The following is a 72,089-nucleotide window of genomic DNA, read 5'->3' on the forward strand; positions in this document are numbered from 1 at the left end:
GCCTGGGCTTTCAGGGGGGTCAAAGTGGCTTCTAATCTAAGCAGGTGGGGTCTTTCAGGAGATATCTGAGATCTCACCTTTGTGAAGCTTAACCCCGGCTTCACAAACAAAACAGACCCCGCAAGCAATGACTGCCTCTGCCTTCAGGGGAAAATCTGCAATGGTACAGAAATCTAGCTACACTGTTGGTGGCTTGCCAGGGCTATACATTTATTTTGTTACAAACCGACTAAATAACCTCTGCCATATCGAGAGGAAGTAAAATGTCTGTTCTTATAATATTATTTAATACAGCACTAATCAAATACTTGCTGGAATTCTTCATTCACAACATTCCATTACAAAACTGGATATTACACTCCTCCAGCTCCATCAGTATACTTATCTGAGTCTAGAGACCCAAGCAGATATGTTATTGTAAACAACATCTGAAATATTATTTTTCAATGACATAAAAATGAGTATACTCTTGTATTTATGAAGCTAGAATGACATTCCATCCAAATTAAACTTTGGTCACCCAGTTCAATGTTGTGAAGCACTGCAGTCTGTTACCACACTGTAAACTGAAGTCAGGGTGGTGCATTTGACAAAGCAGCTGACCAAAACAGCATTACCTTGACCTGACAAGTGAGACTGGGTGATCGCTACACTAAAGGAGACCATTAATAGCACGACAGACGCTCCGTCGAGCCCAGAAAGCTTCTTGAACAGCGCTTGGCGCCAGTAGACAAACATAGCACTCCCTTTGCATGGTCTCGGTGGCCCGCTGAGCCTGCACAGCTTTTTTATACCTGCCTGTCAAAGCACTACAAAAACCAACCGTTTGCAATTGAACTGCAGCGTCTTTAACCTGATGCCAAAAGTAGGCCTGCTTTCCTTTGAAGACTTTCTTCAGCTTGATATGGCACTCGGAAACAGTCTAAGAAAGACTGCGTAACTGTTGCGGCTGATGTCAGAGAATGAACACTGTTGTCACGTTGGGGTATCATCAGCCATCCGTAGTGCAGCTGTACAAATAAGCATATGTTTTGTACAATGTTTAGGATTTTTCTTACAACTGCCAGTAATCCTTTGTCCAATGCAGGGTCTCAGTGGTCCGATGCATTTCCAGGAAGCAGTGTAGGGCACATCTTGGACCAGTCCACTGCAGTGCATTTAAGAATAATTAGTATATAGTATGTATAATGTATAATAATTTGTAGATAATTTTCAATTTTACCATCTCAGGACATGTAAGACAGTCCCCTGCATGGCTGATACACTGCACTGAGCTTTTACCTTTCGGACTAGGGGCTGCATGCCAACAAGGATGCATGAAGTCATGGGACTGACCTTGCCCTTCAGGCGCTACATCTGCCTAATCCATTTGGGAACTAGCATAATAGGAATTTACAGTGATAAGGAGGAAACCAGTGCCCTGCCTTCATCTGAACAGAATGGGATCTGAATCAATCACACCCTTTCTGCAATGTAGTGTCTGAAAAGGGATAACTGGTGAGGCATGACAGCTGGGGCATCGACCCAGCAATGACGCAACTTGAATGCTCTGAGCATTGCTTGATAGTCTGTTGCGAGGTATAAATGACTAACCTCAGAGTCAGTACATGCATAAGACTTGAGAAGACCTGAAAAGAAGAGATGCTTTTTCCTGAACAAGCAAAACTTCAACTGTGGCTTGGCTACTTTGGCTGAGGGCAGGGCCTGTTTAAGCTACACAGGCTACTGACCACAGGCCTCAGGGGTCTGTGAGGATTTTCTCGCAGTGCAAGTCCTTGCTTGCCCAATGTCACTCCCGATCAGCTTAGAACAGGGAAAAACTGAACTGAATTGGCAGCCTCCACATGCCTCTTTGCCAGGATTGTACCTCAGCAATACATACCGTGCCCCGGGTCTTGGGTTTGAAGGTAGATTGCATGCATAAGGTTGAGTCCCAGAATTCCCGGGTGGTTGAAAGGGGCCACTTACTTTCCCCTCTATTTATTGTGAACGACTGTAGTAATAGCTGACAGGGGTTTCTTTTTACCAAATGAGAATGAGGCGTGAACATATGCAACAGGACCACTGATAACTGCCTACCTAAGTAACAGCCCTCCCCTCACCTTGGGTCACGGGTGTGGGTGAAGTGTAGAGTGTAGGCCTCACGAACCATCCAGTGGTATGTGGTGCATGACTGAAAACCTACAATGGTAAAAGCATGAGTTCCCAGAGCTATCCTGAAATGTCACTCCACAAATAAGCAGGTATTAAGTGAAATGGAATGTCCAAGGCGAGCAATGTACAGACTGTAGTTTAAGAAGGTACTGAAAGTACCCAACATAGAACACTACCCAACATTCGCTCAGACTATTCGGCTAATGAACAAAATAATGGCCATCAAAAAACTTACTGCAAAGGTGAAAACCAACAGCAAATATCCAAAACATTCTGAGGTATGCATAGTTACACAAATTTTACTTAACTGATACCTAAAAAAACATTGTACTTGGTGTGCAAAATATTATATTAATATATTATGTAAATATAATGTTGTTACTGGGTTGGACCGCAGTCCTGCTGCCCGGTGGGTCTGGGGTTCGAGTCCTGCTTGGGGTACCTTGCGACGGACTGGCGTCCCGTCCTGGGTGTGTCCCCTTCCCCCTCAGGCCTTACGCCCTGTGTTGCCGGGTAGGCTCCGGTTCCCCGTGACCCCGTACGGGACAAGCGGTTCTGAAAATGTGTGTGTGTGTGTAATGTTGTACTGTTTTGTAGGATACGTACTGCACTACATTACTTTAAAAAGCCACTTTACATTTTCTGACGTGTTGATAAACAAAATCTATGTCCTTAACAACGCTGATGAAAATTATTTAATGTATTTCCTATGCACCAGAAGTGTAATATTGTCCACAGTGCACATTGTACTGTATATTGATCACAGGTAGCAATGAAGGAACTACCATGTTCATGTAAAGTTGCTCTTTGGAGGAGATCACATGAGCAATTAGTTTCCCATGGAGATGGTGGAAATGTAGAGTGTGGCTCACCAGGTCCCCAGATCAATGCTGACACGGGCAGTTTAATCTGTTTTTGGGGTTATTGGGTTTATCAGGTTCAATACGACATCAATTCTAAATTACCTTGTTACGTTAACGTGTTGGTTCAATTTTTTGTTGCTCAACCTGTACTAGTCAGCATCCTTTGGATATCCAAATTCACAGCAAACTTTAAAACTTTTCAAATTAATATTGAAATAAACACCCATGCATGTATGTTACAGTGTTTTAAACAAGCTAAGATTTGAATAGAAATGTAATGTGTGTTGTGCACAAGTGCAGACAGACAACATTGCATGCTTTGGTGACAACTCTTTGTCAGTTTTAGCATTTGCTGTATGTATGTGTGTCACAATGACAGGCTGCAGAACTGTGATAAGAAAGTTAAAATAGAATGCAGGGGCACAAATCTCTAACCTTGCTTGTGGTTTAATGGCAAATGAAAGATAGAACCCAGCACGAAAAAGAAAAAAAACAGATAACCTCAACGTGTGAATCGTCACATTCCACGGTGCCTTGCTTCAAAAGGACTAATTGTGAGATCATTTAAAAAATTAACAATCTGCCATTGAACAAATAAATAAAAGTGCCAAAACTTTGTGTTAATATTGAATATTTTTTTCATTTGTTAACTTTGTCAGAAATGCATATCAGTATCTACCAGTACAGTTAATTGCATTTGCCAATTTTCCATGGCAGATGGTAAAGCAATTTTAGATAGAGCTGAGTGGTTGATAGAAACACATACCTGAATCCTTGTCCCCTTCAGTTCCAAGTGAACGAAGAAATGTTAAATGTTTTCTCATCTGCAGCAGCTCTTTCTGAAACTGTCACATTATGGTTCAATGTCAGCCTCTGGTGTCAACTCTTCTTCACCAATAGAAGGACTGCAGAGGCTGCATAGCTCAGAGCATGGGTCTATTCTTGGTGACTGGTTCATGTTCCACTGGTCAAATCAGCAGTAAAACCAGCTGTTATCCAAATCTCTACAACAAGTGATATTGCCTTGCATTTACTGTAGTGAGAACAATGACCCTGCAGTTCACAGCATTTTCTCTTCCTGACAATGGTAGAGGCTATCATCTCTATTTATAAACTGTCTTACTGTCAGTAAGTGCCATGTTCATCCAGAGATGATCAGAAGCATTCAATTAGGCACTACCGGAAATGATGGAAACATATATGCATAAAAATACTCATATGGGTAGTGGGGGCACGGTGGCGCAGTGGGTTGGACCAGGTCCCATTCTCCAGTGGGGCTGGGGTTTGAGTCCCGCTTGGGGTGCCTTGCGACGGACTGGCGTCCCGTCCTGGGTGTGTCCCCTCCCCCTCCGGCCTTACGCCCTGTGTTGCCGGGTAGGCTCCGGTTCCCCGTGACCCCGTATGGGACAAGCGGTTCGGAAGATGTGTACTCATATGTGTTTCAAGGTACATTTTGGTATTTTCATGCATATGCAGTACATAAATGTGTATTTATACATCCACAAACTTATGCACACATGTAAACGTTATTTTCAAATTTCACAAATAAGAAACTGACAGTAAAAAACATTTTCAACACCAAAGCATTTCTGCCTTTTTCATTTATAGAATGTACTCTTGTTTGTAACTAACTTCCCTTCTGAACTGTATTAGAATAGAACTCTGCTCAAGGTAAAATAAAGGATGGACGGCTAAGAATAAAGCAATAGGGGAAAAACTTATTATCAAATTATGATGCGGAATTTACGTCTCATTTAGGGGGCACTGAGAAATCATCTTTGTGTTAAGGATAACACACTGCACTGCAAGGCAGGGGTGGGCAATTCTGGGCCTCAAGGGACACAGGGTTTGGTGGCTTTTGTTTAACAGCTGCATACAATGGTGTGAGTAAATCTGGACAACAAGTCTTTTTTGGTGTTTCACGTGTAAATCAGTCACTAATTGAAATGTAAGTCTAAATGCCCCAGGTTGTAGCCCTGAGGGCTGAAACTGTACAGCCCTGGTCTAAAGTCAATGTTTTGTCGGAACAAAAAAACACTGATTTATATGTTACATGAACTAGCAATTAGAACCAACAGACTGTTTAAGAAATTTGCATTTCTTTGCCATCAGAAAATCTTAAAATTTGATTTGTTGCTACAAGTATTTCACATTTGATTTTTATTTCTCTAGCTGATGACTTTGACCAACAGCCTAAAAAGTTTTACTGTACAATTTTTTATATTGTTCAATTATTCACCCATTTATACAATGGTATAATTTTTCCTGGAGACATTCAAAGTACCTTGCTCAAGGGTACTGCAGCATCAGTGGGGATTCAAACTAATATCATATAATCGCAATGCGTTGATTCTTACTACTACACTAGTTATCTTTACAGTGATAAATAGGGTATTTACTGGTTTATAATTGAACAGTTGGACATTTGATTAATAAAACAATTTATTTAATATAGAACATTAAATAAAGAACTAAACTGCTGCATACATTCCAAATGGAAATATGCACATTTCATAATATAAAGCAACTTAGATTAAACAAATTTAGATTTCAGAACGCACATCACATTTTCAGAACCGCTTGTCCCACACAGGGTCATGGGGAACCAGAGCCTACCCAGTAACACAGGGCGTAAGGCCAGAGGGGGAGGGGACACACCCAGGACGGGACACCAGTCCGTCGCAAGGCACCCCAAGCGTGACTCGAACCCCAGACACACTGGAGAGCAGGACTGTGGTCCAACCCACTGCGCCACCGCACCCCCTTTTCAGAATGAAAAGCAGCTAATTCTAGGCAAGCTAGGGAAAAGACTCAGAGAACTTGATACAAATGAAAGAATATGTATGAATATGCTGTCCAGTGAGTTGTTGCATGTTATCTATCTATATAGAAAACTGGCCGATCTGAAGGGCTGCAAGTGTAATAACCTGAAGTGGCTGCTCTGCAGTGTAGACTATCTTCAGGCAACTGGTTTTAAAAGCCTCCCTAAGTGACGCCCATGGCTACATCTGCAGGCCTGTGTAGTACTTTTTAGCATGTGTGAATGTCCTTTGACACAACACTGGACTCCCTTGGTCTCTCCATCTGAATAGTTACAGACGGGAGCTCAGGGTTAGGGCGTCACCAGTGAAGGCCAGCGAAGACCATCTGCTTGACTGGTGTCAAGTGGCTCTTTGCTGTGATTATGAGGGCCTCAGGTGGTCCCGGCGCAAAGGCCATATGGTCTGTGGTTCGCTCCAGCCACGAGGCACAGATGAGATGTTGAAAATGAGATGTCATTGAGTGGGACAAGGCAGCAGAAATTGACCCTTTGCGAATATGAAACACCACACAACATGCTGAGAAGTCATCCTGAGTCCCCCATAAGCTTTCTGGTTGTCTGTCATTCCTATTTGACCACCGTCTCCCATTCAAAAGAAAGTACAGCCGAAAGTTAAAATTTAAACATTTTTCAGTTTCAGAAAACCAACTACAACAGCAAGGCAGTGGGAAAAGCTGCTAGTAGCTGCCAAAGAAGAAGCTATGTAACCTTTAATATCACAGGCTTAGTCAGAAAATAATCAGATCTAAAGTAAAAGTAAGCTTCTCCAGCTCGCAAAATGTCTTCCACCATAATAACCAGAATTTTTGTTCTCCTCAGTTACCATGGAATGGGTGTTTTATAAGTGGATCACACATATGAATTATTTCTTTGGGTTTATGGTTTATTATTTTGAAAAAGGACAAGGAAAATTTGAGCTTTTTCAATAAATGGAATTTATTAAACCCTCAGATAAAAATGGGCTACTCACAAATAGTTTCACTATTCATTCATTTTAAATCAGATGTTTGCTAATTTGCCAATTTGCTAATTTTTTAATAATTTGCTAATTTGCTAATTTTCTAACTAGGGGAAGCAGGGATAATCAGCTATCACCAGGGTCTCATAGCAAGTTTCAAACTATTTCAGGCACACAGGACAGAGGATGACATAATTTTACTTTCAAGAGCATCACTGAGAACCTCCTTATTTCAGCAAAAGTTTACCTGTTTAGTTTATATGTACATGTCCTTGCAGTAATATACAATACATGTACATAGTATGTAGTCTTTGCAAGAATGATTTTATTAAAATCTTTTTGATCCTGTTTCATGTATCAGCTTATTCTTAATTTTCACAGCTCATATACATTTTAAATTACAAAATAGATCTTGGCATATTGAGAGACTTGCATATAACACATGCAAATAGTAATAAAAATCATTTAAAACACATCTGAAGGACAACTTTGTACTACACAGCATACATAGAAGAATTCTAAAGTATGTATCTTTTAAAAACACATTTTAAATATTTTGTTTAGCATTCTTCATAATGCTCAAATCCAGTTACCCTTACATAAGGAATGCACAATTACTTCAAATGAAGTCAGCACAGCTATTAATCATTTTGCACCACATTAGACCATTCCTCCTAGAGCAGTGCATGAGGTCAACTTGTAGATTACTTGTTTATCAGTCAGGCCTTTACTTGCATCCATTAATTCGACATGAAAAAAAAACACTGTTTTCCCCACAGCTTCCAGTCTGTGTTAATTAAAGTGGCGTGGGGAGGGAGGGCGTGTAGGTGTGGGGGAACGATTGTTTTTGGGTAATAATTCCGGACAGTGTTGCTGTGATTGATGGCTGAACAAACGGGTCTACAATTTAAATTGGCTCTGAGGAGGTGGGGTGGGGGGCGAAGGAGCGGACACGGGCAGCCATCGCTGGCGCATCATGCCGTGACTCGGCACCACACCTGTGGCGCGAGCATATTGGTGTGTGCAAAGCAAACCATGCAGATAAGATTAGGAAACAGTGGGATTAAGTGCTATTCATTAAAGCTGCTGATACCCCACAAGTTCTCCTCACACAACACACTCCTTCCATGGTCAGTCAGTGATTACTGCTGTGTCTTGAGGGGCTTGTTGATGTTACATGTAGGCTGATCGTGGCTGCAGATGAAAGACAACAGTAGATAATATTGCCACCTACTCCTAATTTATCTCTGATTTTATGGACGAACAAGAAATCTACACATGTGACAGATATTTTATGAGTAAAGGTGAAATGAGCTCAAGTGATACATGACCTTGAATAATGCATCACTGGGTTGTTGACAAACATGTTAAATGGGTGAAACACACCTACTATCTATGTTGTTACCTAACAACATTAGGTAGGACTAAACACATCTGCTAATTTATTTGCTGAAAAAAATGTAGCAATGTTTTGACATGGTCCCGCTTGGGGTACCTTGCGACGGACTGGCGTCCCGTCCTGGGTGTGTCCCCTTCCCCCTCCGGCCTTACGCCCTGTGTTGCCGGGTAGGCTCCGGTTCCCCGTGACCCTGTAAGGGACAAGCGGTTCTGATAATGTGTGTGTGTGTGTGTGTGTTTTGACATGGCACACTTTTGAACAAAGCATTTTTGATGCAGCTACTGAAGCTATCAACTACCGATTATTATAAATTTCCTGCCTATTTGAGCTGTATATTGATAAATATTTAACAAAGTTCTGCTCTTTCAATCATGCTAATAAAGGTATGTCTTTAAACAATTAGTTGAACCATGGCTTTCGACGTCAGGCTTGAACCAACAGTGCAGTGCTCCATATGCAGCTACTAAACCCGATTGCCGAGTGGAGGTACTGTGCTTGGGCCATTAGCCCTGAGAGATCTGGGTAATGTGATGGAGAGCAGCAGACAAAGCGACTCAAGAACAGCTCTTGCCACTCTCCACGGGGGGACCCCACTGTGCTCTGAAGACTGTGCCTCACTGGGTGTGAAAGAGAACCACACTCCTCACCATGAATTGTGAATCATAACATCCAACAGAGGCAAACAGCTTCCTCTTCATAACAACACTGTTGCTTTTAATTGGATCGGGGTGAGGTGAGAGAAGACTTTATTGCCTGCCCAACTGGGGTGCCAAAGAAACATTGGCCCCAGCCAGTCAAGTTTTCTCTGTCGAGAATTCATCTGCAGAGAAAGGCAGTCCACAGTAATAAATTATATGGCATGAGTATATAACAATATAGCAACCCAACTGCCTCTCATGACAAAAATGCTAACTATTTACACTATGTAGATTGAATTGCCCCTTGATTATATTTCACTGCAATAGATTTAAAGGTCACACATGAATGTTGAGGGATTTTTGGCCATTACAGGGTTCTAGAAGCTCATAGATTTTTCTGCAATGCCACAAGAGGCTAACTTTAAAAAGCTGATTTTATTTTACATTGACATTTATTTATTTAGCAGATGCTTTTCTCCAAAGCGACTTCCAATGAACTCTAATTATGTGATTTTATAAAACAAGCGATTTATGCTTGAAGGCATTTCAAAACCATGAATAGTTATAAATAAATTTTTTTTGCCAAGAGATTAGTGCAGTTGGAAGCTACCTTTGATTTGTATTTACCGTAGGCAACGCTTCAAGATCGTGCTTCTGAAAACAGCCAAACAACATGCAAAACGGAGGTCTGCTGAGCATAATAGGACGTCAACGAACATTTAATTTAAATGGCATGCTAAGAGCCAAATGGAATTGTAAATAACATAAAAATAAGCTATATGACAGCTGACATGTGCATAGACTTGAGTATACCTGTAAGCCTGTATGAGACTGCTAAAGGGAATGTTTGCAGTAGATAGCGTAATAGCTCTGACACAAAGATAATAAGCAGAGAGCTCTGACCACTGGCCGGGTCAGCTGTTGGCTGAGCACGTATGACTTAGCTGTGCTTGTCACATGAACTAAGTGCTAAAAACAAACGTGGCTGTTTGATTTCTCTCTCATGGTGTTACGACCCCAAAGGTTGTCTAGGAGCGTAGAGGGTGTAACATAAAGTTTCAGTACCAGTATATGAGTTATGAATTCACAAGACAACAAATAGTGCACACAAACAGGAGTGTAGGTTTAATGTCCTTGTGAAAGGGCTGATACTGAAAGTGCACAAAAATAAGGAGGCAACAAGCAAACTGTACAGAAATAGTCACAATAGCCACAGTGAATACACTTCCCTTTAAGAATTCACAAAGTAACATGGTTTAAACAGAACTTAATTATTAGTTAAAGAACACTGATCAAGTCTTGCGACTTATATTTACCTGATGCTTTTCTTCAAAGTAACATACAAATGTTAAGGTTACAATTATTTACCCATTTACACAGTTGGGTTATTCTACTGGAGCAACAATGAGCAAATACCTTGCTCAAGGGTACTACAGCTGAAGGGGGGGGAATCAATCCTGTGACTTCTGCATCCAAAGGTAGTAGCACTAATCACTATACTACCAGCTGTCCCCACCAGCTATAGGAGGGCATTTTACAGTTTTACGATAAGGCTTATGTGCATGCATAATTAAGAGATAAATACAAACAAATACGGAAAAGCTTTTAGAAAGGACTAACTGTCATTTTTGTAATGGCTATAGTATCATAATATGAATGTAGACCATATTTTTATCCAAAAAATAAAAAGCTGGTAGCATAGTGGTGAGCACTGCTGCCTTTAGACCCAAAGGCTGTAGCTTCAATCCCTGCATCAGGCTGTAGTACTCCTGAGCAATGTACTTAGCCTAAAATTTCTCCAGTGACATTACCCAGCTGAATGAATGGGTAAAAAAACTGTAGGTAGACAAACACTGCAAATTGCTTTGGAGAAAAGCATCAGCTAAATTAATAAATCTAAATCAATCCTTCATTCCTGGAGTGTGTTTTACTGAACCTATACATTTTTGATTAAGTTCTTTTTAAAAGTTTGGACTGTTAGGAAAGCAGACATAACCCTATAGACATGAACAGGGACATGTGAAAACTAGGAAGTTTCACTCACACTCTTTGAGAAGAGCAAAGGCTATGGTGGAAAAACTTTTGAATGTTTCAACAAATAAAATCAAAAGCTAACAGAACAACACAAAAGCTAGATAAACTTTTTGTGTTTTGATTGAAACATCCACTAAATCAACAAATTTATGCCTATTGGGAGTACAAAATTAATCAGGTGGAATACTGCTCAGTTTAACATTTTAAGGTGTAGCATCCGTCTGGCTCCAGCATGGAAGATCTTATGAAAGACATGCTAAGACAACATCCATGTACAATGAAATATTTATAATAAGGTTTTTTACATACATACATACATACATACATACATACACACACACACACTTGCTGAAGCCACTCATCCCAAGCAGGGTCGCTGCAAGCCGGAGCCTAACCCAGCAACACAGAGCGGAAGGCTGGAGGGGGAGGGGATACACCCAGGACGGGACGCCAGTCTGTCACAAGGCACCCCAAGTGGGACTCGAACCCCAGACCCACCAGAGAGCAGGACCCGGCCAAGCCTGCTGCCCCACCACGCCCCCCATAACAAGGTTATTTCTATTTAAATTTTAAATCAATGTATTTTGAAATGAAATAATATAAATAAACTGTTAAGTGATCAATTGTTCAGAAACAAGAAGATGGAGAATAAAACACATGTAAATTGCCTGTCTTTAAGTGTCTAATTGTTCCATTCCTTGGGGAATATGAATGAAACAATAATTCCTAAGTTTTACACAAGAAACAAACTAATGATGTGGAACAGTAGTTACAATTGCTGCCTCTGTTCAAATCATTCCCCCCTGCTGTTGTACCCTTGAGGAAGATATATAGCCTAAATTGCTCTCATAAAAACTGATACATTATTATAAGTTGCTTTTGAGAAAAGGATTAGCTAACTGAATGAAAACAATCTTGAATACTACTCACCATACTGGAATGTCATTTCTTTTATGTGTACTTTGAAAATTATTCAGTTAAATGATGTACTGAGGTGCATTTTTGATATTCTATGCTGTCGTTACACATTTGTATATTACTTGGTTGCTGCACAAGAACAGATGATGGCAGTCTTCATGGGCATTGGATTTAATTTAGCAGCAAGAATGACTTAATTACATGTCTAAGCCTAAGGCCTAGGAGACGCATGAAAAATGCAATACGTGACCATGAAGAGATTTATATAAGATCTTCAAAAAACGTTTCTGTTTATTAAGGAAACATAACTGGAACGTAATATGTTGATACAATACCCTACACTCGCTTTGTCGATTGGTGAAAGCGAATGTAACTCTGTAACCACGAGGGGACGCTTTAGTGTCCAGTCGGACCAAGAATTGATGCACCACAAGCTGCTTGTGTCACATATCTCTGCAAACAATTTATTCGTTATTATTTTTGTGTGATGCTTGTGATTTAACATGTTTATTGTTTTTTGCTGATGCAGCGCGTACACTTGATTCTGCATATGGAATTATTACATTTTCTTCTATATATATAAATATATATATATAAATAAAAGTTATGACGGATGTTTCAGGCTCCACGTCGTTCTTCAGAATGATGCATTTTGCCGTTTCTTGCACACTTGCACGCGCTCTCTTTGGTTATGAAGTCACACTGTCCTGCGCTCGAGCTTCACGCGCTGCCACGTGCCGCGCGGGCTCTGTCATTATCTGTAATTACCTCCTGTATAATTGCCCTCGGTTTACAAAGCTAAAGCGTTTGGAGGCGTCGTTGCTTTAAACTTTAAGCGCAAAGGTTTCGCTTATTTGTTTAATAATACCTAAAGTGAAGATGGGAAAAAGAAATTTCCACGAAAGTAACTCTAGTTCAGAAATGAACTATTCAGCATTTGAAATAGAACGGAAAGTGGGTTAAAACCATTCTCCAGCAAAACTAATGTTAAGTAAATTTTAATAAGCGAAGTGAGCAAAATATTGCAGCATTCTGGGGAACTATTGGTGGGGGTAGTTTTACAAAAACATTCATGACTGGTCAGTTATAAGACCGTCGTATTTAAAATGTATTCTCTTAATTCTCTTTAATTAATTAAACTTTATTATGGCCATCTCTACAGATGATTACTATCTTATTTTAGTAAAAATACTTATTTTATTTGATGAAAGTGTCTTCAATGTATTAAACCGCAACTTGTCTTAACAACTTGTATTAATGGTCACAGCAGAAAAAAAAAATGGTAAAACGCTCTCGGACAAAAAGTATTTTAATTCCAACAGTGAAATTTTATGGTAATGAATTTTGCTTTAGGCCTACTAGTATATACACAAGCTATACACATCATGCCGTCTCGTACCTACAAAAAAAGAGCAGCCTATGAACTACACAGAATTCAGCATAATTCACAGATAACGTGGTTTATGTTTTCCTCCTAACACGGGAAAAAAGGAGTGAACTACAACATGTAAAGGATAAAACACACTCCTGAAAGACAGAAAGAAGAAGAAGATGACACTGAGCAGCGGAGTGAAGGACTTCAGGAGTTGTAACGTGATAACAGGAACAGCTGCTCGGTCCTTCCTCAGCCAATCAGCGTGTTGTGAATGTGATGTGTCCGCGCGCGACGTCGGACCAATGGCGATCGAGCGGGGTGAGCGAAGAGCGTTTGAGTGACGAGGACGCGGCTGCCTCCTCAGCATTGGGAATAGGAACGGCCGTGCGCGCGTCCCCTGCACCTCCACCGTGATCGGCGCGCGTTCAGCGCATCACCCGCACCGCCTGTCAAACCAACCGCTCCACTGTCTCCGATAAACATCATTTTCTACCATAAAACGGCGGCATTTCGTTCCTAAAAGTGGACCTAACACCACCTTACTACCTTGACATGGGAGACATGGGGGATCCACCGAAAAGTAAGTGCAAAGTTACAACATTTTTTAGTGGATTTCCCTTCATTCTAGAGAAGTCGTCTGCATTTTTGGAGCTTTTTGGAACATAGTTTTGTTATGAGAGCAATGTTTTGAGCCTTAAACTGAGGTCTGCCATCTATTCTAGCTTGTTGGTATATTGTTATTATTATCACACTTATTACAAGTTATTGCACTAATTATTATTATTATTATTATATGATGTTATTAAACATTTGTTTAGTTAACGCTTTTGTCCAAGGTGACACACAATGACAGTCCGACAGACATTTACAATGATTTACTCATTTATAGAGCACGGTGTACTTACCAATTTATGATAAGTACCTGGTTCAGGAGTACTTCCCAGCAGGAGTGGGATTCGAACTAAGAACCTTCACGTGGCAAAGCAGAGCATGTCTTACATGGGCACCACAATGATATTTTCCTAGACATAGAAAGTAAAGGCAAATTAGCGCTGATTTGCATTTGCTATAAAATTAATCGCTTGTTCCATCGTGATGTACTCCGTAGCTGTCTAAAAATGTATTTAATCTCTGCGCCGTTGTCGTGTTGCTGCAAATTCGTACTAATAGGATTTTTAAATGTTTGTTCGTGCTTTGGTGCCAGTAGTTTGGGTTCGTTTGACAATAAGCCAGTATTCCTTAACATAAGCGCTCCACGTGTTTAAATTAAAGTGACTCTTTCTTTAGAACTCACGTTTTACAAGAAGTTTAACATGTGTCGATATTTTATTCTTTGTGTCAAGAAAAACGGCTCATTTCGCTGTGCGTGGGCTGCGGGAATCAGATCCACGACCAGTACATCTTGCGGGTTTCTCCCGACCTGGAATGGCACGCGGCGTGTTTGAAATGTGCGGAGTGTAACCAGTACCTGGACGAGTCGTGTACCTGCTTCGTGAGAGACGGCAAGACTTACTGCAAGAGAGACTACATCCGGTAGGTTGAGGGTTCAGCACCGGGCATCTCCTGTCTGACAAGTTTAGACGACTATCAAAGTGAACATACCTTTCGGAAACACTGATTTCTGCATTTGTTTTACGCTTTTAAGTCGAAAATTCACTCTTACAGAAAATGACACACGTTTTTTTTTTTTTTTTCTTTTTCTATCGATTAAGTCTCTTCATAAAGCCTAGCGAGTAAGACAGTGTTTACACAGCTATTTCAGAGTTTGTCATATGTAAATATTTACTCTTTGACAACGTTAAAATAAGAAAAGGCTGCACAATTTCACAAGAAGGCAGAACAACAATATTTAGTCCCACAGAATAGCCTCGACTAAAAGAAGCTGAATTGTATCCTGCATTAATGCATGTTTACATCCTTTCAGATTTAGGAATCACATGACCATTTGTGAAAAAAATTTTGTTACGTTCTATTTATTTGAAATGTTTTCTGCACATGTTATTTCTCGGTCACTAAGTATTTTAATGTTTGTTATTCTGTATATATATGCATATATAATAGCCATACTATAATATACATAATAGCTATATATATTTATTATTTATATTTATTATTATTTATATATATTTATTATGTATGGGCGCAATTTATTTTCTCAGTTATTCTTTTATGATATTAACCTATAAGGCGCATATCTGTAAAATTATCTAGATATTCATATTCTGCCCATTGAATAGTCTCCTACAGTATACTTACACTATTTTATTTTACACCTCGCATTTCAGTCTTTCTCTTTTACATTCTCTTCTGAACTGAACCATAATGAATAAAATCAGGGCTTCATATCATATTGAATCAAAGTTAAAAAAAGTAGTACATATTTTATAAATATTTAACATGCTTGTAAAAGAAGCACATCCCATGTCATGACAAGAAGCCTGATAGAAACATTATATTCCTATAATATTTTGCTACATTCTGAAAGAGATTGTTATTAACCAAGACAGCTCTGCTACTGATAAAGGATAATTAATAATTTAATTTTATATCAGACGATTCATCTTACCGGTAACCGTAAAAAAAAGTCGAGGGAATATTCAGAGATATTCGTCACCGTGTTGCCTCGTTTTAGCGCGGTCCTTCAAGCCTTCAGTCACACACTCAGATGTTCCCTTTCCACTATTTCTGCTATATTTTCTGACTCTTTGAAGAATCGTGAATAGAGTTGTAAACGGATACATTTTGTTCTGAGCACATTCCGACGTGTTCCTGTCCTTTTCCGGCCGTTTGTCTCCCAGGTTGTACGGGATAAAATGCGCCAAGTGCAACATTGGCTTCAGCAAGAACGACTTCGTGATGCGGGCGCGCGCCAAGGTGTACCACATCGAGTGCTTCCGGTGCGTCGCGTGCAGCCGCCAGCTCATCCCCGGGGACGAGTTCGCGCTCAGGGAGGACGGCCTCTTCTGCCGGGCCGACCACAGCGTGGTGGAGCGCGCGGCCGTGGGTCCCGGGGACCCGCTTAGCCCCCTGCACCCCGCGAGGCCCTTACAGATGGCGGGTAGGTCGCGAGCTCCTCTGGAACGCCGTCTGCGAGCCCCAGGCGCAGCGAAGCGCAGGACCTAAGCGCACCACTGCAGTGCAGCAGTTGAAATTAATCATGTCCCTTGCTTTTCTATTTATTAATATTTATTTCATCGGCAAGATGCCGTGATAAAATGCAAGCAAGTAGGTAATCTTGTAGAATATTCATTTCAGGAATATGTAAACTTATGAAAGTTTATTAATAATATAATAAGTAGCGGAAATGCGGTGACAGCTACCGCAATGACAGTTTCAGATTTTCATTTTTTTTTTTTGAATTTGAGTCGGCCGCTTTTTTGTTTTTGTTCTTAACGTTCTCTGTTTTTAAGTTAACGAGTTTGCTCTACTGATTAATGTATTGTAATTCCCGTGATGGAACCATGTCCATGTAGCAATAATTCAATGAGCGAAATTGTGTGCGAAAAAATGTTAAATTAATAAATTATTCCATTATTTCATTGTTATTACCAGTAATAACAGAAAGCTAGACAGAACAGAAAATGTGGTGGATATCTTAAATATGCAGTTGCGTTACTGTTGGATAATAAAGCGGACTTTTGACTAAATGCTTAAAAACATGAAATAACACGTTTCTCTGTGCTGCCTGGTAGATAATTGTGCTCATTTTCAGTTACATCCAAGAAATGATAGTTTCTCTAAATGATCACTAGCTTCTGCTGTAAATGCTGAAAAATAAGAGCATATTATTAATATGATGCAATGCGTCCCCATTTTCACAGACCAAATCACTGTGAGTGCTGGGAGAGTGACAAAAATAGAAAAGTGTTGCATTTAACACCGTTTACACTGCAAAAGGTTATCTTTTTGAGGCCATTCACAGCGACTTCCAAAGCTGTGGTGGTGCCTTGTCATTTTTTTTCACTGTTTCTAATTTTGCCTCTTGTCTCTATGATAATGTCTCACGGACCTTTAAAGATATTATATGAAGCATGGCTTTGCATTGACGTCTGATTGAAGAGTCGAGCAACTAACACACTTTTACACACTCTTTACGTGCTTTGTTTGGTGGTCTCATTTGTTCACCCATCTCGCTCCTACCGTTCATTTGCAGCAGAGCCCGTATCGGCCAGGCAACCTGCACTTCGACCACACGTTCACAAGCAGCCTGAGAAGACAACCCGCGTACGGACAGTCCTCAACGAGAAGCAGCTCCACACCTTGAGGACCTGCTACAACGCAAACCCGCGACCGGACGCCCTGATGAAGGAGCAGCTGGTGGAAATGACGGGCTTGAGTCCTCGAGTTATACGCGTCTGGTTTCAGAATAAACGGTGTAAGGACAAGAAGAGGAGCATTCTGATGAAGCAGCTGCAACAGCAGCAACCTAATGACAAAACGGTAAGGAGCCTCACGCCTCAGTGTTCTGATGAAGGGAGCTGGCGGATTATGAGAAAGAAAGAAAAATAAATCTGAGGCTAAGAGCAAAACTGGAAGTAACACTTGTTTTGTATAGTGTGAGTTGGGTAAGGTTGGAAAGTCTCTTACAGAGGCTGTTTCACTGGGTACTAATAATTGAAATGCTCCCTGCAATGGGAATTTGTAATTAAATAAATCACTGTCTTCAACTTGAAGTGAAGAAACACGGGCAGAGTGCATAGTTTTAATACATTGGTTATTTTTATTCACAAGTGAATTTTTAAAAACTCTTGAAACATGAATAAAGTTTTGTCCCATCCCTCTAAATGCCACCTTTCAAGCACTTTAGAATGCAAAGATTTTTTAAATAAGTTTTTGTATGTATTCCAATACGTCCATTCAAGATACACAGGACGAGATGTTATACCCGATGCGTATATTACAACGGCAAGTCAAAATGCATTTTTGTACAGAGGTAGACGATGACCTTGGATATGTCATAAACAAGTGTGGTAATTTGAGTTTTGGGATTATCTTCAGAATATTCAGGGGATGACAGGCACCCCCATGGTGGCCGCAAGTCCGGAGAGACACGACGGCGGCCTGCAGGCTAACCCAGTGGAAGTGCAGAGTTACCAGCCGCCTTGGAAAGTACTGAGTGACTTTGCACTGCAGAGTGACATAGACCAGCCTGCGTTTCAGCAACTAGTGAGTGCCCGTGGCCAGCACAAAGCATGCACTGTTCATATTGTCACACTGCACCAGTGCCAGGCACCTCCCTCCTTATCACCCAAAAAAGCACATGGCTTCTAACAAATGCCAAACACAGTGATAAACAAAGTAGTGAAGCTATGTGAAGTGTGTTTTTGAGCTTTACCCACATCCCACTAAGAGGTGTTAATACTTCTTGCTGTGTACTGTAGACAGTCATTTATATGTTATTTTAAAATATTTTTACGTTGTTAGAGTTTCCAAAGCATTCATGCGGATTCTCGAATCCATGCAACATGAGGACATGAGAGAGACTTCTTCATTTGTAAATTGGTGTCATCTAAACTGTCAGTATTAGGTACGGGATGCTGACATTTATCTCACAGGCTACTTTTTTATTTAATTTTTTTCCCCCCAGTTGATTCAGACTTAAAATAGGAATAAATGTGGATTCTCACACAATAAGAAAAACATTGAGTTACAGTCACTACAGCTGTCTGTGTGTCATATGTCTGTGCAGCATTGCTTTTTTTGTGGAAGATTTAATCAGGATTTCTGTTTCTTTCCAGGTCAATTTTTCAGAAGGAGGACCGGGTTCAAATTCGACTGGGAGTGAAGTTGCATCAATGTCCTCTCAGCTGCCAGATACTCCAAACAGCATGGTAGCAAGTCCTATAGAGGCATGAGTGGAAAGGACAATTTCATAGTTCAGATGCCTGAAAGCAACAGCTGTCAGAAAGAAGGAACCAAACAGTTTGTGCACTGGTTTCTCCATCCAAAATGTACCCTCCTCTCAACTGCACGAAGCCTCTTTATTTAAACAACCCCCCTGGTTGTGTTTGTACACTGTGAAGACAATCATGGGAATTACCAAGAAGCTGAGAACCTTCTGCATATACCTGAGAAGCATTGCAGAATAACCTGGAAGATATCCATGATGTAAATGTTGGGACTGCGTTACCTGCATTACAGTTTCACGCGGATAGACCCGATCATGCTGAAATGGTGCTGCCTGTTGGAGCTAAGGTAAAAAGCTTGCCAAAATAAGACAGAAAAACACAAAAAGCATAGCAAATGCTTGTGTTCCAGCAAAGAGGCGGACCTGGAAGAAAATCAAAGCCAGAAAAACTGAAAAGGGATGATATCAGAGACTGCAAAATCTGAAAAGAATTGAGATTTAACCATTGATGTGCTTTTCTTGAAAATTGAAAACCACAAAACGAACCACTCGAGGGGGATTGGCCATGATGTTTGTGCAACTTTGTCCAATGACCTCCTTAAAAGCCCAAGTACTAACGTTGCAACACGGTATACCTCTAATTTTGCCACAAGCTTCGTGGGAATATTCGTGTGTGAGTTTGTCTGTCCGTCCAAGAACATTTTTTTCCCAAAGATGTGTATAGTTATTGGTTATAAAGAAACCAGTTATTAGCTCTGGAAACAAAATGTTTTTCTTTTCTGTTTCTTGTTCTACGAAGAATATAATTTATTATTTATTGTCGAGAGACGTGCCACTTTTCATGTATCTGTTTGCTGAAGTAAAGAGAAATGATTGTACCGTGGTCTTTGAATCATGTGTCCGATTTTCGTGTCTTTTCTGGGACATGTCATGTCTTAGAGGACCAAATCCAGTGAGAGCAGGACTAGTTAACTAGTAAAATGTCTCACTTTCGAGAGCAATTCTCCACAAAAAGCGGAGTCTGTCAGATTCGGTCTTTTTTAAAAGTGTTTTAAGAGTCGGGGCGAAGTGCGGCGCTGCCGCGTAACTTTATTGTAGTTTTAAGTTGAATGGTTTACGGTAGAAGTAAAATCGAAAACATCAATCTCGGGAGTGTCATAAAAAACACCGTAAAACAGTTCTAATGTTTAAACAATGTAGCTTGAATACGTTGTACGGAAATAAAATTGCATGTGCCAATAGTTCGAATAAATTTATCGTGTCCATGAGTGCTAATATCAGATAATTAATAATATTTCTGATCGTCATTTTGCCGCGTAGGAAACGCTGCAGATCGTAACTAAATAAACAGTCATTCAACAGGCGTTAAAATAGCACAATAATAAAGCGCTTCATAATCTTTCCTTGCATGTGTGCAAAAATGACATTTATTTTAATGCAGGAGTATATCTGCACTTCAGCAACGTCTGCATGCAGTGACACAACCGGTGATTATTACTTTCATAATAAGGAAAGTTTATTGATTGGTAGTTTGTCACGGATGCATGTTTTACCAGCAATATAAAATGACACTCTGGAATGATTCCAATTTTTGATATATATATATATACATACATATATAATTTAATGTACAAAAATGAATAAAGCTAGGAGGAGATCTGAAAGACTGAAACCCTCAAAGTAAAAGTAAGAAAGTGTACAGACAATAATTATTAATTAATGTACAGACAACGGTTATCGATGCATCCGTATATTTGCCGCGGACGCCGCTGGACGTTCTGTTTAATTGTACATGTCCCTAAAAAGATGGATCTGCACATGCTCTGGATTTCTGGATTAAAAATAAACTTCATACGTCCGGCAATTTTTCCAACTTTTCCGCTGCAGGGAACATGATTTACAGCAAAGTTGCACACAGGCGTCGGCTCTATGTGAGTGACAGCCTCCCCTCACCGGTCTGCCTGGGGACTGAAATATCAATTTAAATAACACACTTTCGAAAGCACCGAAATAAAGAAAAAAGAAGACGTAAAGCAACACACTGAGAAATTTAACGTGTAACCCAGTTTATTAACCTTTACGACCGAATTTTCGTGACGTTTACCGTAAAAATCGATCGAATCGAGAAATAATAACGGTATGTTTCCCCCCCCCACTTATACGATCGGCTCGTTTCACTCAAGTGGCATAATTATATTTTCAAATTCTGAAAACCAAGGATTGTAACGCAGATGATTTAGCCCATGTGGCGACGCAGAGGTCGGTGGCTCTGCAGTGCGTAAAACAGTGTCTTTTACCTGCGCAGCTTGGACTTCTAAAAGTAATGAAGACGACTTGACTACTCCTCTCCCCTGCAAATTGTTGCAATGTTTTTCTTTATTTCAGCTGACTCACAATGTTAGATTGTCAATTTAATAAAAAATTCTTACTTAAGGTATCGTTTCGGGTAGCTCTATTGATCAAGGGCACCACAGCATGAGGAGTGGGATTCAAACCCAAGACCTTCAACATGGCAAAGCAAGCAGTTCTCTAAGCGCTGCGCCACTGCTTAGGGCCACATTAATATTAGGCTGAAATAAAAAGGAATTATGATATGAAGACGAGGCTTGTGCTCTTATTCATTGGACTCTACATGCGTAGTCAGACCGTAACTCGAAAATGACTGAAAGTTTAACAGTCTGCAGACAAAACACTCATACCGTGAAGTTTTTCGTTAAGAAGAGAGCTACATTTTATGTTCTTTACGTAGTTTTCCAGCCTGTAAGGGTTCCTGCAGCGTTGTGTTTTGGCTGCGATGATGATGTGATCCAAAAATATTCACAATAATACAACCATTGCGCCACCAGCGCACAGTTCACTCCATTTATAATTATTATGCATCAACATGTATTTTGCTACTTTGAAATAATATGTAGCCATATAAGAAAATAAACAAAAACAAATGGTAAAAAGCTTTGAGCAAATGTAGATATTGAAAGTGGTTTTTATATTAGGCTACATGACTGGCCTTATGATTCTAGACATTAGGGATGTCGAGGAAGGAGTGCACATTTTCATGACTGATCATTGGGGAGAATGTTATTAGAACAATCTAAAAAATACAGGTATTAGAACAATACACACTGGGAGACAACCCTGCCCTAACATCATATGGGACATTCATGTGGAACTGTGTATCTAAATGTATCTAACTTTTCGAGAAGATTCTGAAAGATACCTTGAAAAAGGTTCAATTTCACAATTTGCCTTACAAAATTATATATCTCTCTATCTATATATATATATATATATATATATAATTTCTGACAGCTCCACCTGATGTGTTATTGTTCCAGCGCATCGGCAAGATGGTCATGTCTCAATCTGTTCCAGTATGAAACTCTACCCTGGCAGGATTAGCTCCAAGAATGAATGTGGATCTACAAGCCATGTGCCCCATGGTTAGTATTGCTGCCTGGTACTTTTTTCCTGTGCTGATCTATATTTCAATACTTTTGATGATACAGAAAGAACAGTTGTACCGCAGCTATTGCAGAATACAGGGCCTCAATAACATTGTCCTCAGAACCCCTGTTTCTCTTCTGTTTTTATCAACTTTAACATGCCATGTTTTGGAGCCTGACAACAAAATCCCAAAAAGAGCACTTTAAGGAAGCTTGAAGAATAAATCTGCCAAGAGTATGCTTCGACATCAAAAGGCAAAGGAATCCTGTGTCATATGTCTTCATCTCTTCTCTATTTTTGGTTGTTGGGTACAGGCCAGAATATAAAACTGCTGAAATCTCCTGAATAGAGCACGGTAAGTTGATTTAAACAGAATAATATGAATGACATTTATTCACGATTTTACTGTAGACATGACATTATTGGCAAATCACAAACTGGGGTGCAGGCAATCTATTTAAATGCTACATATGTCAATTACTCTGGTCGTTACTGCAATCTGAATACAAATTGTATTTCAAATGAATCCCAGTGCATGGATCTGCAATGGGGCAGGGATGCAGCAGCAGCGGCAGCAGCATCAGCAATAGTGCTTATCAAAAAAAAAACTGTATTATCCTAGATTAGCTTAATACTTCTGATTCATCAAGGGTTCTGGTCTGTCACAAAAAAGATTAACCTTCGAATATATGGTCTGAAGACGATTTGTTGGTGGGGTATTTGTTGAGTTGCCTCTTCACCTTTTTACATCTCTGACAGTGGGGTCATTTAGCTGGAACTGTGGCTCATTGCACAATGACATAATCCTCAATTGCACTCGCACTAGAGGGGAAAACACATGCCTTTCAGTCAATACTTTTTTATGGGTGAACAGTATCTCACAGTATATAAATTGTTCTTAGTTTTATGAACAAAACAGCATATTCTTTTGTCCTAAGGGCAGGGAATACTGTCTCTGTTAACTAACACATTGTTTCTTTTCTTCTCTAAGATGAACACACTAAAAATGAATGCAAGTGAGCAATGTGGAAATAAACCTGTGGTTGGTAGTCACAGCAATAGAATATTGTTTTATACACATTCAACTGACACTGTCTTCCAAAGCAGCTTACTGTGTTAAGTTATTTACCCATTCATACAGCTGGGTCATTTTACTGGAGCACTTCAGGGGAAGTATGTTTGCTCAAGGGTACTACAGGTAGAGGTGGGAAACAAACGTTTGGATCTAAAGGTAGCAGCGCTAACCACTACGCTACCAAGTGCCCCACAGATATGATGCTATGCAAAACTGTCATGCATGTGAAATTTCAAGTACAATCTTTCTTCTTGAAAGCTACTCTTGGCTGAATATATTCCTCTGACTTTAGTTTCGGCCCAGTGCAGTGCATTTTATCCAAAATAGCAAATTAGAACTGGCCAGTATTGCTCCAATTCAGATTAGTGCAACCCTGCAACAATAGGATCAAGTTGTAATGCTGGTATGTTAATATAATCAATATTAAAGAGATAATTAAGAATTCAGATATAAATAATGAGTAGCTGAACGTAGCAATCTATGTTATCATTTCACATGCTTAGAATTAGGTTTGCTTATCAAGAGGTCACACACACACACACACACATTTTCAGAACCGCTCGTCCCATACGGGGTCACAGGGAACCGGAGCCTACCCAGTAACACAGGGCGTAAGGCCAGAGGGGGAGGGGACACACCCAGGACGGGACGCCAGTCTGTCGCAAGGCACCCCAAGCAGGACTCGAACCCCAGACCCACCGGAGAGCAGGACTGTGGTTCAACCCACTGCGCCACCGCACCCCCTTCAAGAGGTCATTTGAATTGATCTATTATAGATTAATATTTAACTTGCCTCTTTGTATTAGTGCTTAAAGAAATCTTGATGAAAAAGACAAAGTTGACATCACACATTTGATGATAGTTTATGGGCAAAGATGTACTATCTAAATAATATGGATTCTAATTGCATTTTAATGTTATGTTTTCATACAGTTTGGAAAAATTCTGATCCTGCTTTATGGGGACTTCAGTCTATCATCCTGAGTTCTTTCACATAATTTGACTCAGTTCTTGTTAAAGTGTTCTAGATTTTATGGCATTATAAGTCTGAATCATTATTGTATTCTTTGCACCTGTAGAAAATAAGCTGGCAAATAGAAATACATACAGTTAATTCTGATAATTTTAACTGGATTTAGATGCTTACTTAAGATCCAAAGTGATGATCCCATTTAGCTCATTGCTGTAGGAAACTGAGTTAACTTTAGCAAATTTAGCAGTATGACATGATCTCTACCAATATAACACACAAACAAGTATCATTGTATTCAACCAGGCAACATGTTCTGCTTGACCATACTGGGATTGCAATGGAAAGGCAACGAATCTTACAGCAATTATTGTATTAAGAACAAAAGCAGTGTACAATTATACAAAACAGTACATGGAATAATAACACTTAAAATATCTGATGCTAGCTTAAGCATAGGCATAATAAGGAGGAATATGTTCCCCAGTGTTAAATCAAGCCAGATTTCTGCCCCCCCCCCCCCCCCCCCCCCCCCCTTACCCAATATTTGTGAGTCCTCTTGATTTTCAGTAAAAAATATGAGGTACTGTTTAAAAGAATTGAATGTCCTTTATAAGGTGCATCAGGACTCAGCATTTTAGCATGTGCAGTTTTGGAGATATAGCTATATGTCCTCAAGAGTGGACAAAAATAAATGACTGGGTCTCAGAAAGGTATAGCTCCATTGTATACTATTACTACTATTTTTTAAAAAATTATTTTACTTTTTTTTGCCACTGAGCATAACAGTTCCTGCTTACAGAGCTTTCATACTGGATTCCTTACTGAAAAAAGAGGCTGCCCTCCAGAACTATTGCCACAGGGACACTTTTTTGAGTAAGGCTCAGATGAGACAAAACTGCAAAACAGTGATACATTGCATATGTTAATCTTTGTTTTATGAAATGAGCTGCCTTTATCCACATACTGTATGATTTGAATTACGCTGTTGGTTAGATGTGTTTTATATATAGTGTTACTGTGTTAGAGCCAAAGATGATGGAGTATCCATAAATGAAACAACCCTGAAAGAGCAATTCATAAACATTAACCTTTTCTGTCTGCCTTCTGGTGCTCTTTTTCTGCCACTTTCAAGTTTCTGGATTTATGGTGGATTTTGATGGAGCCATTGTCATTTCCATAACATTTCATTTGCTCCACATAGTGTTTAATGCTGTCAGGTTTCTCAACAACTTAACAGTGAAGTCCCACACATTACTTCAGTTCAACACCTAGGCTAATTGTTTCATTTTAAATATGGCAGATTCTCACCTGTTGCATTCATGTGTTTGCTGTCTTACATTTATTTATTAGGCTGATGCTTTTTTCTAAAGTGACTTACATTATTAAGGTCACAATTATTTACCCATTTATATAGCAGGGTAATTTCACTGGTGCAATTTTTTAAGGTAAGTACTTTGCTCAAGGGTAGTACCACCACAGGTGGGGATCAAACCTGTGACCTTTAGATCTAAAGGTAGCAACTCTAACCACTATGCTACCATCTCTACCAGTGAGGGGCTCCCTACAAGAAAATTCAGAACAGCTGTTGAAATGAGCAGGACACCTGAGACTTGAGTGAGGCCTGTCATTGTTCCATTGCAAATCAGAGAAGTCCCATTTATCCAGTGTTTTTATCAACATTAATACATAGACTCAGATTTTCTGTCACGTAGGTGTGCCACGAGTAATGCCTGCCCGTAAAATTGCCCATGTTGTAGCTTGGAAGAGGGTTCCAATCACCATGCAGATTCAGTAGTTTACTATTTCTTATGTTTCTTTATGTGCATATCTTTATCAGACAAAGCAGAGAAATTATAATATGCTGAATTATAGTCATGATGTTACCTTGATTTTGAGTGATTAGTTTGTTGCTTATAATACATGGCCTCTTGAAGATCAGAAATTGTCCCAAAAGCAATTCAGCAATGACATGTGACTGTGTCATTAGATGCAAACCAAAGCAGAAAAAAAACATGCAAAACTAAGAAAGTACTCACATTGTGTATCATGGATAATTAATCATAATTTTATAATGTAAATGTTGCAGAGTTATGCTGCAATATAATCACTTTACACCCACGCTGAAAATATATTCACTGGTCCAATACAGAACTTGATGCAAAACACAACTGGGGATCAACTGAACCAACCTAAAGTGGAAGGTTGTCACAATGTTTCATATCCAGTGGGAAGCAGATTATCCCAGAACTAATTATGTGTGTTGATTAAAACTTTGAGATTGTTCCATTCGTTAGTATGAACCCAAAGCACTATGATGAGCATTATGAGGTTGAACACCTTAGTTAATTCTGTAGGACATTTCTTGTGACAATGACCCACTCGCAAGTGTTAACTCCTTCTTTTCAACCAAATGCCCTGCTTTTTGATACCAAAGCCTCAAATAAAACCGTGGAATTTAAAGAAAAAAGCAGAACAAAACAGCTAAGTCAAAACAGCAAAAAAAAAAAAAAATTCTAATGAGTCAGAAAAATGCTTGCGTTACCATACAACAAACAGCAGGAGCAACCACAGAAGACTCCAGACCTGCTGTTCAGACAGTTGACAAGTAGTTTCAGCTTTTAAATGTCCTCAGCATTCTCTGATGCAGCAGACTGTCAAAAAAGGAGGCTAGGGAGGCTGGTAAGAGGCAGGACAAAAGCCCTTGAAAGACTAGCACTCAGCCCTGGCTCCGCAACGACATTCGTTCGGCTCAGTGAATGGCCAGAACAAAAGCAACACTGTACCTGGTTGCACGTCTGTGAAACAATGACAGGACCCTGGATGGACGGAGGCTGCACTGTGATCGGGAGCGGGAGGAGGAGGAGGAGGGGAACTTCTCGACGGTGGCCACCTCACAGTTCCGCTGCAAGAGATGAATTGGAGGACAAACAACGAGATGAACAGCACATCTCAGGCTAAAGCAAAACAGTGGATGAAGAAATTTAGAGAAAAGAAAAAAGAAATTTAAGTCATGATGTGTTTTGCTGGAGCGGAGAAAGGTAAACAGCAACGTTATTTCAAGAAACCACCAGGCATCTATAACTTCATTATATCTATATATTCTTTTCTGAAGTGGCACATGAATCCAGTTGAGAAAAAAAAGGTTTTATTTCCAGGGCTGTGAGTTGCTTTGTGCAATTAGAAAAAATAAAATTTACGCTGGGACCGAAAATAGCAATGCATAATGTGTGTGTTCAGGATGTAAAATCTAGGGTTGCACTCAGAAATTGGCTGAAAGAGGAAAACCCTTACCGACGTCTAGCACATAAAAGCATGTAGCGCAGTCAGCTCAAAATGTCTGCCTTCATCTCTCTATTTATACACCTGCCCCAATGAACAGTCCACACATAGGTGGGCAGCAATTTCGCTTCCCTTTCTGCAGCTGGAGACATGCCTCAGTTTTGAACTGAAGCTAATATTAGATGGCAAATTTTGCAAGTTTTGTACAATGGTAAAATATTAGATCCATACAGTTCAAAACATACATTCATAAATTCACCTTGAAGCCGTATATAACTTAGATTTACAGTCAATTTTCACATTCACTGTTAATTCCTGTTTGCAAAAACAGTAGTATTTTCACATTCTTTTCTTTGAACGTGGGACAATTCTGTCAGTATTCCAAAACTTTGCTGTTTTAGAAATATTTTCATCCTACGTTCTTGGTTTAAACCTTTCGCTCACCTATTACAGGTGTTGCGCTTGAACTAAAAGCAGAGCAAACCTGCGTTCCGAATCAGGGTGTGCAAAAACACAAAAGGAATGAAGTACGCGTTATTATTTTTGTTTATTCAGTCGGATGACATTTTTCTCTCAAGCGTCTTAAAGTGTGAAACCTGTCTGTCTGACAACAAAGAAGGCTGAATAAACTAAGACAAAAAAAAAAACCAAAGACTGCGGTGGAAAAAGTTTACATGTTAAAATCGCACGTGCCGGTTTGACACCAAGCATCTCCCAATAAACTGGTCGCAAGGTTTGCTGCATGCTGCAAAGTTTTCAGACATACGCACACGGAGAGGGAGATGACACCGCTCCTTTCAAAGATTTCAGTCGTCTGTCACCTGAGTAGACACAGTCAGAACCGCAATGCTTCGAATGCACCCATGAAGGGGACACTCCAAGTGCTGCTTGTCAATGTAACGAGTGTGAAAAGGAACGCTAAGAGCCTCCGCGATATTGCCATCTGCAGCGCAGCCCCAGGAGTCGAGCTAGCCGATCCACAGGGGAGTGAATGGCGGTGCTGAAAGAGGACCCTTCAACCTTTCAGTCCAGCACACCCCTTCAAAGCACACAAGCTATCTTGTAACAGCAGTCTCGTGGCTCGCTCTTGATTCACACTAGACGCAATTTACTAAACACTCAAGCCGATGGATTCATGCAGGTGACTTGACTTTACAGATTATTAATACTGGCCCTCACAAGTTGCCTTTGGTGGAAATGCTGCTAAACAGAAGTCTAATTTAAGAAAACAGGTTATGAAAGTGTGCTTAACTATAATGACATTTCTGGCTCTATAATTTCATATATATGAGTGCCATTTCAGTGGCAAATGCAGTGTTACATGACTCATGTATTTATTAAATGTGTGCAATTTCCACTGAGATTAATACAGCTCTATCTATGTATCACTCTATGTATTAACAGTACCTATAAAAAGATTTCACCCCTCTCGGTCTTATTCATGTTTTACTCTTTTACAATTACATTGTAACCGACATCTAAAACTATTCATTATACCACAGATGATTTAGGTGTGTTTTAGTAAAGGGGTGAATACTTACGTACTTCGTTGTTTTGTGCTTTAAGTTTGTAATTAATACAGAACTGATCTGGAGAAATGTGTTTTCTCTTTAACATTAAAGGGTGTTTTTCTGTTGAGTAGTGTCAAAAAAGTCCAAGTAAATCTCTTTCAAGTATTTAAAACAATAAAACATGAAAAAGTCTAAGGGAGTAAATACTTTTATAGTATTGTATCTGTCTGTGTCTAAACAAACCACATATTTTTATTGATTTAGGATTTCATTAAAAATATAGAAACAACAAAGACAAGTCTGCAATCCATACAAGACAAAAAGCAGTTCACAGAGAATTTAATTCCACATTCCCTTTAAAAATACAGTGGGATAGGATAGGATGGGATAGAATAATACTTCCCTTCAGGGAAATTGCACAAAAATGTGTTCTTTTGCATGTTAAACTTGACCCTTTGCAAGTGTCATCTGAAACTTACTAGGCCCAGCTGACCTGCAGCAGCTCCAAAATCCAACACCATATTCGGTAGATGCTAACTTTTCCATTCTTTTACGAAGGTACCACAGAAGATGGGACCTTAGAATCGGCTATAGTTACAGAAGCATGCTGCTTGAAGATGGTGGCTCATACAGAGGCTCCTCTGCCATGAAATCAAGTCTTCACTATCTGATCACATCGCACGTGACCTGCTCATCGAGAGAAATGGGGACCTCTCTGAGAAGAAAAGGTTACGCACAAACCTGACAGAACTGAAAAGCCAATGTAATAAGGTTCTTGTTCTGTGAGAGCAACTGCCATTGACGCGCTGTGTAAATCAAGCACATAAAGGGGTAGTACTGAAGTTTCCTTCTTTTGAAAGCTTACTACACCTTCTGCAAGAAGACAGTCAAAAAGATGCTCTTCTGATTGCACAAGAATTTGACAGTAGTGTGTCAGATGCTTCCCGGGATGTTTAATTTCATTGTATTTATCCCATTTATTTTTAATTTATAAATCATTCACTGAAGTGAAAACTTTGATTTCTTATTATTTTCATAATAGATGGATGTAACATGAAAAGGGAAACAGCACTGGAAGTATAATATCCAAATCATCATTCATTTTCTGTAGCTCTAAATTTCATTGTATAAAGTAGCTACTTAGACACATTGATTCAGTTAAGTCTGTGGCCAGTATATGGCAGAATGGCTGGTCAGCTAAAAAAGCATACTGACTTATAACCTGCAAGTATATATGACAAAGAAAGAGGAAAACAAAGATTCAACAATTTGAAACTGAAATTCAGGAGAAGGGCAGGCAGACAGTGGATAAAACCCCACTGCTGATATCCTGTGAAACCGTCTTCACCAAGAAAATGATGTATGCCATCTCTTGGTTGTCTAAGAGATTCTAAATGAATGAGAATATGAACTTTTCCAAGAGTAATAGGACACAAAGGAAGTGCTGAAGTTGATGGGTTGACTACAATACATTCAGCAAACCGTGTGCAAGACTCAGGATCCTTCTGCTGGAAAGCTGGACTGGCCAGTGGAAGAGCTGTTAGGCTTTCCTCATAGTATCAGGACCTAGTTGATTTCATACTGGAGTCTGTGCAATCAGGTAACTGCCACAAACTGCTAAACACTAGATATGGCTACTAAACTGAAAATAACTCTGAAGGGAGAGTGTGCGTGGAGGTAAGGGAATGATTGTCAATGGACTGCTAATGTACAGACATTTTTTAATTACTTTGGATTTATGAGATGGGGTGAGGGGTCATCTGCAAATGTTCAGTCCCATGAGTTAAAAACCTCTGAGTTATGAGATCTGACTGCATTTACATGCCTTTTAACAAGATGACATGAACCTAGGCTTCAATGGCCTTGTGTATTTAATACATACTCCCACTGCAGGGCTGGGCTTTTCTGTTGTATCAGTTTCAGTTTGTATTTCATTTCAGTCTTATTATTGCATGACACAATATAAGTCCTTTGTTTAGTAATGAATTCCCTTCCTTTGGCATATCCGATCTCGGAGAACCCCCTCTTGTTATGGCCCAGATAGTCAGATACAGTGGATAGATTTGAATACCTGGGGATACATGAAGTGATTCTACAAGTAGCCCACCGAAAATCTGAATCATCTTCAGAATGACTTGTGCAGTAAAGAATTTCCGATCAAGCACCATGACTTACGAAATGTTATTTGCGCCATCAAATATCTTTGCTAGTGAGTCAGAAAATATTGTAAGACATTGTAGTTACAAAATGCAAGTTCTAAGGACCACTTAAACCAAAATAATGACTTACTCTGTTCACATGCTTGAGTCCCATGACCTAAGTGGAACATCTGCTATTTTGATTTTCTCTCTTTTTTATATTGCTGGAGTATAATTCACTTGTTGACCTGTTTCTGCTTCCATTGCTATTACACACAGAACCTTTAATTAAAGTGTGACCAAAATGTATTGGAAATGTGACCTGTGTGGTAGCAAGCAAAATAGGCATGAAACATGAAACCACTTGGTTCACCGTTTACCACGTGACTTGGCACAGTACCCAAATTACCAACAGGCCATTGATAGGAGCCTAATTAAACCAATGGACGATAACCATCTTTCCATAACACAAGTACACACAGAGTACTGTTGCTCAGAGCAAAAGTAGCAGAGTTTAAAAAGAACAAAACAAAATTTTGCAGCAGTGGTCTGTTATATTTAAGAATAGAATTAAAATCTGAGTAATATGATGAAACACTCAAAAGGAGAGTGTGACTGGTCAGCCCTTTACACCTGGGAGTAATCCAGAGGTATTACAGATCTCAGAATGATCACCGAGATACCATCTTGGAAACCACGGCAACCAACGCCGGGTGCATAATAACGGCAGACATCAAAACCTACATCAAATTTGCCCACTGAAGTGCTGGGTTTCAATCCATGTCTTATACTGCAAGTGACGGAGTCAAGTTGTTGTTATATATACAGTATATATTATATATATATGTGTGTGTGTGTGTGTGTGTGTAAGTATATTTTATGTCCAGTATATGTATGTGTTTTATTGGGGTGACGGACATTAAAAGAGTACGAGTGCAGCACTTAATGGACTTGTTGGGAGATAAAAAGCAGATTCAGTGGAAAAAAATCCCTGATTGAATTACACTAATAATTTCTATTTATTGCATTCTCTCTGTCAAGAGTCATCATTAATTATGTCATATCCACATTCAATAGAGTCAACAAACAGAAATAAAATCAATACAAAACTTGATCAACATTTTTATTAGTTTAGACTCATGTATTTTCCGACATGTACTTCACACAGCAAGTAGTTGATTGGGAATGTGCCAAGTAAAAGCTGAGTATGGCTTATTTTCTGAAGTGCCATGATAAGTTTCAAATTATCTTCAGTAGCAGTGTGCAGGTAAACATTGTCCTGTAATATACATTATGGCCATATAAACTTGGAAATCCTTGTTTTCTTGAAAAATCAAATTGACAGTCACATGAATACATAAATTACAGAAACATGCAGTCTTCTGCTTCTAGCTTCTGCCTTGTCTTGACTTTCATTTTCTACCTTGTCTTCAACCTTTGAATCCTCCTCTTGTCCTAACTCTTAGCTGTTAATCTCCATCTTTGGTCGAAAGCTTCTATCCTTCACTTTTCAACTTGGCAGAGATGTAGGCAAAGTCAAGGTTGTATTCAAAGGGCATTTTGCCAAACTAGGCCTGTGGGTATTATACTGTAGTTCAATATGCAGCAGTTTTTCCGATTAAGCCTCTTGTGTAAGGGTACAACAGTTGCTTCCCTACAGGGATTCAAGCTTGTTACCTTTGGTTTGTTAGGTTTCTTAACCTTTCCACATTTTGCCACTTCTTAACAATTCATGATATGCACTGGATACATAACTCAAATTACTGGGGCTAACCAATAAAGGTGGACCTGAACTTCAAAAATAGATGAGTTGATCTGAAAACAGTGCTGTCAATAAGAAAAGAAGCAATAAACTATATTATTAAACTTTAAATACATTGAGTGTTAGAACTGTAAACATTTTTACTTTGGAACTGATCATTATATGCATGAAATAAGGACAATTTTATAATACATTTTTTAAATTAAAATGTGAGATTAAGCCAGCTGTCTACTATTAAAATAGATCTGTTTAAGGACAATGCCAGTTTATCTCAGAGGTTAATTTCTGAACAGAGCATATTTTAAACCAGCTATTACAATGTTAACTTGCTGCAGCAGGCAAAATAACACTTAGAATCTCCTCACACAGCAGCAGTGTGTGAGCTCTGCTTCACCCTCCCCCTTCACACCCTCACCTCTGACGGAGAAAGCTCAGCATCATGACCTTTACTGTCCACAACCAGGTCATTTCACCACAAAAAAATGGAGTGGAGAACAAGCGCTTCAGACAAACTTTCATTCAACAAAAGTAAATATTATATTCACTTCTGGTCTTTCACTGAATGAACACAAAGCAAGTACAAATCAAATGTAACCCTGATCATCACTTTTTTGACTTTTTAAAATGGTACCTAGAATAATGCTGATTCATTAGTTTAAGTACGGAGGCACAGAGAGCAGTGCTGGTGCCTCACAGGACCTGTGTAGTGCGAGAAAACGTGGGTTTGAGCCTTGCTCAGTCTGTGTGGAGTTTTCACGCTCTCCTGGTGTCTGTGTGGGTTTACTCTGGGTGCTCTGGTTTCCTCCCACAGTCCAAAGACATGCAGTTCAGGTGGATTGGTGACTGTGAATTACCCTTGGAGTGTGAAAGGGTGAGTGTCTGTGACTGTGTGCACATGTGGCTACCTTGTGATGGGCTGGTGTCTTATTCCAGGTATACCCTCTCAGCCTTGTACCCACTGCTTCAAAGACAGGCTCCTGTTCACCATGACTTTGCTCAGGATGAGCAGCTATTCAATTTTGATGAATAGATTAGTTTAAGTAGTCCTGTTTCTGATGGTTTTTGTTGCAGAAAACCTCTGAATTACCGTATGCTTTACTGATGTGGAATGTATTGCAGATTATGTTAAACGGAATGCATAATAAACTGACACTTTTGTAATTACATAACCCAAATTTGTGAAATTCAAGGAATATTTTAATATTTTAATTTTTCCTTTTTAAATTTTAAGTAAAAAAAGAGTGCTGGTACACCTTTAACAATTTTTGATCAATAGAAAATGTTTTCTCCATGATTGAAAAAGTAGGTGTACAGAGCCTTCTGGGAAAGTATCTACCTTGATGTGCTTTGAATCGGCATTCAATCATCGTAAATAATATGTAATTAATTAAGGGCTCAACCAGAAAATTCAACCAGCATACACTGGTGTACAAGGACAAGGATGAAGGAGCACTAATTCAAACTGCATAGAACATTAGCGGCTTAACTTTCTGAATCCCCGAAAAAAAAATCAATAGAGGAAAGAACAACTTTGTTAACATGACATGTAGATTTAATCAAATCTTAATAAAGTACTTATGTCAGAGTGAACATAGCACTTAGCATTTAGAGATCTCTAATAATGCCCAAAATGAAGTGGGCAGCATCATTGGTGTCAGCTTTTCAATTTCTTGGACTCTGTGGAAATCAAAATGCTGTCATTTTTAAAGGAACCTGAACAGACCTGAATTGAAGGTTTTAAAACCTATTTTAGTTGAATTCACTGAGCTGTTAAAACTGAAATTTTCAGCATAGCATTATATTTTTATCCGTTTATCTGATATTTAAAGAGAAGTTCATACTGATAATTAAATAAAGAATCCTAATCTTGCGTGTTGAGTGACATAATGCATTTGTGTCATGCCTGCGCTGCATTATGTGCGCGAGTGTATTACTATGACATCCAAAACATGTGCTTTGTGTTTGTCAGTGGCATGTGAAGTAAAAAGGTAAGGAAAAAATAAACAATTCTCCAGGAAGTTTTGACGACATAAGGGAGAACACAATATCAGAATGAAAAATGCACCATAATGTTTGGATATAGCACTAAAAAATATACATACACATTATCTGAAACTGCTTGCCCCATACGGGGTCGCGGGGAGCCAGAGCCTAACCAGGCAGCACAGGGCGTAAGGCTGGAGGGGGAGGGGACACACCCAGGACGGGACGCCAGTCCATTGTAAGGCACCCCAAGTGGGACTCAAACCCTAGACCCACAGGAGAGCATGACCCGGTCAAACCCACTGGGCCACCACACCACTACACCCCTCACTTAAAATTAAAAAAAAAAAAAACTAAAAAATATAATATAATACAAATTTAAACATTGATTTCACGAGTTCACATATGTTTGATTTTCGGGTCTCAACCCAACATGCTTCAAAACTGACTTGTATATAGGAGATATATAAGTCAGTATAAGGATGCCTCCCTTGGTCTCATTAAGTATTTTGGATCACCGCCAAACTCCTCAGTGTTCAATAACACCCAGCAAGACCACTTGGTAAACTGTAAAATATTGCGTAAGTAATCATCCTTGATGCAGGATGCGCAATCCCCTGCTAACCATATTACTTTACTGTGCATTGAATTTAATGCAACTCCTACATTTATAAAAAGGACAATATTACCTTGAAGCAAAGGCTCAGCATGTTGATATCAGGCATGACAGCAGAATAATATGAATAATTTTAATTCATACTGTGATTGTAGCTTTCAATTCACTGCTGAATTTGTTTTAAATTACACCGTAACATTCATATAAATATATTCTTGGATTGCAGTCATAATTGATAGCCTGGTGCACACATACAGCTGTAATGTAAAAACAGTTGCACTTTTTGCAGTATGAAGGTATATATTTTTATAAATAATAATTTAAAATGTAACTGTTGAGAAACAGATAAGGCAATGCAGAACAAAACTCTTACATACCTCTTCTGTACACACCCAGAATAGCGCAAACTCTATTCGAAGAGATTTACTTTATGAAATTTTATTTTGCATGCAAGTCATAACACTGTGAACTACTTATATATCAGATGAACAATGAATCATATATCTTTCATTATTATATATATGCATTCCCTTATTTTTACATATAATTATTAGTGCATTTGATTTTTCTAAAACAACAGAATATTTGAGTATTTGTTTATACAACTAGATTATTATACAACTAGATTATTTTTACTGGAGCAATTCAAAGTATCTTTCTTAATAATAATACATCAACAGAAGCTGTAAATAAGGTTACAAGTGCATCTTTCATGTTACATGGCAACGGTCTTAGCTGCCATGATACCTGCTTTTGCTTGATGTGTTGAATCCATATATATATATATATATATATATATATATATATGGAATCAATTACGATGCAGAATATATTAGCCCAGACAAAAGTTGTAGGTTTCAGGACAGGACAGTAACATTACAGTGCAGATTGACATTTACCAGATCCCTCTATAAATACCACACAAAGAGAGGGGCCACATCCCTTTGCGACTGATCTCACCGCTGCTAAAAAAGCACCACCATGGAAGCAAACAATGAGCGGCAGGACATTACAGAGGATCAAATGGTTCAAGAGATGGCCATTACATTATTAAAAAAGAGACATATATAAAATTACAGATAATCTGTATGTCTGCATTTAAAAGCCTGCAAAGCCACCTTAAACTGAATAATGGGTTCAGCCTACAAAGTTTGAAGCTTGGATATATTTAAGTTGCATAAAGGTCAGGTTTCATGACTTAAAGCACGACAATATTGACAAAAAGAATTTATGAGTTTAAGTGTTTTTAGAGTGCAGGGTGGCTGGCAGACAAGAAAGTACTGAGTGAACCTTGTTGGACTCCAGTTACTAGCCTAATCAGATGTCGACCATGTTTTTAAACAGACAAAATTACGCATAAAATCAGCCACATATTTTTTTAGATTTTTTTTGTGTAATAAAGCAACACAAAAAGTGTATTTTACAACTAAGGTAAAAATCTGTCACTTAAAAAACCTCTCATTTTGAGTCATTAAAGGTCAGCAAGAAACATATTGCCAAAAAAGGCCTCCATATTTGTGGGAAAGAAAATCCCTAAAGCAAAATCTTATGCTCTTGAATAGCTACGGTTATTAATTGTTTCAGCTGCACATTCAGGCGTAGGTTCAAATCTGATTCAGGGGTTTTGCATGTTCTCTCCGTGTTCACAATCCAAAGTCAGGCAAGGACGAAGTTAGTGGTAACCGTACTCCCTTTTCCCAAAAAAACCACGACGAATGGTCACCATCAGTCAAATTCCACTCACTGGCCACTAACCCAAGTATAAACCTTTGCACTTCTTTAACAGCTTAGATTTAATATTTGATTAAATCGACCACAGATTGGATTGTTTCAACTTTCTTTTTATACATCCCATGGCCATAACAGAGGGTATCCTCAGTGAAAAAGAAATACGCCTCAGAGTGTAGCTTTGCTCCTCTCATAAAACCAGAAACAAGCTGAAAGTCTTTGAGAGGTAACAGACAGCAGTCCATCTCAATAGCATGTCGTAATTGTTCATCATACTACAACCTGTTGAACTGTTATTCCTCATCCCATTTTGATCTTTAGATTCAAGTGTGCCTATGCTATAGCAGTACTGACAAACAAGTTGAAAAACACACTTGGCATAGTCTAACTCAATTTTGTTTCCCATTACCAAAGCTCTCAGAGATTTAACCTTTATTTTAACTAGCGTAGTTGTCGTTTGCTGGGGTGCCACTGTTTTGTGAAAAATGAATCACTCTTGTAATGAAACTAACTTGACCGCAAAGCGCTGAATAACTTTATCGTACTTATGAATATATACAAAGAAATTGATTAATTTCTCGTGGTGCTAATGACTAAGGAAGGTCAATTTCCAGTTGCACATGAGCAAATCAAATACAGTTTAACAGAGAAACTGAGCAATTTATGGCAATAGAGACATGATGCTTCATTGAGGTTATAAATACCTGTTTTTTCATGCACTATACAGTTGTAGAAAACCATCTCACAGTCATTACTGCTTAAATTATTCTTGTTATTATTCTTGCCCTGAAGATGGAAAAAAGGAAAAAAGCTTAAAAGTCACTCGTGGGAAGCATTGCATTTATGACACCAAATGTACCAGTCAGGTGTCACGATCCGTTTTCAAGTCTCTGGTGAATTATGGCCGAATGCCTCTCTATAGCGAAGATGAAACCTCCAGAATTCTGTGAATCCAAGCAGCATGACATTCTAACTCTCTCTCCACATCGCATTAATTACATTCATTACTGTTCTTGCTCACATACATGCACACATGTGATGAACGGTAAGCCTCTTTCATTACTTCTTAAATTATCGAGAGGTAATTTAGAGAGAGTGTCTCCATTAGTTCAATATTTTCCCATATCTTTAACTAAACCTTAAATATATGTTTACTAGGACAGTCTTCAAGTTTAATCACCTCGGTTTGTGCAGAGGTAATTAAAGAAACTGCTCAGGTCAGTTTTTGCCGAGTACTCATTATACTTTCAAGAAAATGTCAGAAAAAGGGACAATTTAATCCTCGGTGAGTCCCCCCCGCCCGCCGCTGAAAGATTAGAGTGCAGTATCACTGGAGAGATAGCTTTCTGCAGGAGTGACAGTGCGTCTCTAAAAGTACCTAACGACTCTGGGCTCTCCGCAGCACCAACTGAAGCAGGGCCAGCTTCCCCGTGTGACTTTCCTGGTGAATTCTGGTGCCTTGAAGATTGATTTTAAAAATTCAAGCACATTTTGCACGTGACAGAAATTACTACAAAATAAATGCGTACAACTGCATTGAGAAATAATAAAAAAAAAAAAATCGGTGGTAGTGACTTACATCATGCAAACTGTCAAATATAGTCTCTTTTGTCCAACTGCCAAACATTGTTTTCAGTGTACTTATATCTTCATTTGCGGCTTTGCTTCACAAATGTGAACAACTCAGAAATAAAATTAAAAACTGAAATCGATGGATTTATAATCTTAGAATATAATTAATGTCTGAAATGGCACAGGCAAAGGAAAAAATGCTATTGCTCAAGTAGACAAGGGTGAAAAAGGGGGCCTATTAAAGTGGTTTTCTCCATACATTTCCCAGTGGTTGCTGGCACGGCTGACTCTCGTCGGAGCCTGTTTGTCAAGAGACAGGAGAGCCCTGTCCATTTTAAAATTCACATTCTCACAGTAATGATCCTAAAAGCTGCAATTAAGTTGACTGTCACAGCCCCGAGGAGTGACACGGCAGACGCGGCCCCAGCCGGAGAGCTCGGTACCCATTAGTTCCCGGGGGGATTGCTCCCTGGAGGACAGATGCCTTTTTTGTCAAGTGTTGGTGGTCTCGCCTCACTCAAAGGTTCCTCCGTTCTTCTCTCATCCACACCACGTCACAGGTGACTATTCCCTTAAAATAAAAAAATGTCCGTGAAAGAAAGCAATGTCTTTCTTCAAGGACTACTAGCTCTTAAGACAAATTTTACTCTCAATTATATGAATAAATAACATAAGAGATGGAAGATGGTGATGGTGGTCTAGAAATTACAAGTGCTTCAGTGAAATCCAGTTTGTTTTCAACCTAGACTGGTCTCCAAATATAGATCTGTGTTGTCAAACTGCTTTAACGTCCTTGGGTAAATGTGCCCTTAAAAGGAACTAATTCAAATTCATAATTGGGAACAATCATATAACACTAAAAATTTTGTTTCCTCTTTAGTTAGTCTTTTTATATGCATTATCTTAAAATGATTCATGACCTGCATTGTCAGTAAACATTTGTAAGACAATGCAAAAGTCTTCAAAGAAGGAAATATCTGAAAAAATAAACATGAACTTAAAATAATAACATAACAGAATGTATTGGACAACATAATATTCTGAATATCTTCTAATTTTTTAGCTGGGTATTTGAGCAAATGTATATACTCTATATACTGTCATCCATATACTCCTGTGTGTGTCTATGGGCATATACATAAAACCCCATAATTTCTCACCTGTAAACTCCCATTTGTGTATGAATATATATAACCTCACATACTCTCCCACATATACTAAAATGTATACATATTTAGACAGCCATCTGGGCAAATATAGCAAAAAGGAAAAAAGCTTTTAATTAGCTGAGTGAATATGGTTTGCTGAATATGAAAAGCTGAAGTCTACTCATATTAAAATTGCTCTAATTTTCTGTGGAAAAAACTCACATCTGAAAAGCCCTGACCACAGTCAATCACACTAAAAGCTACTGGTGTTTAATTTGATTTACCAATATAAAATGCAAATGAGGTGATTAAGTGGAGTGGAAGCCAGAAAAGAAGCCTCTTTTAAACCATCAAGTTAAATGTGAACAGACAGAGGACTGGCGGCACAAGGAATATTTTAGCATATCCGTTTGATTATAGCTACAAAAATTTAATTAGTGTGCCTAATTACTTGACAAATTGCTCTGCATTACTGAAAGGGAAAGGGGGGAAAATGGACAAAATTTAGACCAAATGGTCCCTGCCAGTATGTGAAAAGCATAATCAAATTAATGGAAAGATGGTACAACAGTCTCGTACAATGACAAATGAGATAATGTGTGTAATTAGGCAAAGCCCAAGTCTTAGTCCATATGGTATGTTCCAACCCTTCTTTATTGTTTTATTCAGTGACAAGCATGCGGGGCTTCATACACCTCTGCAGTGAACAAGTAAATTGTATACTGGATACAGTAACTGCAGACTTTATAGTATAACTAAATCAATACATATGGAATATGGCTTTTTTAAACAAATGCAAGGTCCTAGTGGTTATATTGATGTAGATTTGTTGCAATGCTGAAAAAAAACTGTCTCTGGCTACCTAGAAAGCTACAGGTATACGAGTTTTGTATTTAATTTTGACTCGGATTTTTTAGGTAATGAAGGGAGAAGATGACATCATTTTAGTATCCTGAGAGCAAGACAAACAACTGCATTCTGGGTGAACTAGAGTTGTCTGCATCTGCTTAAATTTTTTACAAAAAATTGTTCATGTGACACAGCAACACACACACACACACACACACACACACACACGCACTGGCTGAAGCTGCTTGTCCCAAGCGGCGGTTGGAGCGAACTGGAGCCAAACTCAGCAACACAGAGCGCAAGGCTGGAGGAGAAGGTGACACACCCAGGATGGGACACCAGTCCATCACAAGGTACCTCAAGCAGGAGTCAAACCCAAACCCACCAGAGAGCAAGACCCAACCAAGCCCACTGTGCCACCGTGCCCGCCTGACATGGCAACCTTCAGCCAAAGAAGCGGATCGGATGGGTTGAAGCACTGATGAGACACCATATTTGAATTTGTTGGTTTTTCAGGCATCTAAGATCTTGAGCAAATACTGTATATCAAAGCTTAGCCAGCTGTGACACTATGCATGAAAATCACGTGGCCATGGCATTGTGTAACTAATACAAGTTAACGTGCAAGACTAAACCCTAATATATTGTCTCTAAGTAGGCACATATTTTACTCCTGACTCCACTGTATATACATAAATATAGAATAGCAGTAACTACCACAACTATGAGAATTATGCATTTCATTATCTGATAATGATGCAACACGCAATAGAGGCCTCGTTGGGGTGGCCTATTTATTTAATTTTACTGGCATGCTGCACTTACCTATTTATATACAAGGATACCCCCCTAATATTGAGAATTACATTAGTTTGTTTTAAAAAAAAATTGCTGTACTAATCTCCTAAGAGAAGAACACAAATATTGAGTATTTGACAAGAAAGACTGCAACTACGCAGGAAGAGACTTCATTAAACATTGAACTGTGAACATATTTACTAAAAATGATAGTACAGGCAGTGTATATACCATCAGCCAGTAAGGTGTTTTCAGTCTGATGAGTGTCCATTCAACACACAATGGAGTGCGAATCACTTGAGAACGTGGAAATTGGAAACTATTCAATTAGAGCAGCTGGAAGCACTTTGGGACCTTCAAGGGCTTATGTCAGTTAAGACAATATGTCTCTCATGTTCTTACAAGCAATCACATCAAAGCAAGACATGCTTGTTTGTGAAAGAACGAACTGACCAGAATAGAAGATGGTTTCCTTACACTCAGGATTTTTCAGCATCTTCGACTGACTACGTGTGACCAGTTTTTAAGGTCATATGTATTTGAACTCTTTTTTTTTCTCCTTTTAAATTCAAAGCCAATACAAAATGGGCTTGTATGGTTTTACAATCCAATGAGCTTGTCAGTGCTAAAGCTAATTTCTATTTGATATGAAATCAGAAATATAAATAAAGCTTCAGTGTTCCCTAATTTACTGGCCGAGATAAGTATTCGTAAAGCAAGACCTGCACATCTGAATCAGACAGCAGAGTGTTTGACTTATCTGCAGTGACTGGGCCATGGTCTACCTTAGATGTGAGCTATCTTCTCACTGGAAAACAGATACACATTTCAGTGTACGCTGATGAATAGGGAAGGACAGCAATTCATGTGTTCCATACCAAGCTCTTCAGAGAGGTCAAATTTCTTATAACTTTCAAAAAAATGTTATTTGGCAACATATTTGACAGGACAAAGTAACATAATTGTCTAGTTTGGGTCTTGACTATAAATTTTGATCAAACTGATGTTCTGAGATTTTAAGGATGAAAGGTAACATCCTTTCCATGACAGAGAAAAAGGTCAAAAACTCCACCACACACCTGGGGTCAACGAAAACATGCCTAGCAGCCAGAACAAGGGCTCATCAGATGATGTTGCAGTTGAGAGTCAACACACATCAGGTCACGTCATCACGTCAACACACAAATCAGCAAGTCCAAGATGGTAATATGTTTGTGAACCAAGGACAGCTGGCTTGCTGCTAGGATCTGATCATATACAGAATTTGTCAGAACAAGCGCTATTTGTATTATTTACAAATAAATCTTGACATATACTAACATATTCTTTAACTCAGCCACTTCCTTTTTTTCTCACTAGACGTAGAGAGAATTAAAAATTGCTTCCTAAAAGGTCATACTGTCAGGCACTTCATGCCTACCAGCCCATCACATATGACTGCAGCTAAAATAAGCATACATTTTACCACTGAGGACCCTGATAAAAAAAAAGGTAATTTGTGTTTCTGTCATATATAATTAATGAGACATGACCTAAGCAGTTTAAACCAGTTTATATGTTTGTGAAGCCATTTCAGTGACTGCTTATCTAAATATGGTCAATGGAACTCAAGGTCAGTTCTGGGAATTGCAGCACATGCAGCAGAATTTGCCCTGGATGGGATACTGAGCAATTTACAATCACTGAGTAACATGTCTTTGGTTGTTAATGGAATTTAAAGAACTGAGAAGAAATTTCCAAGAGCATTGAACCTCCAACCAGACAGAGCTGGGACAGGATTTGTACTGACAAACAGAGCTCCGAGACCTGTTAAACCACCATGCTTCCAATAGCACCTTTACTGAATCTATAGTTTTTTTAGTTATTTATATTTTGTAAAGACAAAATGTGGAATATCATAAACCGCAACAACATAGAAGATTCCTCAATCTCTGGACAGTACAAAAATTAAAAATTATTCGAGTAAAATATATATTTATATAATACCTTTACAACCAGTGTCAATTATGAATGCCAGACTTCGAAACACTCTAGACAGGTTGTAGATATTATTCAAATAGATTAGCATCCTCACTCTGCCTGTCAACAGCAGACTGACAAGCTATTAGTATGCTATTTTAAAAACTCTGAAGAATAGTTTGCTTTGACATTCTGGATGAGAAGCTGCAGAAAATCCTGACGTTGTGCATTCATTCCCTTCTTCCAGAGATAATCTGTTCTTTTCCTGTACTCTCCTCAAATGCAACTTTGACAATCTGAGCAGGGTAAATTCATAAATATAGGTGCACAATGGAATACAGGACAGGTAGAGCATTTGCTCCACACCACACAAACCACGTAAGAGTGCCAGTCACCAAAGGAGGAAGAAGCAAACGTGAGAGGCAAAGCAATTACTTTTGTGAACGCTTAAAAATTAACTGTGCATTCATGCGACTCCATTCCTCCAAATAATGGTAGGTTATAAAACACGCATGAATAAATTGATATATTTTATGATGGACAGGTGCATTTTCACAGATTCACCCTTTGTACTGTACATTTCCTAGCTGCTACTGAAGTACCATATTAGATTTCAAAACATTAATATCACAGAATGTGTAATAAATAGAAAAACATGTAACAAGAGTATGTATAATACTTTCAGTTGTTTCTGCATTATAACAGAGGTGAAGAACATGTCAGAGATAAAGAAAAAATTCAATTTTTTTAATACAACACTGCATCTGCTTTGAAAAACTTGTATTTCTAACTTCTAACATATATGTAATTTATGGAAATTTCAACAATTTCAATCAGAATCAAGCATAAAATAAATTTTAACAATTTATGCTAAATTTTAACAATTTTGAAAGTTTTATACTTACAAATGAAGCAAGGAAATGTATTTTTAAAAGTGAATGCGCACTGCTAAAACAAACATGGGTGAAAAGAGGACAGTGCAGTGGCAGTCACGTTAACCCTAGCTGACGCTGCAATGTTCCAGTACACATTCACAATGTGGACATTCTTATGGACACTCTTTAGTATACAGGTGACACAAGAGCAGGACATGCCTTTCAATAGATTGCTCTGCACAATAGTTGTGTCTTTCAGCACTGTCTGGCTATTGATAAAAAATAAACAAAACAGGCTTGTGGGCCTGGTGCCATTGGCAGGACCCTGGAGGACGAGTACCTTCCATTAGAGATTCAGAGCTTCTCAAGTGTCAGCGTCATCCTTGATAAAGGCCCAACCTTTGGGAGAATCATCATATTACCATACATTATTGTGGGAAAATGTGCAAAGCCAAATGCATTCGCTTAAATATACTGACAACGGAGCGTATTCTGTATTTTTGGCAAGTGGGCCTAAAATAATCCTCCTTAATTTAGAAATCTATATAATGTACACATTTTCCACATTTGTATACAATCTTTTTATATTTTACATATGCTGAAGATAAGTGCTAAAAAATTTAAATCATGGAGCTTTTAGAACCATGTTATAAACACATTTAACTGCAGTATGCATATTTTTTAATGATATCCTTACTACACAGGCAATTCGACTAATAACAGCATTAGATTATGGCAACATGATGATTAAATAATGATTCCACCAGAAAAATGTACACTACAGTAAAAATACAAAATATGAATGATGTTAATTACTACAATTCTCCCTGTCACCTCATGGCAAATCATTCTGCTTAAGTACAGACACCAAAGTTTTCTGCTGGGACTAGCATTACTCGACTGAAAGGAATCAAGAAAGTGTGAGAGAGTGCTGTATGCGAACAACAGCAAACTTTGCTTTTTTTGCACTTACTCAGGGTAGGAATATTGCATGAAATATTTATTGTGATTGCTGTCATTGGTGTAGAAACAGCCCCAGTGCTTCTGTTGTCCCAGAGTGCATTTTGAATCGCCGGCAGACACACAGGAGCACATGGGCACAACCTGCAACATTCTCTATCTCTAAATAATTTATATGAAAGACACTTTAAAAATAAATATATAACGCATCAATGACTTTATTGCATAATTATTCAGTCACAAAAAAAAATTCTGACTCCACTACTATTCTTCTGTATTCTTCGAAAAAATGGGGATGGTTATGCCATTATGGCACCATGAGGTTAATTCAAGAAAATGAAGAAATAAATACATTTTCCTGTAACCACTTCTTAAACTTCCAAATGGCAAAGTGTTGAGTCATCACAATATTAATGGGGCATGTGTTTAACTGGAAATGATGCTGAGAAAGAATACATTTAGTAAACCACATGCTGTGGTTTTCAGTTTGTTTTCCAAGGACACTAGTAATACATTTGGAGAAAACTGCAAAGCCATTTAATTTTTTGTTGAGCATGCTCCATATGCTTTTAGAAATCACCTCAAGCTTTGCAAACTTGCATGCCCCCTTTCATTAATGACAAAATGCTGAAATGAAAGATTTACATTATATTTCACTGTTCACTAGTCCTTTAACAACCTAAATAAACAGTGATCATTTCTTTTACTTATCTGAAAATATTTCAGGTACTTTTTTATATGCAGGATTGTGTCCTTCACTGTAGTCTCATAAAGGAGTGTATATTCCCTAATGTATCAGTATTTGTGTTCATAAATCCGAATAATATAGACTGAAACGTTCTGAAAGAAACAGGGATATTGATGATAAAATGGCAAGAAAAATACAAATAATTTAATAAATAACATATAAGTAGGCCAAATATAAGTTATAAAGATATGTTTTAGACTTGCTACGCATCTTTATTATATTACTAACCAACTGCCTCTGCTATTACATTACTAACCGGCTGCCTCTGAACAGAAACAATTATGCAAAATTCATCACCATATTTAAGAAGGGAGAAAGTATGATCAGCAGTTTATAATTCAGATGGACTATTTGAAATGATTAAAAAAGTGAAAGCCATAAAAATAAAACTTATACTCATCATGTAGCTTTAACTGCTCATTTAAATAGTGAGCTGCACTTTGTGTCTTCACCCAGACTTATTACTGGTCATAACCCAACAGCTCTCCGGCAAGAACATGCATATTCAATACAGAATTACTCAGGCACCCTTGGTGAGGAACAGAATGGTCAAAGAGCCTTAATGTGGCGAGAGATATGATCTGAATCAGTCTGCTATGATTTGGAAAAAGAGTACCGCTTCAAGTTAGGGGCAAACGAAAACTTTTTGTGTACAACTTACTTACAACTTAAAAAACAGTTTCTTTAATAAACAGTTAAAATTGCTTCTTTAATATTTTGAAAGTTATCCTAATCCTTCAACACAAAACTGAAGAAACTCAATCTGTGATTACCACAAAATGCAGAATTTGTTTATTTGGATTTAAGTATATTAAAAACCTGTTTACTGCGCTTTTCATATGTAACACAGTATACAGCTGCAAGGCGTTTTCACCCGCTGTCATATGCAGTCTGTTTCGTTGTCATCTCTAGTTTACTTGTTTGCTTGTTCATCCAGCACCATGTCATTCGCCAGATCGCTCTTGCAAATGGGACTCATGACAATTGAGCTGTATTTCTGAAGGCTGCATTTTTTGTCTCTGTACATAAAGACTATCATAAGTGCTTGGCTATCGCTCAAAATTGTTGAAACCTGCTGGATGCTGTTGTGAAAGGTTATGAACAGCTCTCTCTTCCTCACAGATGTCTATTTGCAAATGAAGTGCTGGGTGACTTTCACTTGAATGGAAGGTTTATTTTGTTATTTATTTTTAATGAAAGCCTCATACATACTGAAATAACTGACCATGAATAATAAAGGTGCTGGAAATGGTGAAAAACTCTTAATGTGTTGAGTCTACTACTTCAAAAATCAAAAACCTGTAACGTATACAGCAGTTTTCCCTGTTTTCTACCAAGTTTTGCTGTAATCCGCTCACAACTCACCCTCAGATGAAAACGCCACTGCTCAGAGGCAGAGGGCAGTTGACGTAGGTTTCTTTGATTCACATCTCTGCCATCTTGGACTTCCTTTCTCTCTGAGAGTGAACTGGAACCATGTGGGAGGGCTAAGTGCTGACTGGAGGAGAAAAGCATCCCTCAGTGTGAGTAACCAGCAGTTCACAGTGTTTAATGGACTGATCAAGGCTGCATGCAATGAGAATCAGAGGGGAGGATTCCTGCCTCTTATTTCAACTGCCCGATGAAACATGCCAATTTGTTGCACTGTGGCTGTAATACATGTCACAGCATCACATATTCTTACAATAACAAGCGACACAAATATATCTGATAAAATTAAACGTACTGAATTTTTCTTGTGCTTCATATGAAATATTGAATGGAATCAGAACATAATCACTGAATTAGTGAATAATAATTATTGAATTATTTCCCGTTAAAACTTAAATCCACAAAATTTATTAAGACATTTAGTAATATTTTATTGCTGGCTGAATTGCCCACTTTATTAATACACTGTGCATTTATAATCTATGGCCAGAATTTAAATAGCTGTATCAAAATAATCCATCCATTGGCAACAACCACTTTGTTTCGAGTGGGGTTGCAGCGAGCTGGAGTCTAACCTGGCAACACAGGGTGCAAGGCCAAGAGGGGAGGTGACACACCCAGGAAAGGACACCAGTCTGTTGCAAGGCACCCCAAGCAGGGTTTGAACCCCAGACCCGCCCCACAGTCGGCACCAGCTGAACCCACTGCGCCACCATGCACCTGAGATAAAAAAAGATAAATAAACCATAATAATGATTAACTTAAAGCAGTTGCTGTTGCCAGTTCTTCTACTCATTTCTCTGCACTGACTTCCCATAGCTGCCTGATCAAATTTAAGACCCTGGTTATGGCCTACAAATGCATCAATAGAACATCCACTACACCCCAACCAGACTGCTACACTCTTCCATATGTGCCAGCTTGGTGGTCCCGCGCGTGAAAGGTAAAACACGGAGGTTCTCGGTTCTGGCTCCGTTATGCCGGAACGACCTTCCCCTCTCACTCAGAACCACTGAAACTCTGTCCACATTTGTAAAGGGTCTGAAAACTCATCTCTTCCAGACTCACTTTGCCCATGATCTCTTAAGTTCATGTAAGGAGTAAATGTTCATGCACCATAACTTTAAGATCATGCCCGGTTAAACCTTGACGCAGCCGCTACTCCTGTAATGTACGTAAATGCCTAGTTGTAAATTGTTGGAAAGTGATCAGGAATCGTCAATATTCTGAAAGTTTTATGCAGCTTCTTGTGTGATTGTGTGACATTGGTGCATATAGTGGAAAGAAAAAACTAACTGCACTTAAGAATCACACCTCTGCAAGTATGTCTCTCTTTCTCCTAATGTAATGCACACATTGTATTTTTTGGAGAAAAGCGTCTGCTAAAGGAATAAATGTAAATTTGTAGATAACTTATACATCTGTGCACAGCTGCTGCAAAAACCACAATCTGTTCTACTCTAATGTACACAAGTGTGCAGTGCAGTTGCACAAGTGCCTTTGAAAATACAGATTTCATGGAATTTTCTCTAACAGGTCAAGCGACTTTATTTAGCCCTGAAAGCAAGCAGTGACAGAAATGAGAGACAAGTTGTCACAGATACAGCACTATATTCTTGCATTCAGATACAGAGAACTCTTCTATCTCTCCATATAAGGCATTCGGCCAAGTCCAATACATAGACTTTCATGATTAAAAACTACAGGCAGCATTTAAGGATTTTTTAACATTTTTTCGAAGGACTGAGAAATAAATGCAGGTGCTCATTTATAAAGCTTTTCTGTGCATGGGTTACAAGTTAGTTGTTGCAAGTTTTCTAAGATCAAGGATATAAGAACCATGTTTTCCATCTGAACTTATGACATCAAAGCAGCACAACACAGCCGTTTACAGTCGACCACTGCTTAACTTCTAGCATTGGTCCTAATATCAAGCCAATAAAGAAGAACGCTAAAGGTGGTCAGCCCTCGAGAATGTACTAAACAGCCCCAAAGACACTGAAACAATAACAAAGTCACAAAAAATGTCAGGATGGCACAGAATTTGTATGTTTATTAACATAGTATGTCTATACTGTCTATGAACTTAGAATAACTTGAAACACTGGGGAAGAGAAATACAGTTTGAATATCTACATAAAACAACTCTGAAGAAATAAAAAAAATGCTAAATTTAAATTTAATTGAATATGCAGACTTATTAATACCATATTTCAATTTTCTATTGGATTGTACGTAGCATTATGCTGCATTCTGTACAATTACACTCTTGCTTTGCACTCTAAATGTAACATCCGTATAATAAAATGTGTATGTATTTCCCATTAAGATGATGAAACATTAATCAGTTTTATAGCCAGACATTTCCACAAAGCACCTTTTTCCTCACTAAAATTAAAATAAAAAATTAATCAAAAGAGAACTGAATGTATACATGCTCATTAATCTCAAAGAGAGTAAAAAAAAGTTATTATAATATGTTCAATATGTATTATTCTAACATTTAAATGCTACTAATATGATTATTCCTCGGCAATTAGGATCTTGGAATACTAAAGCTTTATGGCAGAGTGATTGTCCATTCTGATTCTCAATGGAATGCAAGGGCAGTGTTTCATTGAACACTGGTTGGATGGGTCTTGGCATTTCCATCTGAATATTTGTACTTTCTAGAGATCTCTCAACCCAGTTTAAAAGATTATTCTTAAATTAAGATTAAGAATTAATAGAATTCTTATATAAAGAGTTATTTATAAACATTGTCAAAGTCCCCCATCTACTCAATCCACCCATTCATCCATCCATTCGTTATCAGCAACAGCTTGTCCAAGGGGTCACAGTGACACAAAAGTCCTATTTCATTAAGAATAATCAGATGAAATAAATATGGAATTATATATTTATTTATTCTCTTGAAGCTTTTTCTCAAAGGGAGCGTAACTTCAAATTATACAAGTCGCCCTATTTTTACAGCAGTGCATGCAATGAAAGAACTCAGACGAAGTTTGTTGCTCATCAATTTATCATTCTTATTTCTACTAAATTAGGAGTCAAAAAAATTTAGCCACCTGTCCAGTAGTCTGGTTATTAGACCAGCAGTCCATTGTACATTGTAACATTTAAAGCTATGTGACACATAGCTTCATTCATTTAGTAGATCATTTTCTCCAAAGAAAAGTCATTGGATATATCCTATTAAAAACTGTCAGAGTGATCACTGTCAGATGCTCACTTGATGAGCCAAGTGTACACACACGGTATGTGATTCTGTGGAGTAGAGGGGTTTCTCTTGTCTCTGTGCCGTGATCATTGTGATTTTCCGATGGACAAAATATTATGTCCGTTCAAAGTGAGAATACAAAACTGCTGCACACTGATGCCACGGTACTTTTTGGATATCTTACAGAAGATGACACCACATTTTGATATGATCACTTTTTCCGGCTCGCCGTGACCCGGCTTGGGACAAGTGCTTGTTGATAATGGATGGATTTTCTGAAAAAACTGGTGGGAATAAGTAAACCTCTCATTCTCTTTAGGTTAACGTTAATAATGAACCATACAACTGTATAACAATTTAAGTACCTGGGAACATTCACAGAACAGACTATTTGTTTTAAATCAGAATGAAGGACATAATTTTAAGAATGCTAATCAGCATTTGTTTTAACCAGGTTAGGAGTTTTGCTATTACTATACATTGCATGTTTTCAATGTTTTTCATATGTTCCATACATTCTGGAAGTGGCATACAAATCTCTCTGATAGAATTTTTCTTTTAATATGACAGCTTGGTGTGGAAATTTGACTGTGCAGAGCAAAAGTAAACTTTCATAACTAATTCCGGTGACAGGCAAGATAACTGGCAGGCCACGAAAACAGCGAATTTCCAAAATTATGGTATAAAAAAAGCTGGGAAGAGTTGCTGAAGACACTTCTCATCCTCCAAACTCCCCATTTATGGTTCTTTGTGTGGCCAGAACATGAAATTTTACAAGGGCAAATAAGAGTGTGTATAGAATTGTATCTTTAACTCTGTATGCCATGCAGGTTGTAAAATTCAGAATAATTGTTAACAATCTCGGAAATATGTAGTACCACGAAATTCTCATGTACTTATCTCATTATAGTCCAGCTGTAACCACCTGTCTAAATGAGTCAGTGAAGGCATTCTTTTTCAGCTGTATGTTTTTCAGGTTTTAGTACTGCATTGTTTAATATTTTAACATGTATTTTATTAATTTCAATGTGGGGAAAACCCAAGACACTACACCAGAAAATAAAATGAATCAAATTAAACTAAATCAAATCATTATTCACAAGTCCTCCAGATGATAAATATCAACAGAACTGACTTGAAGGAATATGCACATTCTGTAATTATTTTACTGACATTAAATTATGAGCACTAACAAATGCAGGAAAAAGGTTGATATACAAGTGGAAAACAAGCTCTTGGACAGCTATAAAGTATACAGAAATTTTCACTGTGAAATATAGATATTTTTGTTTTCCCAGTGGTACAACGAAAACAGTTCATTTAAGCTATACAAGCCAAGGAGACAAACCATACATTTAGATCATATAACTAAACTAATACAAAACAAAAATTTCCTCTGCATGCTATACATTTTTGGTTAACAAGTGCTCTAAAGCTGGTAATATGACCAGACAGACACTGCATACAAAAGAACAATCAACACACAACAGCAAGACCAACAGCAAGCACTTAAAACATGTTCAAACCTCTAACTCTGTGACATTAGGTATATAAAAGATATAATATTCTGGCATGGCAATGTACAATTCCTCTTGAGCCATTCACAACATTCGGATGGATTTCATGTGATGTGGTAGCAGTGATCATAAACAACAACTGCAAGTTTCAAACAAGACTAAAACCTTGATTTTTTTCATGCATGCTAATACATTTAAAGCTTTCAGTGAATCATTCCATTTAATTATCCAAATCCTGTACTAAACCTAAGTATATTTAAACTAAGGATAATCTCTCAGTTTATAGTGATAACCCAAAAGGCTTACTTTCTACACCAGTTTTTATCCAAACATCTACGTTCAAGAAACTTAGCTTACCGTGCAACCGCGTGTACATTTTCCTAACTGAGTAGCAGGAGTTAGTCAAGGCTTTGTCTGTAAAGTGCTAAATTTGAAACTGTGGAGAAGCAAGAAAAAAAAGAACTATTTAGAAATCACTTCAGCATACTGCAGCAGCACCTTTATGTCTCTGAAAAGGATCATTCATAATGACAATGATGCCATTGCCCACCTGTTTAATGTTTCTCCTCCTCTCTGTTTTCCATTTGTCCACCCAACTGCCCAGACAATGCAGAAAGTGCACCTCTAAGGTGTCCTTAGGTCCGTCATTTTAAAAGGGCCACCTATTCACTTTCAAACGCTGCCCTAGCAAACTTTTTGTGGAGTCGCTTTCCTTCTGCAGAGGGAAACTGAGATGAGGCCAACAGAAACTTATCTTTAGAATACAAGCTTGAAAGAAGACAGCTCTGTTGTGAATGAACTCTTATGTTCTTTGTTGTTTAAATGAGCACTGTCTGTTTCTAGTTTGGAGCAATACTTCTTCCAGAGACATAAATTAAGCAGACTTTCCTTTTACCTCACAGATACAGTTTACCTACAGAATACAGTACAGAACTTGACAAGATAATGACTTAAGAACTTTTAGGTTATGAGTTCTACATACCGATCTACTATTGGTCTTGAAGACAATTAATTTCAGTTTATTTTCTTAATTTTAGACATCCATTACAATTTTCATTATGCAAAAACAGATTGTAATAAAAGATTTTAGACAGAAATGCTGAAATCTACTAGACATGAGGCTCTGTTATCACAATGTGAAACTACTGGAATCTGCCATTGTAACACGGATGCTGTGTGATTTCAGCCTCCCACCTGCACAACATCCCACAAGTGCTCAAGTGAACAAGTTTCATAAAGTACTACTTCAGGATGCAGGGATTGTGTGTTTCAAATGGATGTATCACAGTCCATTTCTGCAGATGGAAACCCAGTCTTATGTTGTTTCAAGAATCCACACAGGTAGGACTCTTAATGCCGGTGTAATGTGGATTTATTAGCAGCAAAATAAGATTTTTTGGTGCAGGGCAGGGTAAATGCCATAGAGACAAAGTTAACTCTTAGCATACATTCATATGGTTTTCATGGTAATGGAGAGTACAGAAGTGGTTTACTATTGCTCCTGTTGAACATATCTTTGGATTATGGGAGGACGCCCACAAACATGGGTTTTAATATAAAATATTTTTCTGTCTGTGTTTGTCAAAGTTACATTTGTACAATGACAAAAATGGTGCTGCTAGATGTCACTGCCCAAATGTTTGGCCTACTGCAAAATCATTCATTTTCTGTGCTTTAAGGGTCTGTTTAGGCTTGGTCAGTGAGGATGCTAACATTTTGCCCTTTAAACAACAAATTTTACTGCTGCTAAATTAAACCCCAAAAACTGCCACTGTAATTATGACATGAAGCGGAATAAATTAGCAATACGTAAATACTGTATTACAATATGAAAAAGATTTGTAAGACAGTAAAAAGACAATTACTAGTAAACCAGATGAAATATAAAGTGGAAATGTACTATAATATAAATGTAATATACAGCACAATTCAAAATAATCCTGTAATTTAATTTATTGTAGGGGAAAAAAAGTATCGTTTTCACCCATGCACTTCAAGGTTAAAATCTAATTAAATTTCCAAATGGAATTTTCTTCCACCTGTGTTTAAAGATATGCTACTTAAAGACATCATATGAAGTTTTTTAATAAACAGGTTGTAGACATTATTCATAAATAAGCCTTTGTGGCAATTGCCACAGTGCCCACTTAAAGTCTTTTTTTTAGCGAACTCAGACGTATTCTGTCAAGGACTCATGCATTTCTGTGTGTGGATTGGTGCTTTTCACCCCTCCGTTTCGGGGTGAATTAGGTCAGGACAGTACTGCACGAAGGCCCAAGCTTTTTCCTATGAGCCGATTCTGCCTCCATCTGCCATCTTTCGTAGCATTGTGCACCCTCAGACCTACTGAACCTTTTAAGTGTATTACCACCTGGTTATCAGTAGTTTCTCTCATTGTTTACTGCTTTGCACAAGGACTACACAGCATAAGGCCCCTCTGCCAAAATGAAGCTCTTTCTTTTGTGCCCGATTATAATTTACTACCTATTCCCCCTTCAACAGGTTCTGCTCCTATTGTGCAGGTCCCACCTGGAATCAGCTTGAAAATGAGACAAATTTGTACTTTTATTTTGGGTTTATTAATGAGAATTTTTTTTTTCTTTTTCCTGAAAGCAGCAGACGGGCTGAACCAGTAGAAACTGACTTCAGCACTTTTTTTGCATAAAGAGGAGTGGGAAGCTAAGCATCCAATAACTGAAGTGCACTAAACTTCAAATTGTTCTTCTAACAAAGGACTTAGCTGAAAATGTAAATTTTGACATGAGTAGCTTCCACTGGGATTGGAAACCCTGCCAATGGACAATTCTGCTACCAAAGGTCACAAACAATGCTTTCCGCTCTTGACCGTGGCCCTTGCAGATCTCACCACCGCTTGGCTCTGCCTTGCCCAGCAGAACCGCGAACACCTCACACTCAAATCTGTGGCCTGTGCTCTGTCAACACACCAAGGGGACCTCCTCCCCGGGGTTCTACTGAAAGCCGCCCGTGTTGTGTCTTTCAGCTGCAAAGCCCTTGATCTGAGGGCTGCATCCAAAATGAGCCAATTAAGGAACTTAGCAGGGGTCACTGTGGCTTTAAAAAGTGACCTTTCTTGTGCTTCCCTGTGAACACTGCAGCAAGAGGCCATGGTAAAAGCTGCACAGCAGAAATAATTTCAGCCTGAATTCGGCTCCTAATCATATACTGAAATGTGTACCACTACGAGAGATGCATGACTACAATATTTTTGCCACCACAGGGTTATTGTATTTTTAATTAGATTGTGGTAATCTTGTTAGCTTTGACTAGTTTGCTACAGCAGGCAAGATGTCTAAATATAGGAGAGTACAATTTATTGGCTGTTCGATATCCAAGGAAACAAATCAATCTCTATGTTTCATTTTAATTTCAAGGGACTTTCTTTGCATTGAAATTCAGCGGACTGTTCCTGGGTGCAAGTTATATTGTTTTTAGGGGGTGTGTCACAGGGCGTGGACCACCAACTGTCATGGCTTAATTAAAATGAAGGATGTTTGGAGCTAATAATGAAAATGAAGTTTCCCTTCATTGCAGACAGCATCATTTAAAGCAATTCAAAGCTGTCCATGGCTCAATATATTACAACACTTTACATTCTTCCTTAGAGAAGCAGGATTAGAACAGCTATTCAAAAATCTGGTAGATTTTCTTAATTTAAGTTGGATGAAAATATAGATTAGTAGAGTTTTCTTTTTGAATTTAACTTTTCATTTAGCTGATGTCTGTCCAAGGCAACTTGCAATGTCAGCATCATGCACTATGTTGCTTACATTGATTTACCCAGTTTTACAGCTGGACATTCTTAACTTTATCAGTTATGGGTAATGATTACTACTTCTACTACAGTAGGACTGGGATTCAAACAAGGAATCTTTTAAATGAAAAGTGACAGTACTAACCTTTGCACTGCCAGTGTCTGGCCAGATGCACTTTACATTTGCACATGCAAATCTGTAACTAGTGTAAATTGTAGAAAAAACTAAAGAGTGGTCTAACCATGATATTCTCACAGTGTAGAAAAGAATGTGGGAACATTTTATGGAAACACCAGTTTCACCTGTTTCATTGTAAGTGAACATTTACAAAGTTTGCGGTGGCTTTATTTTAAGTCTCTGTCAATTCAGACTTATTAGAATTCCTTGCTTTTCTCCCCCATTTTAAACATGAATGTATTCCCTTCTGTCTTCTCCCTGATCCAGTTTCACATAAGATGGAAAGCTTTTAACACATCTGTCATGCACTGATAAAATCACATATTTCCTCATTATTTCATTATGAGCTGGAAGGCCAGTCATACTGCTCACCCATCTGAATCATTTCCTAAACAATTTTCTGGCTATATAGGGTGAACACACACAGAAGTAGTGCAATGGGGAGACACTGACCATGGAGAAAGTCTTTGCGACCATTGACCCTTTTTAAAACTGTGGGGGAAGTAGACTGGTCAGTAGCTGTCAGTATTCTCTTGGCCTATGACACACAATGCACCAGCTCATTTCTATCATACCTTATGAATGCTGGTGAAAAGGATCCAGACTAATGTGTGGTGTAACCATACATTCCAAAGTGAGGATAAATGCTTGATTCTGATTCATTGAGAGGTTCCAGATTAATTCCTTGTAATCGCCTAAAAAACATAAATTCTTCAAAATGTTTGTTTTCACCACCCACAACAGGAAATAGTTATCACAAACTAAATATTGAATCACTGTTTATCATGAACAAGAAGGTACTTGCAATATGAAACAATGCCCAGACATTATGGTTGACCAAAACCATACCACACCATACTTTGTTCATCATTTGCCTTGCTGTTTTTGACTTCATGTTTCACTTTGGACCTTTGGACCCCAAGGTTGCAGGTTTGATCCTTCCTCTGGCTGTAGTACCCTTGAGAAAGGTACTTACCCTAAAATTGCTCCAGTAAATTACCCAGCTGTATAAATGGGTAAATGACTGTAAGCATGTAATAATTGTGACCTTAACATTGTAAGTCGCTTTGGAGAAAAGTATCAGCTAAATGAATAAATGTCATTATAATGAAGTTCTGCTTTTCTTTATTTAATTTTTATGGAAGTAGCCAAGGTTTAAGTGGAATAAAACTACACCATGTTGTGCGGTTCATCACGAACTGCCACCACTTTGTGCAATTTATTTGAATTGAACAGTCATAATTTTTTTCCTTACTCTGTACACATTAATAAACCTCTAAAATCCCACCTGTACAAGTCATTCAACAAGTCACCAAAAAATTACTCATGTCCTCTCCAGCTATCACAGTCAGAACATCACACATCATAGTATAGCTACAAGGGCTATGATATAGCCACAAGTCAAAAATTATGGGCAATATATAAAAGCATAGTTTTAATTTTAAAACGTTAAAACATTATTGCAGAGTTTTTTTTTACTTACCCATGTACTTTACTGAATACATTTTAGTGATGTGGGTAATGTGAGTGAGCATTTGTACTCTCGTGCAGTCATCAAAAATACATTGTAATTGTCTTTAATGACATTGCTTGTGATCCATGTGCATTCATGATTTTTAAAAATTAACAAAAAGTATAACAAATCATTATACAATGATAGAACACACAATATACTGACACAAAATAAAATTAGCATGAAAAAATATCAGAACAGTCATGGTAATTATCCAGTCATCTTTTGTGGAATAAATCAAACTATTTTTTTGTGCAAAACACTGTTCTGATCAGTCCTGAGCTGCATTTTATGGTTTGACACTTAATTGCCTGTGCATCCATCTGATGGATGATTTTCTTGTGTTGGTATACCACTGAACCCCACCAGGAAATGATCTATATAATGGATTTTCTGCAAGAACATATTCAGCACCCTGGAACTGACCATGGAAATTTCTACTTTTAGCAAGAGCAAATACAGTTTTCTGACATGTGATGTCCTTTCTAAAAGAAATGTTAGCTTTGGTAACATTCCTCCAAACAAATGTGTTTCTCATTATCAAACATTTCATAGAACTGTAAATAAATCCTATTTTAAATTGTATTATCCATAACTGCAGTAAAATATAGTTCTAAAACTGCAACATGAGCTGTCATCAGTTGACATCTAATTTCTCAGTGTTTATCTTAATTGACATCTTGGAAAAACATCAGACCACACAAATGGTATTGAGAAAAGAGCACTTTGTCCTCTGAAAGACTCTTAGCACTCTGTCCTCTGTAAGACTCTTAGCTTGTACGGCATAGCCTGAGACAGATGTCAAACCAATTTGTTTGTTCAATTTCAGAGGAAGTTTGGAAATTCCAGTTCCCAAATTTTATACACAGATTTTGCACAATAAAAAATTACAACAATATTCTTAAGTTGAGTAAAGACCTTTGCGGGATCCTACAATTTTCCTGATTAAAATAAACATTTTAATCAAATGAAAACATTTATTTTTGGATATTTTTCCTATAAATTATGTTGTAGGAATTCTTTTTCCTATGCATAAACTACGAGTAACATAACCAGCTTAAGAAGTATTGAAGGAAATTGATCTAAAGAGCCCCTAAAAATTTTGAAGAGCTGAAGATATTAACAAAATTATGCATACGCCTAAAAATAACTACTTCACCTGTTTAGAAAGGGGGCTAATAAGAGCAGCAGAAGTAATCTCCAACATTACCATACTATTTCAACTTCCTAGGTAGGAGGAGAGTCATTTTAAAGTTAACAGGTGAGTCCTCTTTGGACATACAAATAGATGATACACTGTAATGAGCTGAGAACACAAAGCTGAACCTGTGGTTGTGGGTGTATGTTTGTACAAATGTGGAAAACTGAGGATATGAATAAACTTGGAATTCAGTGCAAAATCCATCTCCAAGTCAGTGCAGAGAGTCAGTTATGTTAATAGCCCCACTATTTAATGCAATTTGTCTCATGTTTTCACCTTTTACAGCAATTACATGACCACAAAACGTGTATTTACATCGCCCATACCTTACCTTGCAATCCCCAGCATATAAACAGAAAACTATATGAAAATGTAACAGATTCAACCACTTGATATGAAACCCATTCTGTACGGCAGTAATTTAAATAATTCAAGCCCTTAAAAACAACAGCACAAGAGGCACACATTTCCCCCTTAATGCAAGTTGCCCAGCCTGCTGTCAGATCAAGAGTAGCGGTCTCAAGTGCTCCGTTATTAGTGCCGGCAAATGCCGCTACGCTATTGATAGCCCAATTAGAGACACCTTCTGGTCAATGAGCCGCTCGCCAGGCGTCAGCTGGGTTACCTGTCAGCCCCTCCACTTCAGTTGCAGCCCAAGTCCTGTCTCCAGCGATGTGCCTTTTTTTCCTCCCATCCAGAAAACAAAGCAGCCTTTATCCTGTATAATCCTTGGGATAAAAGTTGTGTCTGCTTTGGGTAGCCCTGTACTGCTCCCGTCCCCCTCCGTCTAATCAGGCTAATGGAGTTTTCAGGTATTCTATTGATCTTTCTCTATTAAGTGGCTTCTTCTAGGATTAAATGCAAGGATTCCAAGCGGGTCAGCCGTCCGGACTCACTGCCTCCTCACTCTCCCATCCACCTTTCTTAAATAAATAAGTACCAAAAGAAAGAAAATATGTGCTGAGCCCTTTCTGCTGCTGTACTTCACAAATCCCGTAGCCCCATCTTGCTGATCAGTAACCTTAGGAAAGGCTTGGCTCTTGACCTGTGAAGTGGAGCCTTGGTTCACCCCTCCACTAATCTAGTCACTGTCTCGTTTAAGACGGGTACAGTTGGCTGATTCAAATTTTCTGTCACAAAGCAGGCGACATCCAGCTCGATGTCATAAGAGACACACAATGACAATTCACTTATCCCTTGCTAAGAATCAATTCTCCCACAATGCATCCGTCACAAAGTCCTAGGTCCGTAAAAGCAATTTCTCCAACAGACTGACACCATAATTGCTCTTAAATTTTCAATGAGCATTTTACCACAGCTCTCTTGAACCATGATAAAAAAGCTCAACTTTTCAGAAAAATGAGTGTCTGACAGAATAAAGGAGTATTTCTTTTCTTAAAATCTCTGCTTGAGCAATATGACTCCCTTCACTAAGATAGTGAAGTAGGAATCAACCCTGTAAAACTATTTAATCGATTTACTCTATTTAATAAACCGTTTAAAACAGTTGACTTCACTACAAATCAAGACACTGGACTTAGGAAAATTGAAATCACCATGTGAAAATGGGTGTTCTGTAAGTGCCGTGTTTCAGTCCGGATATGTTTTCCTGTTATGCATAAATATCAAGAATATATTTTGGTGATTAAACTAAAACAAGGTCTTTTCTGGCTAACAGTCATAGCTCAGGTTATTGAGCTACTTTTACAATTTTATGCTACATTTATCTTTGCAATACAAAATAGTCCTGCTTTAATAGAAGACTACACAGGGTTTCCCTGGCAGAAGCAGGCCAAAAAAGTCATCAGCTTGGGGTGAAACCATATGCTGAAATAGTTTCCTGGGAAAATAGGATCCAGCAGTTACTTTATTGAAAGTGAAAATATATCTGATTTCCTTTTAACTACCGAGCTACAGTACCTGCTTTTCATATTTGTTTGATTGTAAAAATTGATGTGTAAATGAGGTCTTGTGGTCAATGGGTATATCAAGCCCTGGCAGCAACTCCCAGTCACATCTTCTATAAGTTCTATGTATTTTATTAAAGCTTTTCTCTACATAATGGTGCCCATGATTTATTTGCATAATCTTATCAATTTTATTTCTGATGCCTTTCATTACAGCTTCAGTTTTGAGTATCAAGGGCAAAGCACAATAAACTCCCTCCTTCCTAATATTTTGCCAATGCAAACATCATTGAACATGCTTAAAACTCTCTGAGATTTTTATTGGCGTTATTTAAAGTTTTTATAAACAATTTGCCCTTTAAAAATAAAATATGGAAATTTTACACAGCGGTATATTGAAAGATCTCAACTTGACATATTAAATTTATTCTCTTTCTGGCGAGTTATACTGTATGTATGAATTGTATTGGCAGATAGCAGCAAACCAGAATGACTTTGTAAATGGCATTACATAATGATACATTTTCTTGAATATGATGAGACTAATTTCAGCATAACAAATGCAGAAAAATGTGAATTTTTAATTTCAGCAAACTTGTCAATGAAACTGGGAAAGAGTAGGATGAAGTGAGTAAGATATCGCTGCCTGAATAAGTAGACTAAGGTCAGGGAAAGGAACACTGCAAAATTATGTAGTACTCATGACCACTCCAGTGCTGGGTGATAGTAGGGAGAGTGCAGCTTCTCTACTATGAGATAGTAAGAAAAAATATCCTTCTTGGTAACAAAAACATATCTTAATCTCTTTCCCTCTACAGGTGCCATTAACAAGTTGTAGGCACAACCTTTGAGCTGGTTGTTAAATACCCAGTGCAAGTTCAGTGAAGGTCCTGATGGGGGTAATGTAGGGCGTAGAGGTAATCCAGTCTTGGAAAAGATTATTTTGGGTTAGTATACATAATATATGGGTCAAATGAAATACACCCATTACTCACATAACAGTTGAGTAAACTGGTTTTGTGAAGTTGCCCTGTAAAGCAAATCCCATTATGAGGGAGTCAAATGATTACTTTTATAAAAAAATTATTGGTTCTTAAAGTAAAAGTATGTCACCTGAAATTAATTAAAATATCAAAATAAAAGGTATCTTGGTATATGACAATAACAATACCAATATAAAAAAAACTTGTCCTTTAATGTTACAGGTAGCCCTTGTGTCACATCCACAACTTCACCCTGGATACCTGCACCTTGCCAAAATCAGAGCAACAGGGTGTAAGAAAAGCAGCACCAGCACTCCCCAGTTGCGGAATCTTGTTGACACCATGTGTTTCCCGCGCTCTCGAATCAACCCACAGAACCTACCCGTCTTTCTATGTCCCTAAACCTCCTAGAACCCTTGCCCATCTCCTCATAACTGTTCCTGTCTTCCATGGCTTCTGACCCTCACATCGCCTCATCGTCAACGTCACCGGATCCTCCTCCAGAACCCTGTCTGTACATCGACTGACCCACGATCAGCCCTGACCACCAATCTTGCTTGATCCCTTATGTTTTCAAAAATAAAAGATCCTGCGATTGTGTCCACACTCCCTAGTGTCCTGCTCCCTCTATGTGATACCTTGACTTACGACATATGTCTTTTATGATGTAAGTTGAGAACTACTTGTCCAATACAAGGTCAAAGTGGTCTGGAATTTACAGAGGATCCAAAGGTTACAATGCAGGGTACAGCCTATGCAGAGACATTTTGATTACATTACACAAAATTACAATTTTAAACAATTTCAACACCTGTAGAAAATAGAACTCCTGACATTTTCTTATTTGGGGCAAAACCTATAGCAAATCCAGTGGAGGTAAGTGATGTATTTGTAAATCTTATTTATATCAGTGTGGGGCGTGGTGGTGCAGCGGGTTTGGCTGGGACCTGGTCTCTGGCGGGTCTGGCGTTTGAGTCCCCCTTGGGGTGTCTTGCGATGGACCGGCATCCCGTCCTGGGTGTGTCCCCTCCCCCTCCAGCCTTGCGCCCTGTGTTGCTAGGTTAGGTTCTGGTTTGCCGCGACTCTGCTCGGGACAAATGGTTTCAGTCAGTGTGTGCTATTTATATCATACTGCTTTTTCCTTTACAGAAAGCTGTTGTTTTAAGCTGGTCCTGGGCAGCTTGTGTTTAAAACTGTGCCGCTCTCATTCTGAAGAAATGCTTCACTGGCGAGTGTTGTTTTCCTCTTTATGTATAAAAAACATTACATTGAAATGGCTCTTTTTCTACAGCAAGTGTTGACCGTAGTATGTGGTGTTTTATATGGTTTTGATTGCCCCTTTTTACTCATTTTAAGATGAGTTTTTGTATTTGGGATGACACTATAATGGTGGCCACCAGAGGTTTAATTGCAAGGCAGTGGCTTTAACTTCTATGCTACCCACTGCCAGGGATACTGCTGCTTTAGCCTTTAGGCCTATTGTACCTGCTACTACTTCTGATATTACTGCATTTGCTATATTTTACATACAAATCTCATTACATTTTTTATAATTTCTACTATTTTAACCATTAATTTTGTCACTGTGTCACGTAAGTGACACCATTTCTAAAAATATCCGTGGTTAATTGCACTGTGGCATGATGTATTTATAAAAACCCACATCTCTGGTCACTATGCAGCTGTCTTTAATGCTTTTTTGTGACAAACAAAAAGAACAAGTCAACTAAATGAAGACTTATTTTTAAATGAAGATGTCTAATTTATGCTCATTCTGTTGCAGTTTTGAGAGTTCATTGCATTTTTTTTTTGAAGTGGTATACAGCTAAACCCTTCTTAAAAGCTTAAGAACTCCATTTTTCATTGAGTCCCCAAAAGAATTTTCTCATCATCCAAACCATTTGTGCCTCCCCACACCTCTCTTTGAGTGCCTTAGCCCATCAGCAAAGTAATGCTCAGTTATAGATACCATTCATCATTTTTCATGAGGTAAATTAGAACACTGAGGTTAACATATCGCAGGGGGTATCTCCATCACTTCAAAATCAATGTCCTGAGAAGCACTAACTACATGGGATGAATGACCTCATACAGAAATTACGGTGGCAAGAACTCTCCTCCAAACATATAATTCATCCCATAGTGAAATACTCCTGATTTGTCACTGACTTAAACTTTTCATCGCCAATTGTTACAGATCACCAAATTACCATATATTGAATACACATCTTTTTATAGCTTATACAACTTTTTGTATTAGCATTATTGGCTAAAGGATATTTCACTGGTTCTCTGATAGCTAATGGAAGGTTAATGCAAAAGTCAAAAGGTAAGTAGCTTTTACTTAAAATATAACTATTGATTAAACACCCCAATAAGTGATTTCACAGTGAAAGTAAATGTACCTCATCGTAGGCATTGTCTGTGATAGTCCTGAGACATTTAAGAATGGTGATAACATATACTGGATAAATCAATCTTTGTTGTGCACCTAAGAGTTGGCTTTTTTATTGGATTAGAAAAATGTCCAAAATAAAGGAAGTACTATTATATTAATAATAATAGAGATGATTGCAAAAATGCATAGCATATGCCATAGTGAGTACCTTATAATGACTCCATCCAACATTAAAGGAGGTGGTAAGGCTATACATCAAAAAACCTTCACATGACAGAACACTCATGATCACCATGTACAGCGCATCCTCATTCCAAAGGCTTCAACTGGGCAATGATAATTTTAACTGGAATTGAAGGAGAACTGGTGATTTTGCCATCACTTGGCTCGACTGGACCTCGTCACTAGGCACCGCTGTGCAGAGAGCTCGAATTTCCACTCAGAGTTCTTGGAATTATAGGCTGGCTTGTCAGAGGACCTGTGCTGCGTTACGTGCAACACTTGACTGCAAGTACCCCGAAACTCTCACTCTCCGGGATGTCTCCCCAAAACAATCTTCTGCTAGGCTGATGTCACAGTTTGATCCCCTAGAATATGGAACTTCCGAAGACTGCAAATTAATACAAAAAAAATTCTTGCATTCTATGTAAAGACAAGCCAAAGGGATTGCCTTATGTAAGAGCCTTAGATGCTCTGAGGTAACAGTTACAACAATGCTCTTTCTCTACATCTAGCAGTATAGCTTCCCGGTTGGGCTTCTCCTGATTTCTTTCACTTAAAAGTAATCTATTTTACATTCATTCAAATTCAGAGAATACAAGCTGTCCCTTGGCTTTATACTAACAATGTTTCATTTAAGGGGGTGTGGTGGCGCAGTTGGTTGAACCACAGTCCTGCTCTCTAGTGGGTCTGGGGTTCGAGTCCTGCTTGGGGTGCCTTGTGATGGACTGGCGTCCTGTCCTGGGTGTGTCCTCTGGCCTTATGCCCTGTGTTACCGGGTAGGTTCCCTGTGACCCTGTATGGGACAAGCGGTTCTGAAAATGTGTGTGTTTTTCATTTAACTAATCTTCTTTATAAACTGTGGTATCTGTGAGGTTAGCAAAAAACAATGATGTTAGCATAGCCCTTACTACTGCTGGGCCTAAAACATGCTTGCTGGTTTAGTGTGTCTGTGTCTTCATTCTTCTCTGTTGTTAGTGTTTTGGGGTGTGGCAAGTAATCCCATTATATTAGTTAATCCAAACAAAGATCTACGAATGTTTTATTTATTTTCTTTCTATTTTTTTTCCACATTTCTTGAATCCTTGTTTAAACACCTTAAAGCAAAGAAAACCTTTTTAAAGTCTCTTCATCTAGAAGACAATCAGTAACTGCCCAGTTTCTCACTGGGTAGATTTCAGCAAGCAGAAAACATATTTTAGTAAGGGAAATATTGCTTTTTTACAGTTGTACACATGATTTTTTTCTGTGTCTGATTTGTGGAATGTAGCTGTAAGTGAAATGCCTTGTCTTGTCATGGCTGCATATGTTAGAGTCCGTACTGATTAGCTGTAATGATTTGAAGAAAGTGCTATACATCAGCTGTTTAAGCAGGTTATTAAACTGATGAATGACTGCTAGTGGTTGTTCACCAGGGACCTTCACCTCTGCAAAAACAAGGTGTTCAATGTACCGTACATTATACACCATACATTAAAACTTTAAAATAATTGAAAGCATTGTTAGACATGACGGTTAAGATTCTCAGTCTGTGACTTCATTGCTTTGTTGAAAATCCCACTCTTCCTTTCATGTTAAGTTTTAGCAGAACGTTCATTGTCGTACATCATGGATCCACAATTAACTGCACTTTAAACTGCTTTTTCAAGCAGACAGCACACCATAGAACACAGTTACATACTACATAGTACACATAAAAGCATATATTATTAAGAACTGTATGCAACCTCCAGAAAAACATTCACTTCAAAATTTAACAATAAAGAAAGCTTTTACCTCAACAGCACACTACCAGGCTGCAATTAGGCCTGCATTCTTAACCATGACATTTTCTGGTAGACAATCATGTTTGACAGCTGGGAGAAACATGGCTGTCACTCTGCATTGATTGTTACAGGGTATCATATTTTGTGCAACTTTACATGTGGGGGTGGGGGTGGGGGGGTCTCTCGGCATCCATTTAGAATTGGTTTATAAGCCGAGACTTCTGCTGCAACAAATATGCATTCGTACTGTGACGGCAGTCAGAGAAGAAGGAACATTGTTTCACGTCGCGTCTAAAATGTCTGTAGCAGCACATGTATGTTTGTGGGCCTGTGCTTCAAGTGTTATTTGTTTTCCTGAAATCACTTAAATGTAAATCACACAAAAAAAGAGACAGATGGTGCATGATGCCAAAAGTTGCAATTACAGTACCAGAGCTAAGACAGAGTATTGCGGAGCAGATTTTTGAAATACCTCTTGATGAAAAGGCACTTGTAATAATTATATTTTTTTCTCTGTACTCTCCTAAAGAATGAAGTGTCCTTAGATGAAACCCAGAATATCTAGTGCCTGAACCAGAATAAATTAGGTCCTCTGCAAGGTGCCACCAAGCTCTTAGTACAAATGAATTCATTTACAATTTCCATATACAGCCTGGCAGTTTAACATTTTCAAAAGAGCATATTAATTTTTTGTTTAAAAAAGCAAAGTATTAAGGTCTTGAACAGCAGAAATATTAAAAACAGTACTGAATATTAAAAGTAGAATAACAATTGTGGAATAATAATTTTATTTAGGCCAAAGGAAAATAGTGAATATATTGATATGCATCATTCAAAGCTTTATTTATATATTTCATATGGCCACTCTGGGGCTCACCCTGGAGCCTGAACCAGTGTCAACATGGGCTTCACCTTTGGCTTTGAGTCATTCCCTTCATGGGCCTTATCTCAGGCTTTGGCAAGTGCTCATGTAACTGTAATGTAGCATCAGCATGGGAATTAACATGTCTTATTTGTGTGTTAACCAGAGAAAGAATTCTGCATTAAATGTGATTATATTTAGCATTTGTTGTAGTAAAATAGGGGGGTGCGGTGGTGCAGCGGGTTTGGCCAGTGCTTGCTGTCCGGTGGGTCTGGTGTTTGAGTCCTGCTTGGAGTGCCCTGCGACAGACTGGCATCCTGTCCTGGGTGTGTCCCCTCCCCCTCCAGCCTTGTGCCGTGTGTTGCCGGGTTAGGCTCTGACTTGCCACGACACTGCTCAGGACAAGTGGCTTCAGACAGTGTGTGTGTGTGTGTGTGTTTGTGGTAAAATGGTGTTTACAGCACAGCTACTGCCAAGTCATATGTAAAAATTCAACTGTGCTTACATTCTTTCTTTAAAAATTGACTTGTGTTATTTTCTGTGAAATTAAAATTAATTTAAAAGCCTTTGTTATAGAGTTGCACTTCAAGCAGAACAAAAATGATGCAAAAAATATTAACATACAATTTTAACCAAGTCTGGGAATTTGGTCACTTTTTATGCACTCAGACTGGAAATGTATTCTTCTTGACTATACTGTATATGTTACTGTATATTTATTGGGCGCTAAATAACTGAAACCTATGGCAATATTAGATGACAGGACACAAAAATCTCCACAATCAACATTTGATATCGTCTGAGGAAAAAAGAATCGTCCTGGCTTTCAATCACACACCATATTCAGGTTATAACCAGGCAGAATGTCGAAGGACAATACCGTCATTCCTGCCTTTGACACACAGCCATTGTATAAATGCCAGACTCCTCCTTGTCTGGTGTCAGCGATAAACCAATCATTCCACTGAGTTACAAACAGAAATGGACAACTGTCTATGACAATGAGCTCAATCAGACCATTCTGTCACGCAATCAGCTTGGGACATTTGTCATGGCTTCTGGAAAGCCTGGAACCCGTCTCACTTTTTTCTGCACTACTTTAAAATCAACCTCGCTAAACTTCACGCTACCCATACTCACATCTTATTACAGATTTTAAGGGGTCTCAGAAACCTCAAAGTTCAGTCATCACTATTCACTTTAGAAGAGAGGTGTGAAGGAAGAACATCTGTCATTTTGCCTCTATATGTCAAAAAGATTGCGTATAAACCCAGCTCATTGTATTATCAATATATCATCAATTTGTAGCCTGATGTGAAGTTTGTAGCTGAGGTTGAAGTTATTTGTAGACTAGAGCTGGCAGGTTAGGCTTTCTGTGGCCCTCACTTGAGTTGGAAATGTAAATAGCTTAAATTTTTATTTATGATGTCAGTTTGTGAAAGTTATTGATTTTATGTCCAAAATGGCTCACGACTGAGAGCACCTTGTCATTGATTCTTTTGATTTCAGGCTAATTGCTAAAAATATGGACATTCGGGAGTGTTAACAGGAGAAGGGCACTTACAGAACATACGACCAGTTTAACCTCAGGGTTTCAGGCGGCAATTATGCTTAATAAAGGGCTGTAGAGAGCATTTGCTTTAGGCCTTGATGGCCCCATTTTCCTCTGCTTTACAAAAAACTCTGAGACCAGTCTCTGTCCAGTTAAAGAAGAAAGCTTTTTTATTCTTCCTACTCAGACAAGCTAAGATTAATCATCTACGCACTCAAAAAGCGTGATTATTTGTTCACACATTAATATTCAGTAAATTAGTTGATAACTGGTTACCTTTACAAAAAACATTTCAATTCCATGATTAGAACTCTGCAAGTGCATTCAGTACTTCAGCAATAACTAAGTCTTTATAATGTCATGCATTGAAAAATGTAGTGACCTTACTATGAATGCGCACCTTCAAATCCTGTAATCGAGTTCTACTGAATGAAGTTCCCAAAAACTCAGTTTACATGGCGCCTTAGAGGACGTTTTTGAAGGGTATTCATATTCATATTTACACATGGATATGACCAGTAAAAAATGAGGGCTGGGGGAAGAAAGGATGAAAACTGATGTATCTGGGAATTTCTAATTTTTTAAAAATGATTTTTATTACTAAAAAAACTGACCTTCAGAATATCTAGAGCCTTCTTGTTCAAAATCAAGTTGGCATCCTGCTATAAAACCTTGACGCTTGAGGGTGAGGTACTTAAGTGCAATACGAAACATTAGAATAGGCAGCTGAGCTGTATAACGGTTAAGGTTCTTTGGACAGAACTGTTAATTAAGCAAAATACTAATATTTTTGTTTCAGACAAATGTAAATGCTGTTATAACACCATTAAAGTAACAAAATTCAGTTGGCGTGATTAGTCAAACTTTCAAATACACACACACACATTTTCAGAACCGCTTGTCCCAGACGGGATCGCGGGGAACCGGAGCCTACCCGGCAACACAGGGCGTAGGGCCGGAGGGGGACGGGACACACTCAGGACAGGACGCCAGTCCGCCGCAAGGCACTCCAAGCAGGACTCGAACCCCAGACCCACTGGAGAGCAGGACCCAATCCAACCCACTGCGCCACCGCGCCCCCAACTTTCAAATATTTTAATATTTTGACAATATTTTAATAATTAATTTATGGATTGTGATTATGTGCTAAATAGTTATGTACTTCTGGTGTCAATTGTATTCAAAATTTGAGCAGCCAACGTATATAATAATTTTCTTACATTACTTAATTTTTAATTGTATGATTTGTTTGTAATTATTCTTATTTACTAAGGATATTTAAACAATAAGTAATCCTAGAGTAGTGTATAAGGAATTACCAAAGTAGTCTATTTTCACCATGCATTGCCTGCAGGGAAAACTATGTGGCACTGTGGGAGCTAGATATGTTAAAATTTAATTTCTGTTATTAAAACCAGCAGTGAGGAGTGCATTCTTATTTTTTTACTAGGTGTAGTGTTGCTTACAAAATGAAACTTCTGAAAACCACAATATTAAGAGGCACATTTGCTGTAAAATACATTTGAGCTTCATAGATTCTGACTCGGATGGACCGCTCATCCTTACAGTGAGAATGCTCCAGAGTGCCTATTTAACTATATGGATCTACTGTTAGTCCATGCCTGAGGTTTGCAACCACAGAGTAGGGTGTGTGGGAGGAGTCACAGGAATTTAGCATCCCCATAGCTACTTCTTGATTACACACACACACACACACACACACACACACACACACACACACACACACACACACACACACTTTCAGAACCACTTGTCCCATACGGGGTCGCGAGGAACCGGAGCCTACCCTGCAACACAGGGCGTAAGGCCGGAGGGGGAGGGGACACACCGAGGATTAGTAAAGCAAGATTATATATCATATTGCATTTAGTGAGCACTGTCCTTTGCAGTAGTTCTTACACATTTTATTTTGATTGCTTATGGACAGATTACACTAGATAATTCTCATGCTGTGTGTGCATGTACAATGGTCCATTAGCCTGCACACTGTAACACTAGTAAGGGAGTTTTATTCTGATATTTGAGTTGTGATCATATTGGAAAAGTTACATATGTGAAAAACGAGGCCAGTAAAATGTAAATTTAACATTTGTACTGTATTTTTTGTGTTAAGTTTTTGAACTGTGTCTACATTTCCAACACAGTATGAAGAATCTGGCCCAGCAATTGCTTGGTGTTTCTGTATCTTGCATACAGTTTCCTTAAGATGCTTTATCTTTGTCCCTGAGGCTCCTTTAACTTGACTGAGAAAGGTTAATGTCAGTGAAGTTTTTCATCTGTCTATTCTGTGTTATTTTACTGCACAGCTCTCACGAATCAAAAAGGAAAATCTCTCAGTAGCAATGGTAGCGGCATTGTATGAAACATTAACTATAATTAAACTTTTTCCCTCCTTCCTCTGCTCTTTTCCTTTCTGCTTCAGTGTCCTTGACCTTGTTACTTCTCCACATCCATGTTAATGGAATTAAGATTACCTTATGATTAAAAAGCCAGACAACAACGCAACTTGATACTTTGGACTGTCATGTTGTGAGGACTGCTTGCACTTTGAGTGTCGCGAATCAGTCGAATGGCTGCTTGGATCTACTCTGTCACAGTGGATGCATCAGTATCAACTCATAATACAGAAACTACCTGATAAATTCTGAAGATTCATTTCAAAGTTCCCTTTTAAACTTCCAGGTGAAAGATTAATAATATCCTATACATGTTTTCTTTAAATGTTAAGTTAAAATATCTGGTTAATGACATTTTCTACACCAATGAAATGGGATTAATTTGTGAAACAGAAAAGTCACACATTGTAAAAGGTTAGTTAAGAGGCAACTAATGTGGAACAAAGGGCATTCTACATTTAAAATGTTTCAAATAATTTTAAAAATGGCTTCCATTTGTGATTGACTCTTAGAAAACTAATTGTTCTCTTTAAGTACTTTATTTTCAGTTCTCTGTTGGATCACTGTAATTTTCTCTTGTTTGAGGCTAAATATATATTCAGGCCAAAGTAATAACAAAAACATAATTCACTAAGGAGGCAATATTTACTGTTCATAAATTTGTGTTTATACTGCAGTTATTGCCAAAGCACAAAAAGAAAATTACTAATAATGACTGGTTTCAGCA

At 38.4% G+C, this 72,089-nt stretch overlaps 1 protein-coding gene across 1 annotated transcript; it reads left to right on the forward strand.

Moving 5' to 3' along the window:
• The first annotated feature begins 13,721 nt into the window (after positions 1-13,721).
• LOC108924998 (insulin gene enhancer protein isl-1-like) lies at positions 13,722-19,752 on the forward strand. Its single transcript, XM_018736692.2, has 6 exons — positions 13,722-13,740; positions 14,504-14,693; positions 15,959-16,218; positions 17,314-17,600; positions 18,159-18,326; positions 18,899-19,752. The coding sequence occupies exons 1-6, from the start codon at positions 13,722-13,724 to the stop codon at positions 19,013-19,015; spliced, it is 1,041 nt and encodes a 346-aa protein (XP_018592208.2). The 3' UTR covers positions 19,016-19,752.
• The last annotated feature ends 52,337 nt before the right edge of the window (positions 19,753-72,089 follow it).

This window comes from Scleropages formosus, chromosome 6, assembly GCF_900964775.1.
Source record: "Scleropages formosus chromosome 6, fSclFor1.1, whole genome shotgun sequence".
NCBI lineage: Eukaryota > Metazoa > Chordata > Actinopteri > Osteoglossiformes > Osteoglossidae > Scleropages > Scleropages formosus.

Bases quoted from the DNA above. Each gene is read 5' to 3' on its own strand.
- LOC108924998 (XM_018736692.2), top strand. The intron at 16,219-17,313 runs GTAGGTCGCGAG...GTTCATTTGCAG, and splicing joins GAGGCCCTTACAGATGGCGG to CAGAGCCCGTATCGGCCAGG. The intron at 17,601-18,158 runs GTAAGGAGCCTC...GATTATCTTCAG, and splicing joins AGCAACCTAATGACAAAACG to AATATTCAGGGGATGACAGG.